The 72089-nt window shown below is 41.1% G+C and overlaps 4 protein-coding genes across 4 annotated transcripts; 1 reads left to right on the forward strand and 3 right to left on the reverse strand.

The window, feature by feature from the left end:
- Positions 1-27577: 27577 nt before the first annotated feature.
- On the reverse strand, positions 27578-34246 carry LOC121611292 (eukaryotic translation initiation factor 4E-1A-like). Its single transcript, XM_041943760.1, is given in 8 exon segments — positions 27578-28816; positions 29380-29519; positions 29882-29995; positions 31832-31895; positions 32164-32259; positions 32498-32601; positions 34153-34204; positions 34206-34246. Coding segments are annotated over 8 exon segments (726 nt in total). The 3' UTR covers positions 27578-28701.
- Positions 34247-35685: 1439 nt separating this feature from the next.
- Positions 35686-39582, reverse strand: LOC121611130 (alcohol dehydrogenase class-3). Its single transcript, XM_041943490.1, has 9 exons — positions 39515-39582; positions 38872-38973; positions 38560-38701; positions 38383-38470; positions 37921-38140; positions 37009-37269; positions 36645-36780; positions 35994-36132; positions 35686-35898 (listed from the first exon to the last, which is right to left on the reverse strand). The coding sequence occupies exons 1-9, from the start codon at positions 39530-39532 to the stop codon at positions 35874-35876; spliced, it is 1131 nt and encodes a 376-aa protein (XP_041799424.1). The 5' UTR covers positions 39533-39582; the 3' UTR covers positions 35686-35873.
- Positions 39583-40488: 906 nt separating this feature from the next.
- On the reverse strand, positions 40489-43356 carry gar1 (GAR1 homolog, ribonucleoprotein). Its single transcript, XM_041943491.1, has 7 exons — positions 43280-43356; positions 42787-42994; positions 41843-41997; positions 41673-41732; positions 41461-41572; positions 41115-41249; positions 40489-41031 (listed from the first exon to the last, which is right to left on the reverse strand). The coding sequence occupies exons 2-7, from the start codon at positions 42977-42979 to the stop codon at positions 41021-41023; spliced, it is 666 nt and encodes a 221-aa protein (XP_041799425.1). The 5' UTR covers positions 42980-42994; positions 43280-43356; the 3' UTR covers positions 40489-41020.
- A 58-nt stretch (positions 43357-43414) lies between these two features.
- zgc:77938 (uncharacterized protein LOC402939 homolog) lies at positions 43415-48424 on the forward strand. Its single transcript, XM_041943662.1, has 9 exons — positions 43415-43623; positions 43869-43970; positions 44050-44200; positions 44289-44376; positions 44753-44972; positions 46632-46892; positions 47135-47267; positions 47631-47769; positions 48199-48424. Exons 1-9 carry the CDS (start codon positions 43606-43608, stop codon positions 48236-48238), a joined length of 1152 nt encoding a protein of 383 aa, XP_041799596.1. The 5' UTR covers positions 43415-43605; the 3' UTR covers positions 48239-48424.
- Positions 48425-72089: the final 23665 nt, after the last annotated feature.

Raw genomic sequence — 72089 nt, forward strand, 5'->3', positions numbered from 1 at the left:
TTTAAGGTTCAAGGCCCAATGCTCTGATCTGCTGAACATATTGGATCCATTCCGGCTGCAAAGGGCATTTTGCTGCTGACCATGTACTTTGACCTTCTTATGGGAGGGGGAAAGCGATTGACTAATTTCTCCCATGGGTAATGAGGGAATTAAAAAAAGCGGGGACTAATTGGCAGTTGCAAGGTCTAGACTGCAGGCCAGAGGCTGTATGGTCGGAGCTACCTGGCACATCCCATCTGAGGAGTAACAGCTTCTAAAACCCTCATAATCCTCAAAACTGCCTCTTCAAACAATTGTTTGAGGACATGCTTTATTGTGATTGTTTTATTCTTCTCATGTTTGTCTGCTGTATTCATTTTTAATCCTCATAAAACTCGTAACTGAATTAATTACTCACAGGCTTTGTTTATTAGTGTTTTGGTTGTTTTGTACTTTGTCCTCTGTTTTGGTAAAAGTTGAAAGAAGAAGAAACATTAAATGAAGATCAGAGTATATCCAGATTGTTAAAAGTTCATACATTAATTGCTATAGTTTTAATGCTAATGCTAGTTACATTACGTCAATCATTGTGTCACCTTTGTGGTAGTGTTGATAGTTTGTTTCAGAATGAATTTGCCCGTTTGTTTGTACATTATTGTAGTGCTGGTTCTGGGTTGTGGACTGATCCATTCTTCACCTGTGGGAGCTGTCTGTCCCTCATGTAATGAACCTCTGTGTGACTTGCTCAAAGCTGGACAATTTAATCCTCACCTCACAATCTTTTACATCCAGGCAATTCATAGGTCTTCCCCAGTGAGGCGAGGACATGAGCTGGCGATGGACACAGGATCTAATGCAATCAGGCTGTGGTCATGATTCCCTCAGGGACCTGCTTTATTCACTTGTTTTCCTCTGTTTGGACTCCGTGATATATGTGCATAGCTGTGCCCTGTGGGAGGCATTCAGACAGGCCTCCCTGATATTCCACTCGTAAGAGCCCAGAGGTGGAGTGGAGAGGTGGATTGGTGTGAGGGACTGGATAGTTATTTCATAGCATTGCCCACCGATGTTAAAGCTCTAATCTCCCCAAGGTCAAAGGCAGGTATTTCTGAAGAGGAGGCCGATTCCTGCGTTGAAGTCTAGATTTTCATTTAGAGCTCCTCTATTAAATAAACTGACCAGCATACAGCCTTAAAGCACCTGATATAGCCTCTCTGACTTCCCCGGAAGATGATCAGTCACCCGGGAAGACAAATGTGGTCCTGTGTTTTTATAGGTCCACACTGACGCTTGTGTGTGCGCCGTTGCTTTGTGAGCCTTTGAGTTCCCTTTAAAAGATGGAAGCCATTACGTTTGGTGGTGAGCATGACACATCACAAATGGAATAAGGTCACCGTGAGCCGAGCAGACTGGTCAAACTTCACTCTGATGACACTGAAATGTCATTCCACTCGGGTAGGAAGGACTGCGCTCAGCAATACCAAACGCTGCCGTTGCGAAATGGGCTTTCCTCTCGTGCAGGACTCCAGATACAAAAGGTACCGCGGAGATAAGAAATGTTCAAATCAGACAGAGAAGCGACCGTGCCTCCTGTGTCTTTCTGAGCCCGAAGTCTCCAGCCGATCTGATGGGATTACACCCCAGGAACGGGAAAATTCCCCACCCTTTGACTTACATCATTTCATCACATCAGATGCCCTTTTCTGAGAGGGGCAGGGAGAGAGAGTGAGGCGGAGGAAGGAAAAGGGGGAGAGATGGGGGAACGATCGAGTGAGGAGGATGTAGAGAGAGGGAGAGACAAAGTGGAGATGGAAAATGACAATATAATATGATTTGATTTGTGGGGCAGAATGGATTCTCAGTGCCCATTTCCTGAGAGAGAGGAGATGTGGGACGGGGAGAGGGAGGGTGAGGAAGACAGAGGTGGGTGGAGGAGGTGGGCGGAGTATGAACAGTAAGGCCGTGGAGTTCATTTAGCATCGGGGCTGGGAGATGGCTTGACAGCTGCCGGTGAAGGCATTAGGCTGCTCACTTTGGTCCAATTTTGCTCTGTTTTTCTCACCCAATATCCCTCCCTTTCTCGCTATCTGTCTCCAAAAGCCGTCTCCGTCGGGCCCGTGGCGTCCATCACGGCTCGGGCCCGGCTGTGGATTTCAGCGGCCCAGCAGAGCTCACAATAACGGCGAGAACAACATTACGATTCATTAACGGCCAGAGAACAGCCGCGGGCGACGGGACGTTTTAGAGGTCATGAATTAGAGAAGTCTGTTCCCGTAAAAACCAAAAAGTTTGGTGCCAAAGTGAGACACTGCAGCTGTCATTTGAGAAACATGACACCTGCTCTCAGAGAATGATTGACAGGAAAAAAAACTGGAATGCATTTAGATGAATCTGATATGTCCACCACTCTGAAAACAAGACACTTACTCTTGCAAAGTGAGTGACAGGGGGGAAAAAAGAAAAAAGTAATTTTCAAGGAGAGTTGTTCGGTCACTCGGATGACAAAGTAATAGCTCTATTACAGGATGGATTGTCTTTATTACAGGGATAATTAATTAACATCATGTCATCTGTTGCATCATAATTTGGGGGCAAATTAGCTCTTAACAATTATCTTACTAAATCTTTTGAGTTTTGACATACAGTTTCATAATCCTGCATGAAAATGGACTCAAACTGAGCCTTGAATCAAAGTGAATCCATTTTCGGGGGTATGCTTCAGCAGAATGACAGTGTTTTTTACTAGCAGCTAAGAGGCAGCCATAATTACTTCTGTCAAGGACCTGAACCCTCTCAGAGAGGAGCAAAACAACATTACCTGTCAACAAATCTGTCTCACTCTGTTTCTATCTCCGTCCCTCTTTTTCTCAATTCTCAGTTCAAAGAGCGTCAGCGGTGTAAAAAAGCTGAGCAATACTTTCAGGAATATTCACTAAAGCATTGGTATAAAAATAACCAAATAAAATGAAAATTAATTTTTTTTGTCAAGAAATACCTCTCTGCAGAAGTGCGAGGAACTGTCTGTAAACACGGGATTATGAGGCTGAAAACATGTGAAACCCTCACAAAACATATTTATTTACTGACTCTCACAAAGACAAGCTTACACCAGGGGCTGCCTTTTGCAATGTGGTATAGATAAGTAATATATTTGCGTCCTACCGATTCCTTTTTCTTGGCTGGAATGGTTTCTTTTGCACGTAATGCAACCCAGGGATTCCTCTGTATAGATCTGAATATGAGAGTCTGTTTCTGTGTGCATCTCTATCTTCATGATCATTAACCAGACCTTGAGGATTTGCGTTAATCTATTCATTTGATATCCTGAGTTGCTTCCAGGATGGTTGCTCTAAAAACAGCTCTGAACCCAACCTTCTGTCTTTCCTAATCAGAACCAGTTTGCCTTCTCATCTTGTTCTAATCACTCAGCCGCTCCTTGTTGCACTGTAACACAATTGCATGTTACCACAGGACGCCTAAGGCTAACGTTCGCTTGTTTAGAGGAATTTACATCTCAAATGTGTGCATGTGTGTTTGCAAGCCGCTCTTCACTGCATGCTGCTCTCACGTCTGTGTTGTCCTGCGTGCCAGTATGTGTTCAATTAGGCTGTGAGAGTATAAAAGTTCTGTACTGACAGACAGTGTTGTTCTACTTTGGTGTAAAAAGGGGTCGTGTCTGGCAGAGGGAGAGGCTATTATGGCTCCTTTATGGATTATGAGGCAGGAGTGTGACCCTTATCTCAAGGTGAACGTCAGTAGCTGCCCTTGTCGCAGTCCATCACAACACTGTTCCCCATTACATTACAGGTGATGGCCCTGGCAGCACCTCATTGCAAACAATATCCATCTTAACAAGTCGTTTCATCCGGTAATGATCCTTACAAATTTTATCCCCCTTAAAACAAGTGAAAAATTCTAACAGTAAAGTGAGGTGATTTTATTTTCTTCCAGCGCACTTTGTCCGGGAACAAGTGACAGCGTCTGGTAATAAGGCAAATCGCTCAGTCTCGCCATCAAAGATAATATCACTCAATTCACGAAAATTCTTGACACAAGGTGCTTCAGACCAGAAGCAATTGGGGCTGCACCACCTCACAGATGGATTGTTGACTTCTTAAAAGGAGGTATTGTGAGGCTAATTACTAGAGCGACCTGTTTCATTCGGTGGTGGAGACACGCACACACACACTCACACACACACTGCAGAGTCTTCACATATCAGGTTTTTGATTCTTACCGCTGTTTATTGAAAGAAATACAACACACACACACACACACACACACTCATCAGGTTTAATTAGTAGAACCTCAAAGACCTTTGTGATCTGGGAAATACCTTTCTCTAATAATAAGTAAGTAAGTAAGTAAGTAATACATAGTATTTCTCAATGTGCGTCCTTCTTCATTCTTATATGCCACACAGTGCTGATACAGAGGCTCTATGCATGGAGAAATGCTTAACAGTTTTTACTTGATTTACCAGCACAAAGCTTGCATTAAACATCTTTCTGTATTCTGCCACCAACAGTTGGTTTCAGCATTCATTCTGCTGTTAGCAGCAGCTTCTACTGGAACAGTTCTATAGCAGTCACAGCTACTGTAAGATTTTAGTCCTGGTTGATTTGGCGACACCTGTGGTTACTGTGGTAACAGCAACTGTGGTTTAATACAAACACACTTATATTAACAGAATCATTATCGTTATCTTAGACAGCTCCAGTCTTACATAATGAATGTGACGTAGATTAACATCTAATCGCAGTCAAAGTACAGTCCCAGAATTAAAGACTAGCAGGATCGGAGCAGGATACTGAATGCAGGCTGATTCTGCGCTGAAGATAAACTCTGAGGGAAACAGAAATGAGCAGAAACAGAAAACTGTCTCTCTTCCACTAACAGGCCACGCTCAGTGGTTACAGTTACACTTCGAGCTAATGTGTCAGGTCTGGATCAGCACAAATCTGGATCTGATGAGGTGACCTATCTTACACCGTCATCTGTATTAACTTGTAGTCTGCGTTTGATGAGCCATCACCGAACACTTTCACTGAAAACCGCCATGAAACCATGACCTTTAGTGGAATTTTCTCCCGACTAACTTCTTTATTTAGCATAAATTTTGCATAGAAACTGCAAACCCAGTCACCGCCTGTGTATTTCTGTGCAATATTAGCTCTTGTGGAAAGTTGCTGTCGTTATTCCCCCTACATTCATGTCCTAACCTTTATAAAACACCGAGGAGCTTTGTTACATGCATTTTCAGAGCTGTAATGAGGTCCATTGCTGCCATGCAAAGTTTCACCTGTTTACTACAACACAATGTGATGCAAAATGTTCTAAAAATGTGAGAATATCTAGATTTAGACCAACCTTTATTGAGCAATGAGTAGCCCTCGGTGATTAATCTTGGTTGGCACTTCCTGGGGCTGCTTCACAGTAAAAGTCTTCAGCAGCACCTCGTGCATTTCTGACTGTGTCAAAAACCATGAATCAAATTAAAAAAAAAAAAAAAAACACCCTGCTTGGACACATCTAACCGAAATGTGATCCGGTTTTAAAATTAGTCTTACCCTGTGAAATATGGACACGCTTTACCCATTTAGATGAGACTGGCTACAGTTCAATGAAATTACTAATGCAACCATAGGTCATAATGTTACTATTAAGAAAGTTTTTTTTTTAAAGTTTTTTTTTTTTTTTTTTTTTTTTTTTTTAAACCCACTAGGAACCTCTGCTGGACACTAAAGGTGGTGCAGGAAATCATGGAAAACTCTCCACTAATGCTCCCAAGGCTGAGACATGCTGTTAAAAATAAACACATGGGAGAAAAAATCACTATCGATTTCTCACAGCTGCTCAGCTGCTTGAGTGACAGCGGCATATTATTAAATAGCTTGTCTGCTACAATGAGAGACCATTTTGGAAACTTTGGAGAGATTTTAACTTGTTTCACATTTAGCACCAATGGATGAAAACATGGCAAGACAGCAAAGAAAAAATGCTGCATCAACATAACTGCTCTCCTCCTCATAAATGCCTTTTTTAAAATAAAATCCTACATGTATATTTGCATAATTTTATAATTTCTTGTAAATTCACCATATACGTTCCGCTAGTTCCAACAATCCCAGACAGCCACGGAGATGTTTAGCTTTAAGATGCTCATTTTTCATTTTAGGACTAGTCGGTAATGTAATCAGGCAATCTCTTCTCGATGACTCCATCCCTGACACCTGACATTCAACTCCATGTCACGCAATTGTTGTACAAGATCGTAGCATACGGACCAGACAAGTGGCAGAAAAGTCCATGTCAGCACTTCAGAGACCTGACGAGGTGGAGGGCTTTTAATCGACAGCGCTCAATTAAAATGTCCCATGTTTGTTATGCGCTTAGATGTCACCATGATGGAAGAGCGGTACTCTTTAACCCCACAAGCAATGGTTTTCCACATCAATCCTGGAAAACCATGATGTCTGCAGCTTTTGACTGTGGGGCAGCCAGATATAATGCTTTATCGAGTTGGGATAGAACTGCTGATGAATCTGCACCGTAAAATCTTTTAATGCCGACTCTGGATCTGGAACCTGATTACAAGGACCGACTGATGTTCATCCAGTCAAAAGGCCAACATTATTGAGTTGATTTGAGGATGGTGCTGATATTAAACCCACACTATTGAGCCAGTTCAGTTATTGTACAGTGATTTCATCTTTTGTTCTTTTGACCTCTAAGCAAACGATATTTTTCAGAAAAATACTGTGTGACAAAATGAAGGGCTTGAGGGTATTATTAGACCATAGTTAGAGGAACAAATGAGCCGTCAGCATTCTCAATTTATCTCTCAATCAAAAGCCAGCTCAGCTCCATCTAAATCCTCATTCGAGGCAGTAGTTTATTTAACGTCATTAGAGTTGTGAAGCCAGAAACTTTCCTCTCTTCTCTCTGGATAGATAGATTTATATACAGTAGTTACTGTCTTGCAAAATCCGATAACAACCCCTGTATTCTGAGGAAATAAATAAATAAAAATATGTGTTTGAGTTCAGGTACAGGGTATCCTGGTTTTGACTGCTGTGTGGCTTTGAATTTTAGCAGCGGGCACGATCTGCTCTGAGGCTTAGTCCCGTTCAACCAGCCTCAGAGGTCTGGAGAGCAGGCTGTCTATCAGCGTTGAAAAGAGAGCTGCCATGACCTTTTTCCATCCATCACTGGTCTCTGATGCTGCTTTCTGAGCCGGTCCTCAATAGAAAAAAAACAGAGTATAGGCGGCAGGTTATTACAACACCATATTTACCTCTAGTATCTGTCGTAATTATGACGCAAGCAAAGGAGGAAGTCAGGCGACGTAGTATAAAGAGCAAGAAAGTCTACGTTAGGAGGAAGGTGGAGTGGATGGATGAGTCAAACAAACACAGGACTTCCACCCAGCTGTCCAGTGTGAAACTGAAAGTCAGTGTTAACAAAGGTTCACCTTCGTCGTACCGGAACTCCGCTGATACTCTCTAACAGTGATATATGTTGGTTTGGGAGTCAATGGAATCCACCTATTCAGTCCTCTAGGTATGAGGATGTGTTGGTCCAGAAAGATGGAGAAAAAAAAAAAGATTGACCACTTGAAACAAGTATAAAGAAATCTTGGTGTCATCGGTGGTGAGCCTGTATTTGAGTGAAAGTCCTGCCTAAATAACTACAATACTGCTTTAAACAATGCTATACACAGTGTTTGGTGGATCATCGCTTTTACCACTGCTCTCTTCACCTCTGTGTGGAACCCAAAAAAGAGTGTTCACACATGCTCTCTGGGGATGGTCAAAAGATAATCTGGGAAATGTTGAGAATCCTTCACTGAAGCAGGCAAGGTAAGGTCATCTGGTACTTGGCAGGTACATCAAAAATGTCATTTGTACCATTTCATCACAACACAAATTAAATGAACATGACTGATTGCTGATGAGTGGTTGGTACACATTGTACACGGACAGCAGATCCTCATAAACCAATCAACATAAAAGATATAGGATGTACAGCACAAATACACTTTCATCTTAGTCATGCATAAAAGCAGCGTGACATATAGTGAGTGTGCAGCTGCTAAGGGGGCCTGCGAGGGTGCTGCGGTGCATTTGAGTAATGCACCATATGATAAAACATACAGAGCAGAATGAGTTTCATAATAGGAGTCAGGGAAGATGTCATGAAACAAACCGTCCGTGTGTTCACTCCACCACATGAATGTGAATGCAGCACCTGCACGGAGCGCAGTGTGAGGTATCCACTTCAAAGCAGGTAAAATGAGACAAAGGAATTGTTTAGTTTTTATTGACTGTGGATATCTGAAATTAAACAGTGGGTTGTTAACAGGTTTTGAGGGCTCAAGAGTGTGGTACTTGGAATTTAAGTAGGTAAAGCTAAGCTGCAAAAACATGTCTTTTTTTTCCCACCATGTTTGCTGCGAGCCAATAGCTCGCCGTCTGAGATGAATGCATGCACACAAGTACACATTATGCATGCTCGCTGCCATAATTGATGGGGTTTGATTTTTTTTTTATTTTTATGATGAACATCTTCAAGAACAACTTGCAAAAGATGGTCACTGTGTGCTCACAAAACAGAGACAATTCAAGGATGTAGCAGCATTTGTGTTGAGCAGCAAACATTTTGGAAAGAAACACTTAGACACATGCAAATTAAACAAATTAAGTTTTTTTTTTAACCCCCCACCCCCTCCTTTTCAATTAAGCAAGTCTGTGTGCTTACTCTGCCTTTTGTTGGCCGCAGGACAGGAGAAAGTGGTTGAGGAGGGGAAGCAGAGTCTTGAATGTAGATTGAAATCCCCAAACAGAAGCTGCCCTGCGCCTCTGCAGCGAACACTCTTAACCTGAATTGTCTCTCAGTACAGTTCGGAGGACATTTGTCCTGCATACACAACTCCCAGGATAAAGCCCAAAGACAGCCTGGATTGCACACGCTGCCAGGAGCTAAGAATGATAGAGTGGTCTGTGTATTCACACTGTCTCTCTCACTACTATTATATGTTTATTAGTCTGTCTCGAAGCCAGCCTTGTAAAACTGGCCAAGGCCCTCTCTGTCATACAAACCATTTTTCACTCCTCACCACAGGACCGCTTTTATAGTGTTGCTCTGCCCTCAGAAGAAATGGTCAAAAAAATTCAAATGTGCTCTCTTTTTCAGCTGTCGGGCAGCAAAAGGAATAGCTTAGCACCCAGTTGTTTGAGATATGAGGTCACTGTCGCAATATACTGCAAGTCTTCAACTCCACTTTATCACATTTTTAAAAGAGTAGGTTGCAGCGGCTCCTGCAACACTAATGTAAGATAGATGCATTGTGAGGGACCTTTACCTTTGCTATCATTACAGTATTAATGCAGTATAGTTGTCGGGAGGGGGACTTATCACTGCAGTATAAATGCAATATAGATGAAGGAGCTGGGACCTGGACCATGGCCACTGTAGTATTAATGAAATATAGATGCAGGATAGAGGATTTTTATCATTGTTGCCTGCCACTGTAGTGGTAATTAAGCACATGTGCAGGAATTGGTTGTGCTTCCATTGCCTTTTGGTTATAGCTGTTGGGAAATGCTTAAGCTCCACTGAGAAGAAAGTGATGAAATTTTCAACACGATCAATTGTCATGATTGCAAAAATGGTGAAAATACGGCTCAAGTTGAAAATATCCCCCTAAAATCGACTAAAGAAATAATCTCTGACCAAGGTCTAATGCCCAGCAAAGAGCCATAAAGCATTGTCATTCTCGAAATGAAAGGAAGGGAAATGATTTATCTTCTCTACATAATCCTGATCACCCACATCATTAGTTATAATAAAATGATAATAATGTATCATATGTCTTCAAGGGAAACTCATTTGTCAAACATTCATTTGAATACGACAAGAATCTCTGCATACATTCCTCTAACCTTTTGCAGCGGCGGAGATGATTACTTTCAACACTGTGGTAATAATGGCCTTACATCTCACGGTGTAAAGAATAAAGAGACTCTTTATTCACATGTTTCCAAAAGGGTACCTTGAATCCGTAACTGCGTAAATTAAATTGATGGTGGTTTGAATGCATGAACACAAAAGTGAGCACAATGGCGAACACTGACCCCACAACTTCTTCCAGCCTTTTTGTGTCCTAAGTGGAGCAAATTGTGAATGATGACACAGTGTTATATAACTGGTAAAAAAATGAATCTTTAAATATGTTCCAATTATCTTAAAGTGCTGTTTGAGGCTTGTTTGGTTTTTGAAAGTCCTGTTTTTGTTTGACCCATCCATCCGCTCCACCTTCCTCTTTTATTCTGCGTCACCTGACTTCCTCCTTTCCTCTGATCGTAATTACAAGACGTTGCTGCCTAACAATAAATGTAAATATGAGTTGTAATAACCTGCTTGTGCAGACATCCTACTGCGCTATTTTTCTGGTGAGGATGGGCTGGTGATTGCCTATCAGGACTAGCTACTTGCAGGGCTAGTGGTGATCTTTGCAGGCAAGCTAACAGCTAATATGCTAGCAAGCTGGGACAATGCTAGTGCTAGACACAATGCTCCTCTCTGTCTTGCTTCTTCTGAATTTCCTCGCTCTGGCATCCTGTTGAGGATGCTTTTAGAAGGAGTTGCTGAAGAGGGGGAAAAAAAACAGCCAGAGTGAGCTAATGCTACCTTGGAAACTGTTTGTTAGCAAGCTTGTTAGTCCGGTTGCTAGTGGGAATCACAATTTATTCATGATTTAGTTTCGACTTCTGTCTCTTAATTGTCTAAAAAACAAGGCTTTTATGTGAACCGGCCTATTTTCCGACACAGGAGGTTAAATGAAACAGAATAAACCACTGATAGCTCCCTCCATCGTGGACTCACTTTCTGTTCCAGCAAAAATCAGCACTGACGAGATGGTCAGCGACACACATTTGTGAGAGTTCATTGAGTGACAAGCCTGGAGGCACGAGGTTTCTGGACTCAAGAACGCAGACTCACACAGCAGTGAGATTTTCAAAATAAGAATAATTTATTAACAGAAATCGCTCAGGATGTAATACAACCTAATATGGCAAGATAATCAAAGTACAACAAAAAGCGCTAAGGATAATAATGACTGGAAAATAACAAACTAACTATGGCACAAAAGACTATGAGAAAAGTAACAAACAAAAGGCTAAAAGCAAAAACTAGGCACTAAGGCTGAATAACAAAGTATAAACAAAAGACGCTAGGCAAGACTATTTGCTAAGGCAAGGAAACAAGGTACAAACAAAAGGCGCAAGGCAAGACTAATCGCTAAGGCAAAGTTCAAACAAAAGACATAACTCTATACTACAGACAAGACTTACAAGGTAATCAGGAGACAAGGATCATGAAAGCTAGATAGCAAGGCAAGTTCAAGACAAGGCACGAGACAATCTGGCACAGGACAAAGGGAGACACAAGGTAACAACGAACAGGTGGAGATAATTAGGGCGGGGTAGACAATCAGACAGGCGGGAAACACACCGGGAAGTCAAGGGCCTGAAACGAGAGGAGAGTTAGGTTTCACAATAAAACAGGAAGTGCAAGACAAGACATGACGCTCGTGAACAAAACACATTAACAAATCTGATGAGACATAACATTGAGTTTTATTTGCCCCTGCAAGGGAATCCACTGATCACAGCGATGCTGCTGAAATGCATCAATTTCACTGCAAAATATCAGCGTTTTAAATGCTGGTGTGACGAGGCCTTTGCGCTTCATCTCCTCTCTGTTATTTTGGCTCCGCATCCTAAAGTGCTGCTTACAATAATTGAACATTTTCTGTTCTGTAATCAGCACCATGTCTGAGAGCGTGGAAGAAGGTTGCAGAAGCACAAGCTGGAGACATGAGAGAACAGATAACAGCTGCTAAAACGTCTTCTGAGACCTTAGAAGACTTTATAAAAGATAATGTGTTGCCGAATAGAGTTAAGTCCCCTGGTTGCGAACAAGTACCACCTGCAAGTGCATATGGTTTACCAGCATTAAAAACAGACGAAGAAGAAATCGTGGGTGCAGCAGCCTCAGTCTGTCAGACACACGCCGCTGTATCACCAAGCCACTGCCTTCCTATTTTAAACCTCTCGTGGAGAATGAACTGCCATGATAGGATATATATTGCTGCCCCCGCTGTTGTCAGTTTGGCTGGATGTCTAGCCATGTTATCTATTACCTCCTATAAATTCCAATTATCTCTCTCCTCAGATAAAATCACACACGCACATATGCCCACGTGTCAACATCGTAATGCGCACACACACACACATACACACACACAAAGCAGGAGGCACCAAAAATTCAGCGATAGCAAGAAAATAATCCCGTCCTTGAATCTAATCTCTCCCACCTCAACTGTAGACAAACTCCACTCCAGTGTAATTAAAGCTGATTTAGCATGATTTACACGCTATGGGCAAGATAAAATAAACATGATTAGGTTAGACAAATACTGAGGTCAATATTTTTGAAGGCTTGGAAATTAATAATACATTTCGAATGATAAACACTTGCACCGCGGGCTCAAAGCCTGGAATGCTAAACAGTTGGGTTGCTGTGCCAAGCGAGGATTTGGGGCCCCCTGCTGTTATCGACTCAACCTCTTTGCTAATTGCTGGAATATGTCTCTTAAGGCTCTTGTTATCCCCAGAAAAAGGGGTATGATGTGTTTTGAATTTGCAATATCAATTGTTTTCAGCACTTTTACTGTCATTGTCAACTGTAACCCACCATTACTCTTTTCTTTTAAAAGCAATCCGCTGCATTTGTTCTGAATGCATGCAGACATCACAGCCTTAAGTACTAATTTTGTACTTTTACCCCTGCACCTTTAAACAAGACGACAGGAAATAGATGTAAGATGGAAGCCAGATGCATGCTCCAGAACTTGGGGTAATGATGCAAAATGTGTTCTGCAATTTCTGCAATCTGCAAGATCTGGGACACGCTGTGTTTACAGTGATTTCCACCTGAGACGGACTGGAACCTGAGAGAGAAAGAAAATAATGTCCTGCTCATTGTGAGCTGCTTATCGCAAGCACTCAGCAGTGTCATCCTCTAAAATTAGCTTGTGCTGGCTGAGCACTATCTGGTGAAGATAAAATAAGGAGGAGGGTGGGGAGGGGGTGGATCAGTTATGCTGCATTATTAATCTTGAGATGTGGAGGGAAAGAAGGAGGGAAAAAAAGAGGGAAGGGTGGAGAGAATTGAGTCGAGAGAGGGGGACGCAGTGTGAGGAGAGGACAAGATAACTTCCCTTTGAACTCCTTTTACAAGCCGAAGCTCCTGGAGAAAAAGAAGAAAAACATTTAGCTAAATGAAGTTGCCACTCGTACCTGGCGCAGCTGCAGATTTAGGTGGGTGGAGAGTCCGCCACTCGCTTGAGGTAAAGAAAAGTGGAGGAGACGACTGTCCCTTCGAGGCCGGCGGGAAATCACTGCAGCCAGGGACACGCCGGTGCTCTCTCTCAGACACAATCACACACACCAGCAGAAACATGACTGCCTCTTTTTCACTTTCTGCCCGAAGACAGATTTTGGATGGCCCCATTTCACCCAATCCCACCCCTTTCTCGGGTCGCTGCTACATTGCAGCTCTATATCTATTCTTGAGGTCAAAATTCAATTACATCACAATATAAATGCGTCAGTTCAGTATAGTGTTTATTCTGTGATAAGCCACAGCCATGAAAAGTTAATGTGTGGTTGTATTATACCTTGACTAATAGCTTGGGGTCTGAGGATCAACTTAACTGTTTTTTTCTCTCTTTGTAACGGAGTACCTGTTATATAAGGCATTTATATCATTTGATATTTTGGTCATTCAGTAAATAGCTACTTATCCAGAGCAGCCATACAGGAAGTGGCTTCAAATGAGGCTGACTCAACGTTCAACTAAGAGCATATAACCACGCACAGTCAATTAGCGATGCGCATGCATTTGTCTTCCCACTGAAAAGCATTTGCTGTGCAGCCGGGGCAAAATAAGCCATGTGGGCTTGGTGCAGAAGATGTGCCAAACAGGGAGAATTTATTTTTAAAAAAACACTTACATCATATGGATCATATGTACCATAAGAGGTGAGGTGTGACGCTCGCGAGTCAAAATGACATTTTCCACAGAGAGCCACGTATGGAAATATCATCAGAGGAAACAAGGGAGTCCATCAGTCCCCATCCACAATTTATGAATTCATGCATCTGGGCAGGTCAGGAAAAAAAAAAAAAAATGCCAGCGTGGCACTTCATCCACCAGTGATGAGAATTCGACCATGATCCAGCGGGGTGGTTCAGGACAGGAGAGGGTTTTCAAGATAAAGCCGCTATAAAAAATGAATGACTATTTGCAACAAACACAGTGGCTCCTGAATCATTCATGGGTCATGTAATGGAAAAGTATGAAGGAACGGATGACAGAGGAAACCCTTCAACCTGAGAAACTTCCGTGCAACAACAAGGGACAGATGTCATTGAATCCCAGCAAGGCCTCTGACCAACATGTTTTTTTCTATTGGGTGTTGTGTGTATATATAGTACATTGGTAGGCGGGACTAGAGGGAGAGATTCAGCCATGTATCCAACAACAATGTCAACACTGAACCTACTGAACTTGTTGTCAGCCACCATAAGACACCTTCATTAAGAGCACAAGCTAAAGGTTTAAAACATCAACGCTACGTCTGCAAATTACAGACCATGCTGTTTGAAACCGCCCTCCAGATAGTTCATGAAAGAAATGACTGGAGACATGCAGTGTGATGAAAAAACAATGATGTTCCTGGCCTCAGTGTAATTAGATAGTGCTTTTGTGTTTACATTTAATGCATGTGTGGTTTATGCTGTCACTCCTCAAGGTCCTGGTCTATGGTTTCTATGCTGGAGCTTCACGTTTGGAGGATTCGCAGGGATTAGTCACTTAAATCCAAAAGGTGACTGCTCTGATTACTACATTGCTGTAATATTTGCGTTTTCCTCTGTCAATTTAGAATTTTCCACGCGTATAATTTTCAGAATCAGCATCGGCTTTATTGGGCAAATGTGCGTGCACATGCAATGAATCTGACTCCGGTTTAAACAATGCTCCCAATGTACTTGCATAGGAGAAAGAAAAAAGGACATACACAAGACAAAAGGAAAAAACAAGCATACAAAATACTGAACAATAAGTTAAAATGTGCAAAATATAAAGTAAAAACATTATATACATAATTATATGTATATATATATATAAATATTAAATAGATCAATTATACTTATATATAAATAATGCTTATAATTTAGCCTCTCCCTAATAATCCATTATAATGTCTATTTATCATGTTGCACATGTTACATATTTTTTATATTATCTCTTGATTTTATTCCTGGTCTGATCATTTGTTCGCACCTATTTCCCGAAAGCTATTAAAATGATATGAAAACAGTGAAGCAGAGGTAATGTGGTCATTACATAGATAACTTTCTGCTTCTAACTTTCTTCCAGGCAAGTCACTGAAATGGTTCAGTGCATAAACCTCAGCCGAAAAAGAAATTGCTTTCTTGTTCAGAAAGTGAAAGGATATAATTCAACTGACCAAAAGCCTAAATGCAATAGATTAGATCGCCATAAAGATCCCAGTCTCAAAGAGATGAACACCTCCCTGCCAACACCGAGGACACAGAAAAGCTAGAGATCTGTCTAAATCGCTCTCTCAATTATCATAGCAGAAATGCTACAGGAGGATTCAAGGTCCTTCGATGATAAAGATGTCAGAATAAGAATAGCTCAAGTCACTGAGAGCAGCAAATGTGAATTGAGTTTTATTCATGACGTTGGTGTGGTGGGAACATGCAGTAACCGACTATCAGAATCATCTCAGAACATAAAGGCAGATACTACTTCAAGTACAACATAGCCTCAGTCACGCTGCACAGGGCCACACATAAAGCGACGGCTGCTGCTCCTCTGGGAACGTTTCATTGTTTGTGGTGTGATTTTCTTATTCCTGTACTCAGACGTGTGTCACGTGACATCGCGTTGAGCTTTTCCTCGCGTAGCCACAACAGCTCCCGTTGGGTTTCTGATAATCTCCGACTGTGTGTTGTGTTTTTGAGCAAATATAGCGGTTTTCACCTCCTGCCACGTTCTTAAATCTACCATCAGATGTTGCCAAAGCGAGGGATTCCCAAATCACAACCAGAATCAGAATACTTTATTGATCCCCGAGGGGAAATTGGGTCATTCACAGTTGCTCTCATCGTAGAACAGTAATAAAACAGAAAAAGGAAATAAGAAATAATTGAGAGAACATGTAAAAATATGAAAGAAATATGCAAAACTATGTACACTGTACAACAATATGAACTAACTATAAATAATAAATATGTAAACATGTAACTATGTACATTATGCTCCAATAAATAGCAACCATCTATATAGCAATATATCTGTAATACATCATGTAATAAGAATAATTAGTGTACTAGAATACTACCACTGCTTATACAAATTCTATAATAACAATAGTAACGATACCACTAGTAATAAAACTAGTAAAGTAATATATACAGTATTGCAACTACTACTACTACTCCTACTACTAATGATAATATTAATAGTAATAATACTGTAGTGATAGTAGTAGTAGAATAATGCAATGCAAATATGCAGTATAAATAATATACATGTATGCTGTAGTGTTACACCTCTGAATTAGTGCACATGTTGATAATAATTCTGCATCTCGTGGCTTTAATAAACTTTAATAAAAAGCATAATGAGATTCAAAATGCTGCACAAACGCAGTAGTTTATTTTTAAGATGACTGCGTATCACTTATTATGATGCCATGAAGCAGCATCTGACAGCAGAGACATTATTTCAAATGTCTGGCTGAAAATCAGTTTAAGCTCTCTACATCATCAGGTTAATAGCCAGTTGCTGTTAATAAGTCTGTTATTAGTGTCCTAACATGTTGAAATGTTGAATGGCAGCATGGTAATATCCAGCTGGCGTTAAAAAAAAAAAGTTCATTTTGCTCGGCTCTTTAAAGACTCTACTCTCAGGTGTTTTCACTCGTCACGCTTGATTAGACCTCGTGCACTGAGCTTGATTGACATCTGCTTCATTTTCCTCTTTCCTGTTACTATCCAACTTTCATCGTTTATTCTTTTCGGTTTAGTTTTTAACGCAGAGGTTGACTGTTGAGTCTTACGGGCTAAGATGTATAAAGGCATAGCCCAATATTTTGGGCACAGTGGTTATTTGCTTTCTTGTCGAGAGTTAGATTGAAAACATCGACACCACTCTCATGCCTGTGCATTAATTATGCAGTTAGAGCTGGGAGATGATTGGCTTAGCTTAGCATAAATACTGGAAGCGAGGGGAAACAGCTAGCCTGATTCTGTCCAAAGTCAGAAAATAGGTCCAAGGCTCACTAATTAACATGTTTTGTCTGATTTTTTCAGTCCAAAGTGTACTAACAAGTTACAGTTTTTGTAATAATTCAACTTGGCATCACCACGAAGTTGCCAAGCATCCAGTGGAGACGGCAGGAAGTCACTGTGCAATAGTCAGAAACCACAAAAGCTGCTTCCCCCTGTTTTCAATCTTTATGCTAAGGTAAGCAAACCACCTCCTGGCTCCAGCTTCATGCCTAATGGACACATAAAAGCCGGATCGATCTTCTCATCTAACTCTCAGCAAGGAAATGAACAAGCACATTTCCCAAAATGTTGAACTATTCCTTTAAGATGTGGCCTTCGATCTGACTTTGTTTCCCTATAGTGGTAAGTTGTCTGTGCAATTTTCATCCGAGCAAAAGTTTGGCTTTCTGGTGCGAAGGAAGTATTACAGCCTACAAACGTGGCAGTAGAATTGTTGTCTTGCTGCTGCTTGCAATGACAGAAAGACAAAAATAGTGCAACCCATTTAGTGATGTAAGGCCACATAGTGACAGTGCTGCACTGTCACTGACTGTCTCACCACAGACAGATCACACAGCACATCTGGTTTTTCCCTGAGATGCAGTTTGATGTGAGATCAAATATAGGACGGTGATAACAGCGAATACAGCATCAAATACCAAGTTAACAATATAGGGCATCAGTCACTCTCTCTCAAGCGCATGCAGCACACAGACAGATATGGAGAGACCACACGCAAGCCTCTATTCAAGGTGAAGCTTTAATCTAAAGGATTTTGACATCTGCGACTGCAGAAGAAATGTATGCAATTATCTCATGTTAGACTTTGTTTATACCTCATTTCAAACACAAGGTGGATTTTACCTTTTAGCAGCAGAGGGAGAAAATCAATAGGTAGAATAACAATGCTGTTGTAGGTACTGCTTCCACGCCTTTATATTCACGGTCATCAATTCACGACAGCCTTTAGACCTCAACCTCAGCTTTTACTCGTCTGCTCCCTTATTTATTCGTAACAGCTGCAGCTATGGGGGCGAGAGCGTGTGACGTGTGTGTGTAGCATATGTGCCAGGAAGTGCTAAAGACATGAAGAAGAAGCTATTAGAAAATTAGAGAGGAGGGAGAAGAAAGAGAGAGGAGGTGGGAGAGAGAGGCATCGAGAGATCACAGAGGCAGCGAGGGATCACAGAGGCAGGTAAAGCGTCTCTTGAGGTGAGATTTTTCTGACAGACCCTGTCAGCACACCACGCGGCTACGAGCAGGAATGGAAAAACAGGACGAGTTTGGATGTCGAGGCTGGCTAGTGGTCTTCCTGCTCGCCAGCCTGCATAATGATGGGAAAAAGAGGAAATGTTCTTACTCCGAGCCGAAGATAAAAGGATTTGTAAGGGTATGTAAGTACAGAAGAGGAGTCGAGAGAGCGATCAATAATTAATTTACTTTCAACAGTCAAGGGCAATTAACACGCTTTTTTGCCCATTACCCGCCTAAAAGGGCCGACGCTGTGGCTCTAGCCCCTAATCTCGCTGACCATTGTCACAATCGAGGATTACACAGCTAGCAAATCGATGCACACACACACACACACACACACACACACACACACGCTCCTCTAAACACTGGAGACTTGGATTAGAGGCAGTTTTGTATAGTCACAAATGTCGAACATGCAGGATTTTGTTGCATTAACCTCCGTCCAGAAGAGCGGGACGGCTGAGCGAGTCGCCGTTTGTTTTGCAAACAATATCGGGCCTCTGCTATCCATCACGAAAATGCAATCGCGAAACTTTAATGGCATATCAATATCTGACGTGGCCTGAATATTTAGAGCAGAACGAAAAAGTCTCTGTGGCGCGGCCGCATGCATCCCACTGCAGACACACTTTCCAGGGCTCTTTGCATTTGTTACACTGGCAGCAGGGCGGGCTGGTGCCTGAGAGAGCTCTCGGTATAAAGAGGTTAGAGGTTTGTGCCCCTCAATTGTCAGAGTGTTCCAGAAGAATTCATCTTCATCTGCTTCATAAAATGATAATGGTCGACCGATGGATGTTTGATTCTGTTTCCTCTCCGCCTGTGTGTTGAACCACCACCCCCTCTGGCGAAAACGTCCACACACTCACCGCGTGTGCCTCGAATTAAGACACTTCATATATCAATTGTGTCCTAAATTCTAAAATATTCGCCCTGTGAGATCATCATCATAAGCTCTCGCAGCCTGTGAACGATTTTCTAGATAGAAATCTCCACTCCACTCACTCCACTGCGTTCATCAGCATTTCTCATATGGAATATGTTGCCAGGGAAACACCATTTACGCATGATGAGCTGACCTCAGAGTCAAGATCAAACTCTGCATAAGAAGCATATTCCAGCGGCTCATCCTGCTTCAGTATTACCTGATGTAAATGTGTCGCAGATTTTTTTTTTTTTTTTTTTCCCCATAAACTGGGTCAGAAAACCCAACTCGTCCAAGGAAGCAGGCTCAGAGATGGATGATACCCAAAGCTTTGGGGGATAGATTTAACATAGACCGGATTCTGGAGCTGTGACACCAGTGATTACTGCTGAACCGACAGGAGGCAAAGCTCATTTAACTAAGTAACTGCCAGGGGATCTTTTTCCTGCCCAAATTGAACATGTGTACGAAAACCGACGAAGGGGAATGAGTGCTTTTTTTTTTAAAACAACTTACTCACCATGTTACACACATTGCTGCCTCACCAGATGGGTCAGAGCAAAACGCTGCCAGGAGCAGGTAGGAGTTCACTGTCTTGCTCAAGGACAAATCAGCATGGATGGAAACATTGCTTGGAATATGGAAGCACCTCAGTTTATTTTTCCTGTATAATAAAGACCTGAGGATGCTTGTTTCCTCACTATTTTTGCATAGTCTCATTCCTTCCCTTAGAGACTAATCAGATTTTGTTACTGTTAATTACTGGCTGTTGTGGGGAGGGAGGCCTTGTTATTACTTGTGGCTCTTTTTCAGACAAACAAAAAGCAGTGCTATCACATTCCATTACACTCCATAATTCGTATGATACAGACAAAATGCAGAAGCAAGTTCAAAGCAGTTCTGGTCCAGTGGTATAAACAGAAATGTGAACTGCAAAGAAAATGACAGTAGATTTTGTGTATTTAAGATGACTCGTGGTGCTTTCAAAATACTTGAAATAATTAAGAAAGGATTTAGAGGCAGGCTCAATAGAGAAGCTCCTTATACTGTATGCTTTGTTTATGCTTTTCAGTCCATAAAGGCTTGGCCCTTTTGAACTGCTGACATTCTGAAGGCTGACTCGCAGTATTTTTCACTTTGCACTTCATTAGTATGTGATTTGTGTGTGTGTGTGTGTGTGTGTGTGTTGAGGGTTGTAGCATGATGTTGGTCTGCAGCCCGCTGATCATGATGCTGCTTTCTTGGCGAGCTCTCTGGACAAATGCATTTTTAAACCGATGCAACTGCCATGGCAAGCAGCAGCAGCAGCGCATAAGGAAAGAGCACTTGGGGAGCGCAGGCCAAGAGTCCACGCTTCTATGCAAATCTGCAAGTGCAACCACCGTTAAAGTCTGGATACATTTTAAATACTATTAGAATTATGTCAAAATATGGTTGTGCCAGCTAAATCTCATCATCTCAGCTTGGCTGCATTTACAGTATGCACTTCTAACTTGGAAATATTTCACATACTTAACATGTATTTATGAGAACCAGGAAACACTTAATTATCATGTGCATGTATTTTATTATCATGCAACCTTCAGATTCATTTTACATTTGGATGTTAGTTGCATGATATATGTGTATCTGCGTTCCCATAAGCAAACCTTAGCTTGACCACAACTGACTTATAGTAAACCCCTCATTGCGTGAACCCCAAGTTTCATGTAAATTGAGCCAGTAGTTTTTTTTTTGTAATAGTCTGAAGCGAAACATATCCCGCTCAGCGGAGGTAATCATGTTAAAAAAATAAAATGTTTGCTCATGTAAAATTTCAAATATACAGTTAAACCAACAGACAGAGGTGGGAATATAGATTCATTCATTAAGCTCAGCAACATTATAATGCATTGTATTCTAGCTCACGTTGGTTTTCTGTGCCCACACACTTAGTTTCTTTTTTTAGCAAATTTCCATGAACAACATTTCAACACGAATGGTCATTTCTGTTGCTGATAATTAAGTTAAGGTTAATTAATTGCAGCCTGGTGGTTTTTTTTGTCAGTGACAGCAGCACAGAAGCAGCCGTCCGCCTGGAGATTGCGTCACTTTAGTAGGGGACGACCGTCGAGGACAAGCTTACTGTACTCTCGCAGTGCAACTCAGTGAACTGTTAAATAAATTAGCTTACACTGGTTGTTCACTTCATTGAGCAATGTCATTTTGCAAGCACTGATACACATAGTCCTTTTTTTTTTTTTCTTTTTTGGTGCAGGGTTCAGGCGTCTTGCTAGCACAGCTGCCAGCGTCTGGATTACAGACATATCAGTGTTTGCCATTTTGCAGTCTGTCAGCTGTCACTCAATCAGTAAAATTACAAAATAAAGAAGTAATTCATTAACAAAAGGCGCTCAGGATAAATAACAACAGCACATACAACGTATGGCAACAAAGTACAAACAAAAGACGCTAAGGATAATTTAGAAGGTCAATTTCAAAACTCAAAAAGGGCTCAAATGGCAAGGATACAAAGTAACAAATGAATCAAATCTAGACTAGAAAAATACTTGTTAAACAATGATTTACTTACAAAAAAACACAAGGCAATAACAGGAAGACAAGGATCAAGGAATGCTGGATAAATCACAGCTTGGTACAAAGACATGGCACGAGACAATCTGGCACAGGACAAAGGGAGACACGGACTATATATACACGAGGTAACAATGAACAGGTGGAGACAATTAGGGCGGGGTAGACAATCAGACAGGCGGGAAACACACCGGGAAGTCAAGGGGCCTGAAACTAGAGGAGAGTTAGGTTTCACAATAAAACACGAAGTGTAAGACAAGACATTACGCTCGTGAACAAAAACACTTAACAGATCTGACGAGACATGACAAGAAGATTATTTGTGAACGAGTGACGAACGAACGAGTGAATCCCCTTTGAAATCTAAACTGCTGTGTCCTAGGTTTACATCTGTCTGTCCATCACATTCCATGGAAATCCAGTCTAACATTTTTTGTGATAAACTGCTGGACGTGCATAGCCTCCTTGGTAAACCTAGCAACAGTGATAAGTGCTGGAATGAACTGTGATCTTGGTGCTTACGCAATGATAATACTGACAGCAGCACCAGAAGCTGACCCTTGTTTGGGTTGTAAAACGTCTTCTGCATACCTGAACATGGCTCTGTTTGAAGCAATTATGAGTGTAAATATGAGCTGCACCCCTCAGTCCCACAGTGGACTGCTTTTAGCCCTGCAGCCCTCCCACTTCCAATGAGTCAAGTCAAAAGTTCAATTTATTTGCAAAGCATTTCCTATCAAACAAGTTTGTCACAAAGTGGTTTACAGAACAAAGCACATCAGCACAGGTTAAAACAGGACACAAACTCAGGGAGGAACAAGGGAATCACACGTTTCAGGCCAGGATCACATGTTTTTATACACTGTTTCAAATGATCTGTTTTTACATGAAAATCAATTCACAGTGAAAAAGACACTGATGTTCCAAAATATGAAACATGTTTCCTTGAGTTTTGACTTTAATTTCGGTGTCTCCAGGAATATCAATAAAGTTGTCAAGCTTTTTTCTGTTATACACAGTGATCCTCCCTCCTGCTGCTGCTCAGCCAACCTGTCACAAATATCAAAATATGGCCGCTGTCTTAGATAAAAGATGCAAAACATAATGAGTATCTCAGCATGCCCACCGATAACTTCAACCCTTTCCCAATCAAAACCCTGGATATTATGATTATTTAATTATTTATTAGCATTTTTAGTTTATTGGCATGTAATTCAGATTTTATTTATTTCATTTTCAGACCCACATGTCAAAGGTCACCAGATGTCATAACCCAGATGCTGTATTCACAAATCAAGGCGCAGTGGAACGGCCGAGCAGGCTGATTTCTATACAGTATGTAAATGATTTTATGAGAAAAACTGAATAATTGAACCAAAAAGGCCTGATCAAAGTATTGCTTGAGGCTGACTAATATGAGGAATCAATGTAAACTTTGTTATGCAATATGTATGCACTACTTCTAAATGAGGGGAAAAAATGGAACCTGGTGCAGCTTTTTGCTTGTTAGTTTGATTTGAAGCTGTGTTACATGAGGTTGTGCACGTGTGTATGCCTACATGCATGAATTCCATGCAAAATAAAGCCCCCTGCATACGTACCGCTTGGCAAATGAATGGATTCCTCCCTCTGGTTCAGACAGAGAAATGACAGGATTACTATTAACTCTGGGATACGGTCTGCAGCACCACGGATAAGAGCCTACCTACTGAGCCTATCTTAGATTCCGCAGAGGCAGCCGCTGGTGAGGTAAGCCTACTGTGAACGAGGAATAGTTAAGTGTCATGTCTGTCTTGAAGCACAGAGGGAATCGGCACCTCCTGCAGATGCAAGGAACTATCTGCAACCTCTTATCCTGCAGCCTCGTCCGGAGCGGTGTCATGTCACTGGGTTTTAACTCTTGCACTTGTGCATAGGAGGCGGTACAAAAACATCAGTCAAGTGGAGGGTGCACGGCTTGACTCTCCCTGTCCCCTTTTGTGCACCGCACAGGGGCTGGTGAGCAGGAGGTTGACAGTTGCCGAAGGCGATCGGGGGAGGGAATTGTAATGTGGATTTTTCCCCTTTTTTTTTTAGTGATGGTTTGGTATATAAATAAAAAAGACACCCAGCTGCTATTTACAGATATCTTCTTCCCCTGGTGTGTGCAACAGACACACTCAGCGGAATCCCAATTCCATCTACCAAAACGTTTGTGGAGGATTGAAAGACTGGAGGCTGAAGTCAAGTGTGAAGCTTCGCTGCCTCCCTGTGGACACTTTATAAAGAGAAGAGACACCCACCACTGTCGCAATCACACTGAGGAGCACACTGTGCCATGAATTATTATCCATAGCAAGTGTGCTAGGTGTGTGGTGACGGATAGATGGATGGATGGATTTTGTTGTGAAAGGAAGCGAATGTTGTGCAGAGAGCCCTCACCTCAGCCACCTAACACCTTCGGGATAACTCACAATGCAGACTGCAAGCCATCAGGTCCCGACTACTGTAATGTTTTTCTGGCTGAATGGGAGGAAATTCCTGCAGCCGGGTCCCAAAAATCTTTTGGAAAGCCTGCAACCAGCAGAGTGGAGGCTGTTAGAGCTAATGCCCATGGTTTTGGAATAACATGTTCAGCAGCGCGTCAAGGCTGACTAAGCCCATGGAAAAGTGGCGATGGATGTAAGGTACTAAGTGTATGTCAGCCAATTATAATCCACACAATTCACCTAGCAGGAAACAAACATGACATGAAGGAAATCCTAAGATGCTTTGATGCCTGCAACAGCCAAAATGCTCAAAAACAGACATTTTATCAACAAAGTATCCTTTGTTTAGGTGTGCAGTGAAACTAAGGCTACTCATTGTAAGTCACACTTGATATCAATGCTACTTAGTTGTACGTGGCACATTAATTTGTTCAATCCTCCAACACTTTGACCTGTTTATTCCATTTTTGTGAGACTTTCTCTCCCCACCTGGACCAGCTACGACATTAACAAGCTGCTTACATATTAATGAATTCACAATTTAACACGCAGAGTGGGAGTTTTTATTTTTAATGCGCATACTATAAAATTTAACGTTCGTAGAATTTGACTGTAGAATTCATGCTTCAGTAAAAAGTTTTTACCTAAGTGAAGGGATGTGGATAATACCTCCACCTCTGGCTGAAAGCCCAGACTGACTTTACAGTGCACGGGTCTCAGAACAGCTGCGTTAAAACGACATGTTTTTCTTGCCTCCGCTTGTCTTTTGTGACCTCGAGAGGAGCGGCACATTTACGTTGCCTCTGTCAATTGCAGGTATCAACTCGGATTAGCACTTCCATCTGTCAGGACATCAGGGTCATCAAATCCACACACCCCGGATGTCAGCTGTTACCACTACAAGGTACTAATCAGTGAAAAAGGGCCAAGAAAGAAAAGCGAGTTTTGCATAAATCAATACTTGACGGCGCTGCCAATAGATGATTGTGATCAGGCTGCATCATCGTCTTGTTTCAGACTTTGAAATGGCATGCAAAAGCAAAGATAGGCCTGTGAATGGTGAAAAGAGAAGATAAGGTCATAATTAGCCTGAATGTGACTAATGTTTGCATCTGTTTTTACATCTCTTTGATGCAATAACTGAAATGTTATATTATCATGGAGGAAAATAATTACATTTCCCATAAGAAGATGTTTTGACATTATCAGGCAGTTAATTACATTATCACATTTTATTTAATCTACAGTTGGTTGAGGGACTATACCTCTAACACACACACTTCCACACAATAAATGGACAAATAGTCACAGACTGTGACCTGTATGAGGACATCTGAAACCATCTGAGGCCTGAAGGATTTACTGTACGTCCTTCAGGAAGTTAATTCACTCGGGCTTGTGTTACAGCTGAACAGAGGAGAATAAAAATGCTGCAAAAATAAATCCACCAGGCAAGTTTACTTTGCCCACACTATGTTGGATTGTTCTTATGGCTGGCCATTTGTTAACGAAATGCCCGGCAGCCTAACAGGTTATCCATCTGTAAATGAAAGAGTGGGGGCATTTCTGACTTTTGGAAAACCGGTGGCATCATGTGCACATAAAATATATTTGTATGAATTTTATTACAGCAAAAATGTGACATAAATTAAGACAATAAAAGCTTGCCTCGGGGATTGAGAAACCTTTTTTTTTTTCAGAAGGGTGGGTCTGAATCACATCACACATATAAACTGAGGGAGGGTGCCTTCAAGTGCACCTTCCAACAGGTGTACTTTATAACTTCAAACCTGACACAAGTATCAACACACCAAAAAAATTAAAAAACCAAAGGGGATATTATCAGTTACTTTAGGGACTAAAGCCAACCTGGCCAAGGTTAACAACCTCAGTCAACCTTACAGCTGAGACTCTGCTCAGACTTTTTCCATCTTATTTTATCAGAGACGTTACCATCACATCATCTTCAAGCCTGACACATCTGAGTGTCCAGCGTGTGGCAGCAAGCTTGTCCTGAATTCGACCACATCGGCCTTCTTTAGTGACAAAAAGCATGACGTAAGTCGGCGGTGACACAATCTAGCCTTGTAGTTGTGATTCTAGGTTGTTCTGTTTCCATCTGCTGTAGATTCTTTCAGAAGTCTGCAGAGTGAGTCGCACAGGAAGCGTTGAATTACCTTCAGCTGTTCACCAGCGGCAAAGAATAATTTGAATCAACAGCGACGCGACTGAAAAGGCTTTCGACCAAGGCTGCTTGTTGTGTTCTGCATTGTGTGGTGGACTCTTCACCTTAAACCCTCTGGAGACATTTCTGTGGCTCTCTCTTCTAATTTCCTCTTTGCTGTCTCTAGTGTGAAAATGTGCCTTGATTGATTGTGTCAATTACAGGGAAGCTTATTTCAAAGGAACAGGAGGGGCTGTGTTGCTGTTGCTCTGAAGTAGCAGTCAATGGATTTCATAGATTACTTAAAGCCCTTTTAAGTCCGGCTGCAGCTCCTGTAGCCTAATAAAGGTGATGGCCAAGTGGGCCATAAATTACTGCAGCTACAGAAATCCCTTTATCTACCTTAAACAGTTGGGAGGCAAACCAAAAATGAGGATACAAACCGAGCACACGATGAGGAGAGCCGGCAGATAGCGGTGACTTTGATGATAACAGCCTCGAGAAAACATTTACCTCATAACAAAACACCTTGAATTACTCAACATGAGTTAAGTGTTGAGTCACTGAGATATTTAGATGTTCCAAGATATAATAAATTGCTGAACAGCCAATTATTAGCACCCATACAGAGCTTTCATAAGTAATTTAAGTTTAAATGGTACACCTATTTAACTTACTTTTCAGCCTCTAAACCACCAACATGCACGTCATTACGATGCAACATTCAAGACAATCCCCTGATAATTACAACAAGTTGTTTTAAGAGAACACACTTCACTGTACATGTTTATTTACATCACTCCTTTGTACATTTACTGCCCAGAAATATGGGGCAGCGCGTTACATTCAAGGCACAGGTCAGTCCCTCCAAACAAGGTTTGCTCACACCACAAAGAAAACCAAATCTGGAATGTAAATAACTAAACGATGTAAACTTATTCAGAGCAGATCGACAAACCGCATACCAAATGAACATTCTTAGCTGTACACTGTAACATGGCTCGTCCACTCAAAAAAATAGATACCCAACAATACACATATTTGGAAAATACCATCCTCATTAAAAACATACTGCGACACAAAATGTTTTCATCGCTGACATCTTTCTGTGCTCTGAAACTCAAAATTCTAGACATTTAGGTTTACGTCTGTTTTAACGCTTTCTGCTTGACGAGAAACTAAACAGTTCAAACCAAGACCTCCTTTTTGCAGCGTTGGCGATAAAGTTACTTTCAAATAATTTGTCAAACTGGAAAACCACAACTGCACAAAAGTGTCCACACGTTCCTAGTCTGCTCACATGTCTTTGAAAACGGGTTGAACACAGATTTCCTATCAAGCTGTTCGTTCGGCTCTCTTCACTTTGAGAAGATGTGAGTCACAATGCACGGTTAAAAATTCCACCATGCAGCTAAATGTGCAATAAATCCAAACATTTATACTCCAGCTGAGTGAGGACATACAGTTCAAACAAAAAAACTACAGCTTATACCAAAAATATAAAATGTTCTCCTTTGTTTTTTTTTCTCCTTTAATGTTAAGTGCTTTAAAGAAATATGCATATACACTCGGGGGTGGATAAATCAAATAAATTCAAATAAATACACAGCTGCATTTGGAAATGAAACAAGGACATGAAAAATCTTTTTTACTCATCTTCAGCCCACCACCACAAAAACAGCAAAGTTATAAATTCCCAAACCATAGTGCGACACTTTAACTGCACATACTCTCACCAGAACCAAACGCTTTGGTAAAGTGGCCAAAAAACGGAAGCAATTTTATCTCCACTTCAAAATGTTTGTTAGTGGACAAACACGTCAGTTACATTCATGGAAGGAATACAGAAAATCTATGCTGGCAACAGAAAAAGAAAGCACGGCTGATGGTACTGGTTATCGGTCCTCAGGCAACAAACTTGTTCTTGGTTGTGGAGCCGCTCTTCGTGGCGGTGTCTGCGTGCGACTGGTATCCGATGATCACTTTTGGCGGAACGCCTAATCTCTCTTTATACACACGCCTAAAAAAATGCAAAAAAAAGAACAAACCACATTGGATATTATGAAACACACAGACACAAACGTTCTAAATGTGGCAATAAATGACACATGAAATGCAGACAGACGCTGGTCTATATATTCAATAATCCTTGCCAATGTTATCTGTTACGCTGCTGTCACAAACTACTTTTTGTGAGGCTGTCCACTGATGCTGTGCGTTTGCCAGATTTTGCCCCAGAGGGTTTTTTTTTTTTTATACAGAGCTTTGAAAAGCTCAAACATGATACTGAGGTTTTCTGGCCAGCTGTTAGGCACGATGGATATCTGCCACTGTACTAATGAGAAAAAATTAGCTAGCTCATGGGATTAAAATACTTGTTAAATTAATAAAAGCACCTTACATGTAGAAATAGATAGATAGGTGTTAAATTGACCAATAGTCCCTTTCCTATTACTTCTAGGTGCTTCCAAAGGCAGCTTCTAGAACCTGGTACCATGACCTGGATGAATGTGAATCTTCAGACATTTCCTATGACTTGATGCACTGCTGATTATCTTTTTGACACATTAAGATTCAGGTCACCCTATGTGTGTGATGGCCTCTTTGTTTTCGTAGTTCGTGGTCCATATTGCAATTTTGTCCCCTTTGGCTCGGATGTTAATGACGGCTCCGCACACGTCGTCGCTGTAGTCATCAAAACCTTCACCCACAAGACACAAGAGCTGCAGGAAAAACAGCAATTATTTCCAAATTCCTTGTTAGCGGGGAGCAGTTCATGGCAGTTAGACAGTCAGAGGCTGAAGGGCCGTCGTCAAAGCGCACATTTCGAGTTCTCACGGGAGGAAAGGCACAGGTGCTGCTAATAACATTAACGATGGCTCTGTTCTATTCAAGTGTCCCAGTGTGACAGTGAGCCGGCGTGCACAACAGCAGGACCCTGAAACCAAAGCAGCTAAAAACATTTTATTTACACTTGTGCTTTTCCTGCTGCGATGTGACAAAATGTCTTCCCTGAAAGACGCCTCCAGATGAAACTACTAACGACCTCATTAAAGTAAAAAGTACTCGACAGGACTCAACATACCGTCTCCAACCAGAACCGATCCAGGTCTGATTTTCGCTGCTGCTTGGACAGAGTTATCAGCCAGCGTCCACCTCGTCGATTCCGTTCATCCTCCCACATGGGCTCAATCCCATCCTGCGTCCAAATAAAGGTTAAAGATTTCAACACTTGAGATATTCCAACATGTCCATAACGACCAAAGGCTTTAGCCTCACCACTAATTAGACAGAACCGAAAATAGTTTATTTCTGAAGTTTCATTGTTGTTCCTTTAAAAGCATAGTTTACAAGACTGAAACTTAAAAGTAATGCTAACTATATATTTTGATAAAGTATTCCACTCAATAATACAATATTGACTTGAGTCAGTATTGTTTTCGAACTCATTTGCTGAGTTGTGCTCTGGTGCTTGCTGCAAGTCTTACTGTTAACTGTACTGATGTTTCATTACTGCTGCGCTGTTTATTGTACATTCTTTTACAAACTGTGCTTATGTTTTGTTTCTGGTGCATTGTTTACTGTAGGATTTCATTGCTGATCATTTATGATGTAAGTTGACCTTCAGTGCCACAAGAGGCACCAATAAATAAAGTGCATCATCATCATTATTGTTAATATTATTATAAAAGAGACAAGCTCTTGATTCACTTAGTCTGGACCAACTTTGGCATCTTGGAGTTCTGCCTGGTTTGAGCTCATTCTAAAGCCAGACATGCATTTGTATGGCTATAATTCAGGCAGATCATGGATGTGATGAAAACTAAAAGGAAGAAAATAGCAATCTTAAGATGAAACAATCTGATATGAACAGGACATAAGAGTGCCTTACAGTTCCTTTTAGATACATTAAATACATGTGCTTTTAGATTACACAGAACAGTAAAACATTCATTCTTTGTTTGAAAACAGGAAATAAAGTAAATTCAATTAATTTCCTGTTTTGTTATTTGTTGCGTGTAAGGATGCCAGTTTGATTCTCTTTGATCTGTGCTGCAGAGTTTACATGTCGGAACAAAAAAGTCTGTTCTTGTGTACAACTTCACAGGGACAACCATCAACTGTGTGCTAAAATCACAAGAAGCACCAGATAAAAGTGATCCACCACCAGCATTGTGCTCTGTTGATCTGGGTGGAGTGAACTCAGGTGTCTGTGCTCTCAGGATGTGCTCCCACCTAACTCATTTAAACACTTTAAATGGGGTACATCTATCAGATAGGCTTCCAATAAAACTCTGATGTGGGGCCAAACAACCACGCTGAACTCAAAAGTTAGACTTAACTTTTCATCTGCTGATCACGACAACTGTCAAGAAGCATCTCTTGTCTAGTTAGATGTGCATTTAGTAACCATGTCAGCATGTAAATGTGGCAATAAAAGCAGCAACCACCCTCATATGACAGCAGTAATTTCTCTCCACCGTATTGCAGCATAAGATGCAACCTTTCCATCCTCTGTTTCTAACTGTCAAACATTATTGATGACAGATGTGAGCCAGTTTCAGTCTTGACTGATGCTCGTAACTCTTTCTTCATTGGCTCTTTGTGGCCACCGGAGAAGATAAAGTAAAATGCAGTGAAGTGCAGCCTGACTTGCTGCTAGTACCTGGATAAACTGTGTTTTGATTCCCGACACTCAATGGGTACAAGCATCAGCGATGATGGAGGGTCACAAGTCAGCAAAACTCAGATGAATGAATTACCTTCGGGACATGTGACTCAGGTTTAATATTCTTGGTTCCTGTGTGTGGATCCTCCAAATGGATCAGAATTACAAAGCACCAGAAGAAAGTTTTTTTCTTTTTGGTTCTGAACAAGTGCACCTGAACTACTGTGCCAGACCAGGTCCCATCCCCCTGAATTAATATGAATATGTATAACCAGTGGAAGCTAAGACCATTAACCATTTTAAAGTTTTAAGCAGTTATATTGCACACTGATAAAAAAAAAGAGATAGGGATAAACACACTCTTACCTTAAAGAGCGAGTAGTCACAGCCAGACATCAAGTTACTTGATAGCTGAATGTGATTGTATAATCTGGGAAGGATGGAGGATATTTTATGTTCAACAGAAACCTTTAAGTAGCCTGGCTGAGAAGATGGTGCAACATGAACATAGTATCACAGCAGTTGGTGAAATAGTCAATTTAGACTAAGATTCATGTAGGTGGACTCTTTGCTTGCTTTTTAGTGGGGGGGTAGAACCAATTTTGCAACAAATTCTGCTATGAATAGGTCTAGGTATGAACTGATGTTGTGTAATTCTGCAGCTTTTAATGCAGTCATGTATATCATGATATACTTACGCCCAGAAGTCTTCCACAGTGTCAAATTTGGAGATGAGACGAAGATTGGCTTGCCATGTTTTGCTTTTGTCATTCTTGAAAAACCATAGAGCCCACCTGCAAATCAAAGAAGAGTTACTATAGACTAACTGCATGCTTGTGTCTTATTTGTCATGTCTAATTAACAACTTGTTTCACTGTTTTCACCTGCTTAAATCCTACGCGCTTTTAAGTATCTTGAGAGAGAAGAGCAATGTCATGTGTAATTCTCAACTGACCTGATGCACTTGTTCAGTGAGTTTTATGCAACTATAAAACTTTCTGAACACAGAGGGGAATAGAGCTGTGGTCTTACTTGTTTTGTAATGGATGCTTGATGTACACTTCAGGACTCACAACCTTCTGAATGGCTGTTTCACATGTTTCCTTTTCAGGATTTGAAGGAACTGAAGTTGACACCTAGAACACGAAACAGTACAAAGAAGCATCAAAAACAACTTTCAGAGAAATGTTAGGTCAAGTTGTTTTTTTTTTTAAAATCAGCATGTTTCTTATGTTCAGCCACTGGTGTCATCATGCTGCTTGTAATCATCTAACTTCTCTGAGTGAGTGTGTGAGGGAAGTATGTAAGCGGGGGTTGTAGACTGTAGATAGTATTCATATTTAGGGAATTTGAGCAGTTTGCAGGGAGAACATACATTACACAGCACCCTGTGACAATAATGTCCTGCACATTACATGTCATGTTTCTGTTGTTATTTATACTGCACCTTTTATAGTCCGTCTCTGTTTATTTACTCTGTGTATCTTTGGCTCTTCAAAGCAAATTAACTTTCTTCTTTAGATAATATTGCATTTTATTTGATTTGATTTTACCCTTGTCCATGAGACAAATACACAAATTTATCCTTTGTTATGTCTGCATTTGTATTCAGGGCATTGACAGCTAACTGCCTGATTGATTAATTGATTTGTTGTTGACTAATAAATTAATCAGCAACTATTTGGAGCATCAATGAATCAGCAATTTTTCAAGAAAAAAAAAATTATGTGATTCCAGCTGCTTAAATGTGAATATTTTCTATTTTCTTTACTCCTCTGTGACAGCAAACTGAATATCTTCTGGTTGTGGAGAAATCAAGACATTTGAGCACATCATTTTGGCCTCTGGAAAACTCATTAATCAATGTCTTTCACCATCTTCTGACATTTTATGGACCAAACTACTAATCGATGAATCAACAATGAAAACTGTTAGTTGCAGCTCTAAACAGGAGCACTTTTTAAATCCAACAAACAGCAATGCCCAGACCTAGTTTCATCATATTTATCCAGGCAGAATAAGGTCAACTCAACATTAACTTAATTACTTGTTGGACTTCTTCACAAAGTCAGCATTTATTGTAAGTTCACCGCTGTGGACTGCATAAACAGGCGTTGTTGTGATCTGCCCAACCTCTACCGTTAAATATATATATAGAGAGAGCCAGAGCTCATTCTTAGTACAACGTTATTCAGTCCAGTGCTAGCTAGCTAGCTAGCTAGCTGTCTGTAGAAGTTCCCACTGAACTGGAACACAACAGAAGGTTGGCTACGTTAGCGACGCCTCTCATTCATCCAAACATCAGAGTTCATGTTAGGGTAACGGCTGAACACTACACCCGGTCAACTCTGTGTTTACACCGGGCACCAGTCCCCACGTTGACTACACTTTCACCTCAGTAACTGTCACTAACACAAACATTAACGTTAGCGCTACTCTTAAACAAAAAGCGATACACATCAGTGTTAATCTACAGTGCTGCTAACTTAATGTTGTTTGGCTAGCGACTTCTGTTACCTGCCAAAGGTAATAACAGGAAGTTTACAGAATCACTGCGGCTGCCTGTCTCAAAAACCGTCATTATCTTTTACCGTCGGTGTTTTAACAGTGGATGAAAGCACTGTCTGTGGAGCTGAAGCTCGGGCTGGGTGACTTAGTTAGCTGACGGTGTATTGCAGTGCACTCACCACCAGAGCGGTCGCCATCTTCTGAAAATCACGTTCAGTTTTTTTGGCGTGTTAAAATAGCTGATTGGGCCATCTGGTACGCTACAGCGCGCATGCGCATCAATGCCCTTTAGTTATTGATCATTCATCATGGGAAGATTATAAAAAAACATATATGTAAATCTATCTATGTATATTAGGTAGTATTCCATTTTTTGTGGAAGTAGCAAAACTGGATCACACATATTGTATTAGTGGAGAACTGCACTTCAAGTGATGATATATTTATGGCCATCATGCTGAAATTTATTTTGTGGGTCACAGAAGTATTTACAACCTATATAAGGCAAAAATGAATCAGTCTAAGAGGACATCCCGTCAAAAAGCAGTCCCTTCTTTAAATGTTAAACTTAAGGAACACACAAATGAGATGATAAAGATTCAAAAGTCCACTACATGCCACACAATTTGTGAAAAAAAAAAAAAAAACTAATTTGTATAATTGCTTGTCCTGGATCACACATATAGAGACCAATTAGGAGTGCAGAGGATTACTGCAGTACACTTTGGGGTAATATTGCAGAAACATGCATTAAACTCTTGGGTCACTTTGAGTCTGTTTGCCACCCCTGTTGAAGAATGTTATAGGCTTTTTATATTGTACCCATAAATATTACATCTATATTCTACATTGTGCGAGCTTAGCAGAAATGTGCACTGATGAACTGTGTTCCTCTGGGTGATAAAACTGTCATCAAGTTATGAACAGTAAATTGATTGTGTGATAACAATCTTTTTTTTTTCAGGCTGCAGTACGCACTCAGTCTGCGTTGACCTTACCACACATCCATGTAAAGCCAATATATAGTTTAATTAAAGGTCCAGTGTGTAGGATTTAGTGACACCTAGTGGTGAGGTTTCAGACTGCAACCAACTGAATACCCCTCACCTCACTGTGGAGGTGAACCTACAGTGGCTGCAAAAGACAGCCTCTAGAGCAAGCGTTTGGTTTGTCCATTCTGGGCTACCGTAGAAATATTACAGTGCAACATGGTGGACTTTCTCAGGTATTTTCAGGTGATTACACACTAATGAAAGCATACTTATGAATATTATATTCCATCACTACCAGTAAATCCCCCTAAATCCTACGCACTCCTTTAATCTGTGATGGTCTGACTATGTCCATGTTGATGGGTTTTTTTTAATGTTTTGATTCAATATGTTGTTTCCATCTTAAATTGTGATTGACTGTATGAATGCAACAGTGTAATTATTCTTCTGCCTTGAGAAAGATTTGCAATCTCAATGAGACTTACTACTGGTTAAATAACTTTTTTTAAGTATTAAAGATATCTTAACTCTAATATTTGTTCCATTTTAAAAATATTGTAAAACATACTCTTCATAATAGATCATATTAATGTTTATATATTGTTTGATATTAAGGCATAACATGAATATTAAGCATGAATGTCATACTGTAACTGTTAATACAATTAAAAGCTGAAGTCTTGGCAGAGTGAAAAAATGAGAAAGAGACTCTCTGTTGACTCTATCTGACAAAAAAATTTAATGACACTTCTTGTTTCAAACAACTGATCTGCTGTTAATAAAACTGATGTTCAAATACTGAAAGTTATGTCATCAAAACATGTGAACAAGAAATACGTTAAGTGCTGCAACTATGGGAGGAGACTGTTTAAAGGCCGGACGTGAACGATGCCAATGTTTTAGGCACTTCAGAGGGTCAGCACTGTGCGGATACTGCAATGAGAAACAAACAAACTAGGTTACAAACAAAGAAAACGGGAGCAAACATGTTTTTCTGAACTAATTGTATACATGCTCATTCTTCTCACCTCTCTCCAGCGTGCATGAGGTCGAATCCTTCATTGATCTTTTCAAAGGGCAGTGTGTGGGTCACAAACTCATCCACCTTCAGCTTCTTATTCATGTAGTCTTCCACCAGTTTAGGAACGCTCTCCACACTCTTCCACCCTGGGGGTGAATATCACAACCACTTTAACGACCGGAATTCTCATTTAGACAGAACATTACTGTTTGAACGGCACAACTGTTTCACCAAAAGGCCTTGGCAAAGGCATTTATTCCCCATCCAAACAGCTAAATAGCTGCTCAGACTTTAATTGGTAGAATTAAAAAGATGAGAAATGATTAAAAAACTACTGCATTTAACATGCCGAAATCAACAGTTTATGCCTTCTACAGAGCATCTCAAGGCTAATAAAATACCACTAATAATGCATACATTTTAATTAGAAAGCAGTTTGCCACCTTCGAGTCCAAATTCTTCAAAGAAAAGTTGTGCTCCAGTTTAAACTCATCTTGAGTCACAGACTTTTAGCTAATAAAGTGGATTGTAACAAAGCATAATTACCCATAATTAAATGTGAAATATGCAAAAGGTTTTGAACTCGCAGGAAGTTGGAGCTGCAGCCAGACCACATTATGCCCTTTATGACATGTAATTTTCTAACACAGTCAGTCACCTCCAAAGGCTGTGCCCCTCCACACTCGGCCTGTCACCAGCTGGAACGGTCTGGTTGAGATCTCCTGTCCAGCTCCGGCTACACCGATGATGACACTTTCACCCCATCCTTTGTGGCATGCCTCCAGAGCGGCCCTCTGAAATAATAACATGCTAATTTTCCTGGATTCTGTGAGTTGCCAACTTCTGAAAACTATTTTATATGCTGCTTGTGCTACCTGTTGAGTGCACTGAACACGACGAATTATTTGCACTGGCTCTACTATGTACATCGAATGAACACATTTATGACCATGTTTTATATGTTGCTCAGCGCCGTTTCTGTACGATGTCCTCATTATACAATGTGATCACACAAGTCTCACCATGATTTGCACATTTCCAATGCACTCAAAAGAATAGTCCACACCCCCGTCTGTCATCTCCACCAGGACCTCCTGGATGGGCTTGCTGTGGTCCTTGGGGTTCACAAACTCGGTGGCCCCAAACTCCTTGGCTTTCTCAAACTTTGCAGGGTTGATGTCCACGCCAATGATCCTGGTTGCCCCAGCAACCTTGCATCCCATAATAACAGCCAAGCCAACAGCTCCGAGGCCAAATATGGCACACGTGGAACCAGGCTCGACCTGCATGAGGAAGAATAGCAACATGAGAATTCAGAAGAAGAAGAAGAAGAAGAAGAATTTCGCCAATAGCAAATCTATGTATGAACTTTAAAGCTGTATTGGCAGATGTAGCTTAGTCAGATTCAATTATATAAATATCAGTGCTACATTTTTTTGCATTTCACATTGTATTTTCTCTTTTTAATGTATGCAAGTAGCAGGGATTAAAGAAGGTGACAAAAACTTGGAAACACACCTAACAACAGGGTCCCATGTCAAGCTGTTTGTAAAGACGCCAATAACTGTTTTTAATTTCCAAATGAATTGTTAGCGCGTCAAAAACAGACTTTTTTTTGGGTCAAAATAATGTCACAACAAAATACTGAAAAAACAACAACTTGGAAACAGACACCCTTGGCAAATATTCATTTTCACATCAAATCTGCATGATTAATAAGGGTGTCCCACTTCAGAGTGAGACCTGCGAACAATGACAATGTTGTCCTTTGGGCAACAAACTTGTTCTGCATAACAAGCTTTAAACAGTAAAATGAGTCACAAATGTCCTGCAGCGTTTGTCTCACTTTGGAAATAAACTTGTGTACAAATGCTTCTTTTTTTGTATGGAGGCAGTCTTATACTGCAGCACGGCCTTCAGCCCGTGAAACCCACCTTGGCAGTGTTAAGAGCAGCACCGTAACCTGTAGAAATGCCACATCCGAGAAGGCACACTTTGTCCAGTGGAGCACTCTCGTTCACCTTGGCCAGAGAGATGTCGGCCACCACAGTGTACTCGGAGAAGGTGCTGGTCCCCATGAAGTGGAACACTTGCTTTCCTTTGCAAGTGAAGCGTGAGGTCTTGTCAGGGAGCAGACCCTGGCCCTGGGTCACTCTGCAGGGGTGGAGGCACAGAGAAAAAATGATTTCTTTTCATGCATGTGTGTATGATTAAACTCAACTGCTGTGCATTGCAGTACAGTGCAGCCAGAAGCTCAAACTGATGATGACTGAGCTTTGATTTGGTTGCCCTGGGGTGTAGTGCTTGAGGCTATGAGTTCAACTATTGAGGTCACAAAGAAACAGTTTTTTAGATTTCTTTTTTAACATAAAAAAAAACTCGTCTGACAATATTACCTTATTTTCTGGCAAAGGTTGGTCTTGGGATTTTTGCAGAATTTGCATTCACCACACTGTGGCACGTACAACGGGACGACAGTATCGCCTTGGTGAAGAATAATTGTAAATAATTAGAAGTGATGCAAAAACAGTTATTCGCAACAGCACACACAAGGTTGTCTGGCAGCTTCATACCTGGCTTGAATTTGGTGACGCCCTTGCCGACGCTCTCCACTGTTCCAGCACCCTCGTGGCCCAAGATGACGGGGAAAAGCCCCTCAGGGTCACTGCCGCTCAGAGTGTAGGCATCTGTGTGGCACACCCCTGTAGCAGAGATCTGAGAGGCACAGCGTCATTTAAACTTCATGTCAGACACAGCTGCTAGATGCAAGAGCGGGATATATTTGGGTTATCTGTGATTCTTTCATAGGTGATTGAATGGTGTGTTATCTGTTGCACCCATGCCAGGCTTTTTTGAAATCTAAAAGTTGCAATGGTTTAGTTTACCTTGATGCGAACTTCATGGGCCTTAGGTGGGGCCACCTCGACCTCTTCAATGGACAGAGGCTTCCCAGGTTCCCAGGCTACAGCTGCCTTGCACTTGATCACCTGAAGGTTAAGTACAGGTTGTTTTTTTTAAAAGATTCTTCTACAATTACCTGTAACTGAGTACCTGCAGCCACAGGTTGTGCTCAATGTATGTGTGTGTGTGGGGCAGATCAAGCTGGCTGCACAGTGTAGCTGCACTTTGAACTTTATCCAAGATTAATCAAAACCAACCGACGGTTCCAGTGTGTCACCGTTGCTCTGCTTTAATAGCATTAACCCAATATAGCTTTATCACATGCCTTCGCTTTCTCATACTAACTGACTGAGACGTGGCTACGACTTATCGTCCACCAAAACTGGTTTTGACTCACCAGGACTGGAGCCAAAATACCAGTATGAACCGAATGACCTAAGATCCCTGTCAGGCGGTCAGTAAACGTTTGTACTTGTTCATTCAGCTCATGTGAATGCGGGCTCGTTATTTGAGATAAACTCGCTTTTTCTGCGCTGCTAGTGAAGTTTATGCCAACCTCACGACCCATATGTGAGGAGGGAGTGCATTTAAAATATTTCTTGCGCATTTAGTGGGAAAGGTACCTACTTTTCCAGCTGTCTCCATGTTCGTTCCCTCTGCACGAGAGCTTCTAGGCGGCGCGCAGCCGTAAAGGAGTTAGACACCGGACCAATCAGAAACGAGAACGCGCAGGGTACGCATGACGTAAGAACGGCGAAGAAAAAAAAAATCAGTTGAGTTTGAACAGGAAGCCCAGTCCAGAGAGAACAGCTTTAAAATGTTTTAAATCTCTCTTTTTAAGAGGTGAGTATAGTCTATATATGAATATCAAAACATGAAAGTGAAAGGATATTCTTCACCTTTTGAAATAGTATGATGAAGACGTGAGATGGGTTTGAGAGCTTCCAAAAACAGTAGTGGGACTTGAGCAACCAAAATGTATTTATTCTGTATAACTGAGTGTCTTGCTGAATATATTAGATATTTTATATATAATGTGTAGGACAGCGAAGGAGTTGATTTGTTGAAAAACACTGCTTCACAATTACATCACAATTATTAATGAATATTGTATTGTTTCGCTTCACAAAGTTCAATGACCTAGTTGAAAATTCTGAAAATATCTACTCCCTTTTCCTCATTGATATTTCTAGAATCTCTGACTATGCAAATATTTTTAATCCTAAAAGTTGAACTACTGCAGTCCAGACACATTGTACTACACTAAAAAGTCCATCAGTATAAGCATGTGCAGTGAAGGTTTCAAGTTTGCACATCACACCTTTGCCTGTTGAACCCAACTGGCTGCCAAACTTGTGCTTGTTAATCCATGACTGAAAACTCACATTTAGGATGAAATTTTACCCTTTATGCAGACGGATATGAAATCTTGATTCTGCACTGTCAAAGTCAACCTCAAAGTGAAGTAACATTTTTGAGTGGAGGGGGACTTTAGAATATTCTCTAGCTACGTTTGGACATTTATTGAACCCTGACTTGCTGTGTACACCTTAGGATGGCATTTGGCATTCTACTCCGAAGACCTGAGAATTTAAAACATAGACAGTTACAAAGCACCTTTTAATCAAGGCCAAAAAACGTGACAATATTCTGCTTAAGATTTTACAAATTATGAATGTTAAATGTTTTCAACTGACAGCATACAAAGTCTGATTCCCCACACATTTCCCCATAGCTGAGGAATACATGGAGGTTTGCGTATGTATCTCTTGAAATCTTAATCAAAATACAAACATCTGACATGGCCGAACATTTTAACACAATCAGCACAGGAAAATGACATGTCTCTTCACAAAGGGACCCAATAATCCTCCCTAACAGACGGGAAAGGTCCTCGCTATGTTACACACAAGCATACGTGTGAACCTCTTAAATAAAAATTATGAAGATCCATCACGCATTCAAAAGTGGTACAAAAATAAAACAAAAAGAGAAAATTCCCTCCAGTTCAACAAATAGAGGAAATGTCCATATTATGAGTCCAACAGGCCAGCCCTGGTATAGAACGTAGCCTTTTTACTTGTGTAGCAGAAGACTGGAATGGGACGGTCAAGCCAGACCATCACTGTCAGATCATTTCCCACCTACAAGCAAACAACAAAAATATTAGTACACTCACACCTGGAAAAACAACTTAATTTGTAGCACTGAAAAAAAAAGGACCAACCTCTGAATCCACGTCCACCACCACCTCCTCTTCCTCTGAAGCCTCCTCCACCGCGTCCACCTCCGAAACCTCCACCACGGCCGCCTCCAAATCCTCCACCACGTCCGAATCCACCCCTGCCACCCCGAGAACCGCCTGAAACAAAAACAACAGCAACAGAAAATTAATCAAAGCACTTTGGGACCACAAAGCTTTTATTTCCACTTTAAATCCACAGCAAGTAGGACAGACGGGTAATTTTAGAAGTTCCCCAGTGGGAAAAAAAAAATCTGGGTGTGTCATGAGCTACACATTCAACAATAGGAGACAGGAATATTCAAAACTAGACAAAATTTGGATGCCTCACCTCCACGACCACCACCTCTTCCACCTCGTCCTCCTCTTGGTGGACCCTTCTCTCCTGGCGGCCTGGGGAGGAATCTCTGCAGTGGGAGTAGCTTCATTGGATCTATATAAAACTACGAGACATCACAAATGTCATAGAGTGTAGTACACAGAGGCACTGAAATGCTTTCAAGGATGGAAATGAACTACTTCAAAATGTCATGTGTTTTATACCTTCTGCAGTTTCTTAAATGAAGACGCCTTCATATTTTCGGAAAGTTTGACTGAAAAATACTGCACGGATACGTTAAGGAATTAACAGGATTTTGAGCAGCAACAATGACATTTCATCACAAACTGTTTCAGAGGTCCAGAGACTGAAATAAGTACAACAGAAAGGATACAAAGTCCCGGAGCTGGCCGAATATCTCATCCACCTTCCCAATCTGTTCCTTGTTTTCCAAGTACACCGGGGCGTTGAAGTAGGGAACTTTGTTTTCCTCTGTTGTACACTTACACACAATGTCATCTTCACATGGATGCACGAACTCTCCCAGTGCTGCAGAGAAGAAACACAATAAAACACAGTTAGTTGTGTAAAGTTGTTCTAGCCACTATTGCAAAGGCTCAGCTCCATAAGTCTGCACTGAAGCATTAAAAACATTGACCAAACGTGACATGGGTTTGCAGAAAGAACATTTTGAAACAGGGTTGAAACCCACATCACTAACCAGCACTATGTGTACTCATCATCTTACGATGGTGACTCTCAAATAATGTTTGCTGCTTCTGTCCCAGCTTGTTTGAAATGTGGTGCATCAAATTCAGAATAAACAGATATTTACAAAAATCAATGAAGCTTCTGAGGCAAAACATTAAATATATTGTCTTTGTACTATTTCCAATTGAACAAATGTCAAAAACGATTAGCAAATCATCAAATTGCTTTACTTTTACACAGCATATACATTTTTTGGAAATGAGGTTTAATGTTTTCACAACTTGGAACTTGAGAAAACTCAAGATGGCTGCGTGAAGACAGAGTTGGCTGTGGAGCATTGCAAATAATGTGCACTATATTAAGTTTAGGTTTTATTATTAAATAACAGAACCTTTCAGGTACTTCCATATTATTGAGCCCTTTCCTAGAAATGATTACACTCTATGATGGTTCAGTGTTTAGTGCTAAAGGTGGATCCTGGAACTGGACCCTACAACAAAAAGCATCTTAGGAAAGTACTGTCACTTCATTACTCAAGCTTTAACCTTAGTCAAATAGCTCACTGGCACCAATATTTGCTTCTGCAACATCTTTCATCATTACTGGTTTGAGATTTTATGATCTTACCGACAACATATTCTGGGGGACCGTAGTCTTGTTGCCTAAAGCCACCTCTGCCACCACCTCGACCAAATCCTCCACCACCTCCTCTGCCTCCTCCAAATCCTCCTCTGCCTCCTCCACCTCGGTTAAATCCTCCACCTCGGTTGAATCCTCCACCTCTTCCCCCACCACGTCCACCTCCTCCTCTGAAAGACATTTTTCTTCAACTCCTCTGTGAGAAACACGACAGAAGAGAGGAAATAAGTCAGAGCAAAACAAAGACAATATGAAAAAATTTAACTCCATGGCGTGAAGTCATTGCACTCAACGAGCTAACACTGTGGCTTCGGCTGCGCTACAGAAGTTTTAGCTAGCATGCTAGCCCAATTCAGCCATTCAAACTACAAAACTACGCTCGCACTTATTCCGGAAACCAATAAATTATACAATGGCTTCAACATCTAAATGCTGAAAAGCCTGCTACACTTTATACACACAGTTAAAACAAATTACTCACAAATTCGCTCGGCTAGCAGCAGCTATTTACTCCGGCGGACTTGTGAGGACTTCCATGCGATGACAACACGTGTGACCAAGGATTGCCGTAAAGCAACTCAGCAGTGTCGGCAAGTGTCGTAAATTCAGATATCTACCGCACATACGTTTAACAACGCTGGTCAGTTGGTTAACTTAAAATGAATCAGTTATGATAACAGACTCGGGCAATTGTTGATATAATATGGCACAAAGTTATCTTTGTGTGACTTGATGATGTACGCATATGTAAATATATAACTATTTTGTTCAATCGAAGGGAATATAACCAGTAAACCTCTGTCAACAATGACAACAACAGGTCAGGTATGTTAGAAAAAGCTTAATTTACGATATATTCACTGTTTTATAAGTAGAAACTGAGATTGCTTGTGTCTGTCTATTTTGACTTTCAGGATCAAGCCCAGTTTAGCCACATTTCCTTCCTCATATTGTATAAAACGTGTTTAAGAGATCATTCCACAAAGAATTGGTACAACTTTCCCTATCAAGTTTCTTATTTGAGACAGCCTTAAAAGCACGGTGTAACACACAGCCTATATCTCTCACAGGTAATCAGATGCAAGGCAGCTGTTGCATGGGGGCCTGGGAAGCCTCTGTCTATTGAGGATGTGGAGGTGGCCCCACCAAAGGCCCATGAAGTCCGCATAAAGGTTAGCATCCAAAGATTGTCTATAATGCAAGAAAAGCGGATGCTTTGCTTGGAAATCAGCAGCTTACCTCTTTGTGCAGGTTGTTGCCACAGGTGTGTGCCACACAGACTGGGAATTCCTGTTTGAGACTGGAAAGGGGATGAAGATTAGACCATTCCCGTTAGTTCTCGGCCATGAAGCAGCAGGGGTGGTGGAGAGTGTTGGTCCAGAAGTTACCAAATTCTCAACAGGTAGATTGCACAGCTCACGGCATACGTGGCTGTAATTAATCTTAAACTGTGACTTAAATGGTTTGTCTGCTCTTTGTTGTTTCTGCAGGTGATACAGTTATTCCTCTTTTTCTGCCACAGTGTGGGGAATGTGAACGATGTCTGAGTCCTAAGACAAATCACTGCAGGAAGAACTGGTGATTTTATTGCCACATGTTTACACTCTTTACACATGGTGGTGGAAGTATTTACAACTTTTACTTGAGTAAAAGTACGAGTATATTCATTTAAAAGTACCCCATTGCAAGTTAAAGTCCTGCATTCAAAATCCTGCGTAAGTAAGTGGACCGTGCCAAAGCAGCACTTTTGTTGTAGCTTATCCTCGATCAGCTACAACAAAAATCAGAATTCCTCAGAAGCTAGTTTGAACAACTTACATACAGTCAGGTGGTTAAGCTTCGAGGCTGGCCAACAAAAGGGTACTTTTGAGAGGTCATGAGATGATTAATGGGGAAGGGAAACAAGAAAACTTTCTCTTGCTTACACTCAGTGTTTCTTTTTTTGTGGTTTTAGGGCAAATACACAAGCAGGTGTGTTGGCTGATGGCACAAGCAGGATATCTTGCAAGGGGCAGCAGGTATTCCAGTTTCTTGGCGTCAGCTCTTTCTGCCAGTACACAGTGGTTCCTGATACCTCACTGACAAAGATCAGAAGTGATGCACCGCTGGATAAAGTGTGTCTCCTGGGCTGTGGTGTCTCCACTGGTTATGGTGCTGCTGTTAATACAGGCAAGGTAAGAGGATGCAGATATGTCAGAGTCATCATTCAAATCATGACTTGATTTCTCATCGGCTCTCATGTGGATCCTGTCCTTAGATCAAGAGGGATGCAGATGTAACAAATGTACAAAGATTTATTTAGAAATATAATAATTTCTAAACAGTTGAGCTTATCGTAAAAAAAATGAAATTACAGCTGAAGGAAAACATCTTTGTTGTAACTTGTATTTGACATTTTCCTGTTATTGCCTGGTGGTGTTAATAGTATGTGGCAGAGCTGTAGTTACTTGCTTTCACCACTAGATGTCAGTAGATAACATGACCACCACGTAAAACCAGATTATCTATCTATCTATTTATCTTTAGTTTCATTGCACAGGGCACAAGCACTGAGACAATGAAATGCACTTACCATCTGACCAGAAGTGCAAAAAGCAGTAAAGTGCAGAGTAATGCAGAGTGCTCAGTTCTCATGACTAGATTGTTACAGGAGTATTCAGTAGTCATGGGTCGGACAACACCCGTCTTCAAACTTGAGCATAGCTCAGCTCACACTCGTAAACTTTTGTGACTTGTAACTCTACACACATTCTACAATCATGACTAACCATGTTTAATGTTGTTTATGAGGGAATAATTCAGCAAAACATTTATATGTCAAGACTAACATAGGTTAAAAGTTGACCATGTGATGATGGTTAGGCATACTGAACAAATCTGGCACACTTGTCGTGCGTTCTGGCTGGCCTAAGAGTGGATGGGAAGAATCGAAACTGGGATCCAGTGGTCTGTGACTTAAAATGACTAAAGATCTGTAGGAAAGCTAAAGATGTGTAACAACAAACACAACTTATAGAAATGATCAAACTTGTTCTGAAGGACTGCTCAGTAGCGTTGTAAAGGTAAACTCTTGAAAACAAAGTGAAACTATGAATAAAACTAAAATAGCGGCAAAGCATTCTTGCATAGCGCATAACTCCAGCTAATGGAAAATTTAAGCGAGGTCAGTGTAAAGTAAAGTTAAATTAATTTTTGATATGTACTGTGTATTTTATTTAAACGGTGATTTTCAAATCAGACTTGCAAAATCCTTGACAAATAACGAATAGAAGCCAATACGGCTTGAAAACCTAATTAATTAAAATCAAGCTTACATGAGAATAAAATGGGCTAATGCAAGCAGTGGGCGATATCAGGGGGGGTGTCGTTGGTGCCTTATTAGCTAAATGACCAAAAATGCATCCCCCTGCCATCCTCCCGTTCCATCCCCTCGTATCGGAGAGAGTGCAGAGGCGGGGGGGGTTGTTCAGTTGAATATGTTGGTCTAGTCTGTCTGACTCATTGATCCTTTATCAGACTGAGGTTTATGTAAATAAGGGTCTAAGGCTCCGACCATGGCTCTGAAATATCAGCAGTCAAACTGTGCTGTGTATCGATAAATCCATGGTGCTGTCCGTGGTGCTGAGGGAGCAGATGGATTTGTAGCTGTGCCTTTTTCTCTCAGTCCCACCCGTCAGCTTGATTTTGGATCTATATTATTCTCTATACAATAAACTGTAAACACTGAATTCTATACTATAAATGCACTGAATAAAAGTTGTCTGTAAACGTGATGAAGTGATCTTCTCAGATGTCTCTTTTGCTTGACTGACGCTCAAGTTGTTTGCACTCAGGTCGAAAGAGACTCCTCGTGTGCCGTGTTTGGGCTTGGAGCTGTCGGGCTGGCCGCCGTCATGGGCTGCCGGGCTGCTGGGGCGAAAAGCATCATCGGGGTCGACATCAACCCTCACAAGTTTGAGAAAGCCCGAACGCTTGGAGCCACAGAATGTGTCGACCCGAGAGATCACGCCAAGCCCATCCAGGAGGTTCTGGTTGGGATGACAGATGGAGGGGTGGACTTTGCTCTGGAGTGTGTTGGAAATCCAGCTGTCATGGTGGGTGTCTAAGTCTTGCTCAAAATTTTAGACCTTTGAGTATTTCATGTATCTGAAAAGCAGGAATCCTCTAGTAGTCTGTGCACCACCATTACAGAGTGGGCCTATAATGCAGTGTGTGCACACAGGTTTGATCAGAAGTTCAGCAAAAACAAAACATGGCACAATTACACAAAAAATTGTAATCTTTACCATTGTTTAAATGTATATTTGAGTATAACTGGTGTGTTGTGTCGTCCTAGACTGCTGCGCTTGAGTCTACGGCAGACGCCTGGGGAGTCTGTGTCATCGCTGGGTGGACGGAGACGGAGGCGATGAGCGTCAAGGTTGAAAAGATCCTGATGGGACGCACCTTGAAGGGGACTTATTTTGGAGGTGAACTTTATTATGGCTGTTGGTTCCTGAAGAAACTGGTCTTTCGTAATGCTTCAGTAACAGCTTATGCTAACGGGCATGATAAGTTAATGATAAGGTAGTGTAAGTAACTTAACTTGTTCAAGTAAGGATCCACCCTAAAATATAAAAACTGTAAAATGAGCTGTTGCACTTCTGGGCCCCATTTGATGTTAGACTTTGAGAAATGTTGAAAACTAAAGCATCAGTGCCCAACATATATATAATGGAATAATATAATGTGTGTTTGTTATTGAGGAGAATATTGATAGTTAAAAGACAGTAAAAATGCCAATCACAAGTTTTCAAGGCTTGAGGTGATGTCTTTGCTGTCCTCCTCTGAAGGTTGGAAGAGTGTGCAGGATGTGCCTAAACTGGTGGACGAGTACATGAACAACAAGCTGGAGCTGGATGAGTTTATCACCCACAACCTCCCGCTGGATCAAATCAATGAGGCCTTTCACACTTTGCAAAGTGGGAACAGGTAAGATTTATAGGTGGCTGCTAGTTAGTAAGCTTTACCCCCCCCCCCCCCCCAGTCTACTGCACAATAATCAAGACAAACCTTGTCAAAAAGGCCTGTTTCATGAAAAATGTCATCATAAACAATATTAGCACCCTGACCCAGCATTGGCAAGTCAAGCTGCTGCAGTGGCCCTCTTTGATTAATTCTTACAAAAATATCAAGAATTGTACAAACTGATAACGTTTCAGAAGTATATGTGTGTGATATAACTGTACTGTATATATTATTCTATATTATGTTTTGTTTATGCCTATTAGGGCTACAACCACCTATTATTTAGTTATTCTGTTTATCAACGAATCGATTAATTCATTGTTGCAGTCATATGCTTTACTTTATATATTAGGTTGACTTCAGCTATTCTAATATTTTTTCTTCTTTTTTCAGCATCCGTACTGTGATCAGTCTGTGGCAAGAGGAGGCTTAACCCGAAGTGTGGACATTCAGTGTCATTTAATGATATTTTTTGTTTAACTGTGCAGTGTTTTTTCTCAAACTGTTTATGCTGTTTTTCTTAAAAGATAATTAAAATGTTTTCCCTGCTTGACTTGTAGAAAGTACCCTTCTTGGCCACTAGATGGCAGTCTTATGTCATGTAAAAGCTGTGTTTGCATCCATGAACGCCATCTAACTTTATAAAGACATTTTCTATCTGCAAAGGATTGTGTATTTTCATTCAGATTAAATTCTGATGTTTTTTCTCGTCTATCACAGACTTGATCAAAAGGGAGAAACACCACAGAATGATCAGTGCACTGGTGTAAAATGATACCGAATGTAATTCATAGATATATACAGCGTCTGCAGGAACATCAAGACAAATTCTCTGTACATCTGTCACACTTGGCAGCTACAGTGATTCTGGTCCTGATAGCAATGTGAAGTGATAGTTGGAATTAAATACCCTTGTATAGAAGACGGGGTAAAAGACAGAGGAACCAAATGGCTGAATCTGTCATCAGTCATGGAGGCGTATCTGCTTCATGTGGTCAGGCTTACCAAATTTCATCCGCGGTAATATTATATATTGATTTAAAAGGGAGCCGTCGAGAGGGGCTAAAATGACAGTTGTGGGCTGTCAGGGCAGAAGACAAAAGGTTGTTTGGGGAATGCGTCCCGGTGAGGAACTGAAATAGCTGTCGAAGGAATTTGTTTTATTGAAGTTCCATTCAGATCAAATGAATACCCCTGGCGTCCCCCCCCGCTTTTCCATCTTTATTTAAAACGGAAAATTAATTGGTGCTCTTCCTCTTATGTTGGTCTCCTCTGCCTGTGTGCTATCAATCATAGATTATACAGCTTAGAAGCCCCCCTCCTCCTCCTCCTCCTCCATCTTCCAAAGAATCTCAAAGTAAAGAGAGTTTTCGAGAAATAGGAAGCAGAATGATGATCAAAAGGAAGAGGAAGACACGTTTTGACAGGTGGTTATGTGACTGGGCACACTCATCAATGAATGTGGGACATGCTCAGAGATTTATAAGGCTCTCTTTGGGGCATGTGTGTGCCTCATATATGGGAAGACTATCCAAAGTGATGACCATAAGTCTCCTACCTCTTTTTTCTCTTTGCGTTTGAACTCTACTACCTCTGGAATTGTCACAGCATCGTGCAACTGATACAGGGTGGACATGCTACCTGAATTTCCACACAGCATTGTACACATTTTTGAAAGTCTTAACTGTCCATCTTTGTCACGTTTCACATACATCTGTGCAACATTTCTGCAGATACCCACTGGATAGGAAACTTTGGCATGAAGTGGAGTGGAGCTGTATAGAGACAGCTAACATTTGCAAACCTGGAAATCATATTTACATCTTTCTTTCTGCTGCTTTTCTCTTTCTTTTTTTTTTTTTTTTACCTCCTGCTGCCATCACTTCACTGCAACAACTCAGTCAGACCTGAGTCTCCATGAAGATAATTGACAAACAACAGAAATGCCAGATGAGGTAAATGCCATCACACAAATAACGACATGTCTGGGAAAAGAAATGTGAAAAAAATGCTGCCTTGCCTTTCACAATATTTAGATTGGGATCAAGAGATTTCCTCCTATTTATTAAGCTTTTTTTTCCCTGTGTGACAGGCAGATGATGGCACATTAAATATGATGAGAACATAAAAATAATAGGTGGAAAACATCCTGTTTTAACAACGATAGTGTTTTTATTGTTCCAGACAACACAGAATGTAAAACACCAGTACCCATTTGCACACATTGTAATTGATTCAAGTGGCAAATACATACAGTGCATCCTCTACCAGGAGCTAGACATGATACTGCTCACTCAGTGCATATAGAAGAAGAGCTGCCTTTGCACAGCACTGATTCAGTATATGTTCTCCACTACTGTCCATTAATAATTTAGGACATCTATCTTGTACCTGATGTTAGTCATGCTCACTCCCACATTCTGGCCGTTGCTCTCTGTGAAAACAACTGTGGTGAGAATCCAAAGCGAGCATTAAGAAAGGCTGGTTTATTTGCTGAAGAGAATAGTCTGTGAACTGTGTTTCTCACGTTCTTCTGGCCGACATCCAGCAATGATCACAATGTTTCTGACCAGACAAGACAATCAAGTCTGACACACCTTGAGCAAGAGCGATTCCGTCTGGGGGACCTAAATGTTGTTCATTTACTCTAATTTCATGTAATCCTTAGACACTCTTTAGTTTTCATAGTTGTCTGCATGCTGCACCTGCGGTTAGCCCGTAGCAACTAACTGTCTTTTTTCAAAGAGGACATTTTGATGTAAATAATGAAATTAATGATGGCTGCACTTTTTCTACTAAGACACTCACTCTTGTCTGCCATTTTTTGGACGTAAAATACAAAGGCATACTAATCAGTCAGAGAAACTACTGTATGAACATCTCTGAGAAATGAGCTAGAGGGGAAAGCCCGCCTGAAAGACACATAGTGAGATAGACAGAGAGATAGAGCGATGGATATACTGTATAGCCCCAACGGCTATGGAAGAACGGCCCACTTAAGTCACTGAAGACTGCCAATGTGAGGCCCCTGTTTTATCAGCAAATCCTGGCCATTATACGGCTAATGCCAGGCATTGCCTGTGACATCCCCAGCCTTTCTCTGACACGGTTAGCTTTAGCTTCTGTGTCAGTGGAATATACCCAGCTTCACCAGAGGCCAGCACAATGCAGTGCTTACTGGAGTGTCTTTCAGGGGCAAGTAGTTTTCCGCTGCAGTGGTGCACAGATCTGACACAGTAGGGTATTGTCGTCCAGTGAAAGATTATTTTACCTCTAACATTTTCATATTTTTAGAATAACTGAAAAGCCGCCATGTTCCAAGCTTGATATCAAAGCATTTTGACATTATAACAGTGGTCTACTTTTACAGTGTTTCAAATGTAGTCCCTCCAGAAATGCAAACTTGTGCACGAGAGAAAAAAAACACAGATAGCGGGAGATACATTGGCTACTTTTCCAAAACCTTACAATAGACATTTTGTTGGCACTCCTCATGAATAAATACAACACAAAAGTGCACTTCAGAGGCCTTGTTGTAATACAATACCCCGTAAATGACTGTATCACGCTCCGCTCATTGTGCCCTGCAGTACCATATGTTTTGTATTTTGTAACCTGTCAATCATATTGTGTCAGTGTTTTACAGTTAAGTTGCAACAGAAATAGACAACAAAGAACAGGATTAGACAGACCACACATGGCTATTACCAAAGAGACACACAAAAACACACACACATAAAGGGATGCGTGACAGCTCTAAGCTTTTGTTGTGTTTTGTCTGACAGCAGCAGTAAAGTAGTAATTGAGAGATTAGCTCTAAGGTGCTATCATGGCACTCCTTTGTTTGGTCTCTCCCTTTACTGGTCACACAAAACGTTTCTAGCCTGTGTGGGAAGGAGTCACACACTGGGATGGATAGTGTAGTTTGTCTTATTTTAGATCTTTTGAATCTGTCATAAATGACCTGGTTCAAAAATAGCATCCTTAGCAAAGACATTGTACAATATAATATTTTGATTAAAGGTAAGTTTCATGCCCTGGTTGTCACATGGCAGAACTGCAGATGTGTTCGTACTCTTGCATTTAATCATTGTTGTCATACAAGGTAAATATTGAATATAATGCCCCAAAAAAGGTACAATAACCACATCGTTGAACATTTGACCTTGTGGACTTGACAGAACTCATCCACGACAGACTTGGACCCAGCCCTGCACATCCCCTCTGCCACAATGCTTTTTTTCAACGTGCCAACAGTGAGTCAACAGAGCCATTTCATGTGGTTATGGGCTGGAGGTAGGGGGAGATATTTCTCTCAGACCCTGTGTGTTTACCCCCTAATCCCTGAGAAGAAGTTCACAAGCGTGAGGAAAGTACTGGGAGATTTAGCTGCCTCCCAAACCTGCTCAGTTTACTGCTCCCCTGTTTTCGGCAGCCACGTGGGGCTCGGCTAATTCCTGGGAATGTTTGGTAAGGGGTTTGTGTGTGTGTGTGTGTGTGTGTGTGTGTGTGGTTGTAAGAATATAATTGGTATGAAATTGCTGGTTGTGTTCCAATATGGAACAATCAACAATAGTCTATACATGATACAATAAGAATGTGTGCACGTTCAGAGAAGCTGTTCATCAAGAATGTCGTCTGCTGCTGCTCCTTTTTAGGTATTACTATGTGCTATAAAATATAATAAACTGACTGCATTTAAATAGAGCTCCTCTAGTCTACCGACCACTCAAAGCACCTTATAACAAATGCCAAATTTACCCATTCACACACACACACACACACACACACACAGCCATCAAGAGCAATTTGGGTTCAGTATCTTACCCAAGGACACTTTGACAGGTCGACGGAGGGAGTTGGAGATCGATGTACCGGCCTTCTGATGGATGCACGATCCGTTCTACCTCCTGAGCCAAAGGGGGGGGTGATTTGATGTTGTAGTTACAACATAGTATTAAAGTTATTTAAAAGAAAATGCAGAAGTAGCAGTGCAGGTTGTAAATGACAATTCATTCTATGCACCTATAGTAGCAAGTTCAGACCTCAGAAACTGCAAGAAGAGATCTTCCTGCAGGCCTAAGTGTTTACCCACATAGGTCAGGAGTGTAGTTTTTAGTCTTGTCATGCCCTATTAATTAACAAATACAATTTTGAACTGTGTTCTGGAAACAGCTGGAAGCCCCCAAAATGATATGCCCCTCTCTCTTACATTCAGTAAACAGCCTTGTAGCTGCATTTTGGATCAATGGCAGATGACTTTAATAATCCAGACAGATTAAATGAAGACAAATCACTTGCTCTAGGTCTGGAGCAGAGAAATGGTTTGATTATTATTATTATTACTACTACTACCAAAAATAATAACAATAACATGATAAAAATAATAAATACAAACAGGATAAACTACCATTGTGTTACTATATGATGCCATAACAAGTAATAAAGCATGTGAGCCTGATTGTAGCTGTCGCTGCAGAAACTTATTCTGCTGCTATTCTCATTTTAAATTGCTTTGGATGAGAGTGACAGATAAATGGCTAAAATACTAATGTAATCTAAAAATGTTTCTTATAATAATAGTAATAATTAATTGTACTTCTTATTACTTAGACCAACTTCTCCTTGAACCACTGAAAAGAGAAAAATGTTTTTGCACTTGTTGTTCTTGGCCCTGAAAAGGACTCTTGAGTTGTTACAGTATGGGTCCTTACATTTCTGTCTTGCTTGATATATCTTCCAGCGTTGCTTCGAATGAGTCTCAAGGTTGTGGTAGGACAAGAAAAGTCCAAATGAGTGTGTGGTGAGTCATAGTTACCTTGTTATACCGCCACAGTAAAGTACATCATTCTGTTTTTCTCCTTCTGCTCCTGACAACTCACTGTTGTCCAAAGATGAGGCTCCCAAATCACTGCTCCTTGGCCCGCTGCCAGGCCACAAAGGGATTGGGCCAATCCCAAAAAATACACTTCTAACTGAACACAGTTGAAACACTTTTCTTTGGCTTGTAATTGCGGTGAAAGGAAAAGAAACCTGAAATGATCCATTATAAGTGCCTGGGCCCATTACTCATTCCCGAGCATCCCACAGTTTTCTGTTATACATTGGCAGGCAGCATAGAAGTGATGCATATTCTAAGTGTATAGCTGGAACTCTTAGCCAGTAAATAAGAAATAAAAAAAAAATCATTGATAAGGACTTATTCAGTTATTACCTTTCAGAAGAGTTTATATTGCTGGCATCAAGCACTAATTAAGACTCACTAGTTGTGGACATAATAATTAAACTAATTGGAAGCTTTTAATCACTTTTTCTTTATTTGAACACAACAAAAGATGCCAAGAACAGGGCATGTCAGTAAAGAAATGGACCTTGACAGCCACTGTCGGCAAAAAGTTAATATGTGGCCAGCATTTCCTGGTTGACAATTGACCCTTAGTTAAACCCTGCCTCCTGACAGGGACTGTCCAATCATAGCTCAGCAACCGTAACAAGGCACCAGCAGGTCTGTGAAACTTTTCATTTGTCTGTATGTTGATGTGTCGTGCATAAATTTCTAAGAAGAGTTTGGAAGGTTATTTTGCTTGTTTTTTGTAGACTTTATGAAAATTACGACACAAGAGCAAAGGAGTGGATTAAACTTTGCCATTATCTGCTCATCATGACTGGCTAACTTGCTTACTTCCTACAGTAGCAGCCAGGCTGTATGTCAAAAGACAGTTGGCATGTTTATATAAATATGTTTATATATTATCTTGTGGGAGTTACACGTTGCATTAGACAGACAAACAAGAAAAAAGTCTAAAGAGGTGGGAAACAGATAATGAACATACACAACTAATTATGAAGAATGCTTAGGCTGTAATGTATATACAGTATGATTTGTGTATTGTGCAAATAGCTGTACAAACATACACTATATGTGCAGCCGTAATGAGCCCAGTGGTGCAGCTTACAGGCCTTACTGAGGAACAGTTGAAGCTGGGATATCTATGTGTTTGTGTAGTACACAAAATGTAAATAAACAGGTATATACAAGAAATAGTGAAAACAAGATATAAGAAATAAACAGCAGTGCTATATATCTTTGTGTACAATTGTTACATTTAACATACATGCATGATAATATGACCCAGTACAAAGTGCAGTCATGTCACCTGTAAAGGGCCAATTTTAGTGTGCAACACTAAGGCCAAATAGTGGGTTAATGTGCAATAGCCATAAAGTCTACAGTGACTTGGTAATTATGTTTGCAGGTAAATCTGGGGTTCAAGGGCACAATACAGTCAAACCAAAACCAAAACAATTCAACAATATATTACAATTTTAAAAATAAATTATTAAAAATAAATAATACGTCAGTTACATTTTGTGATCCCAATGTTTATTTCCCTGAAGTGAGACCCCACTTCTTACTAATCTCGTATTAGCAGAGCATCAGAAATCCCAAATGCCTTTGGGAAGTTAGTTTTCAAGAAGGTTCACATTGTAAGGTCAACTTTGCTGCCAGCAAAACACACAGATTTAAACTTTAGCAACGGATTTAACATCAAATATGTAATCCCAACCGGGGAGGTTTGGACATGAACAATATTCCCACAACCTCACACTGAGAAAGCCAACAGCTCCGCTGCCACCACCTCAGCTACGTCGCTTTACCAAAAGTCTCTCCGTCGCCCCTCATCTTAGCTGGAGTCTCTGTGTGCTTCATGTTTGCCTATACTTCCCAAATCCCTAAGAGCAAACAGGAGCAAGGGCAGATTATCTTAATATCATTCTTGGCACTAAATACACAAAAATTAAATGTCATCCGTGTCCCAGGGTATAGCCAAAATAAGAAAGTCAAACTAGGGCTGCCCTGCTAGATATAGTGCAAAGGGCATTCTATCTATCTATCTATCTATCTATCTATCTATCTATCTATCTATCTATCTATCTATTTCCTTCACTCTGCTGCTGACAGATGCATTCATGTGGACCCATAATAAGCTTAAAACTAAAAGAAAAAAGTCAAATTGGATTTTAATCAATAATCTGGCTACTTCTTTGTGGATGGCATGTGAGTCTTGAAGAATAGGCAAATGACTGGGAATGAGAGCTAAAGCTAATAAGCAGGCCATCGCTAATCTCTTAAACAAACCTCCTCTCTCCCTATGTGGCCTTCTTTCTTGCATTATAAATAATGCATTTCCAGCACCCCCCACCCCACCCCTGACACACACACACACACATAAAAAAAACACCCCCCCACTCAATGTCTCTTTTGACTTCTGAGTTGCCGGTAGAGTTCAATCTGGTCCCTCCCCCAACCTTATTGGTTTACTTTAATTAGTGATATTGAAGGCAGGGGCAAATGAGGGGGGGGTGGAGGTGGTGGTGAGGAGGAGGAGGAGGAGGAGGAGGAGGAGGAGGGGGGGGGATTGGGGTGGCGTAAATACTGAAAACAAACAAGAGAGCTGAATGGGAGTATGGTGGCGGGTGCAGTCCCGATGCCGCTGCGCAGACGGAAGGGGACACATGGTGTAAGCAAACACTCGTAATTGCATTAGATTCCCCTGGCACACGGGTAATCTAGCCTTCCCCTGTCCCAGAACACAACAGGACACATCTCCCGCTTCTCTCTGTCACTCTCTCCGCTTCACAAATTATTAATGCAAAACCTACAGTGCTGTCATTGATCATGCAGCAGGCACGATAGAGGACTAATTATCATTTAGGCGGCTGAGGTATGGAGTGTCAGTAAGTGTGTGCTCACAGATTCACTTGCTTGTGTTTGAATGCATGTGGAATTGTGTGTGTGTGTGTGGCTGTGTGGGCGTGCATGCATCCCATTAAACAGTTGTCCTGTTTGATATTTCATTCCTCAGCCCACATGTCTTGAGAGTATGAGCAAACACATTTGCTTGAATGGGATGTTCCCTGAGCAAACGGGGAAAATCTGGCCTTGATATGAATATCAGTGACAGTCAATGATAATTGGGATGGGGTGTTTTTGCTCCTTATTGAGATGTCCACCTTATAAAGTGACACCCATGGCCTGATATTATTCTTAAAACGATCCGGTATTGACTTATTTCCAGGCACCCCGTTGACTGCCCTTCATTTAGGGCAGAGGAGCGACGGCTGGGGCTGTAAAAACAACAAGATCCACTAGATGGTGTTGTGATATCCACAATGACCAAGATCCACACATCCACATAATAAATACTCCAAGCTTATACTATCAAATCTTTTTAAAACATTTGTTTGCCACCACAAATACGCAGAACTTTTTAGAGTTAGTACAACAAAAAAGACCAGATTGCCGTGTTTACTTGAATTTAGCTTGTTAATCAAAACTATACTTTGTCTATTATTCCAGTGCTTATGTACTCTGTATTTTGACAGAACTCTAGCTTTACATTGACATTTTTCAGATATTCCTCTTGTATTTTTCAGAATTAAACGACTGCTCTTAACCAGACTAGTTTGAGTAACAGCAAAACAAGTGACAAATCCTAAACTACTAACACTAAAGCAAAGAGCGCAAGCATCCGAGCCACAGCGTCTTGACAACAGGTAACGAATATTTCCTGCTCCTGTGAAATAAACATAATTTTCACATCGCAAAAGCACGGCTGATTCTCCGTTAGTGAAAGAAACTGGCGGGAGAGGCCGAGTCAGGTCACCCGCACAAACATTAATGAGGGTCGGTGGAGGAAAAGTCTCAGATCTCTGATGGTATTTAGCGGATATGTGAGGCTTTGAGGGAAAGCCACAGTGCCAGAGGGTTTAAATTTGTGTGGCCCCAGGGCCAGTGCAACAGAAAATAAACAATGCTTCCACAGTGATTAGGACTTTATTAAGGCACACAAAGTCCCCAGCCTAGATAGGGTTTATGTTTGAGGAGTGGGCCCTGTGATAATGCCGGTTGATCATCCTCGCTGCTCAAAAATGATGATGTTCCTCCCAACAAACTCTTTTTTTTTTTTTTTATCAGAAGGCTGTTTCATTGGCGAGCTGTGTTTTTATTCATGAGAAATAAGATAAGAAAGCAACACAAGACAAGGTGACTTCATCATTTAAAGCCGGCTGATTATGTTTGTGTTATTAACTCCAGGGTGCACACAATTAGCTTCTATTGACCGCCCCTATAATCACTACCATTCGGATTAAGAACTACTACCCACACAAAGTGCCTGATCTTTAATGACTGACAAACAAACAACGAGAGGAGACGGGGGAGAGCACCGGGAACACCCACCAAGATGCTTTTAAAGTAATATCCCTAAGCCCTGGACACCCCAGCAAAGTCTGTCATGTCTAACCTGGCTCCTCACCTGTTTGGAAGCAGCCAAATAGCCCAGGGTAATCCCTCATCCCCGGGGCACTGGAGGCAGATTTACCCACCCCAGAGCTCTGTCCTGCCCTGACAAGTTAGTGTACTGCAGGGGCCCTCAGAACACCCACAGCCACCGGCCCACGTTCACTTTAGGCATTTAGCTTTAACCAAAGTGACTTCAGAGGTTCTCAAAGGGAGAATAAGCTTCAGTGGCAGCATATTGCATGCAATATGTCTGCTGGGGTAAATAGCACAGAAGCTTGATGATGTAAAAATCCAGTGGAGGGAAAATTCAGATCACTGACTTACTGCAAGTAAAACAGCAATACCACATGTCCTGTATTTACAAGTTTACTTACAAAAAAACTACAGAAGCATTGGCATCAAAGTGTACTTTGTGTATTAAAGTACTACATTTTGCAGAATAACCCCAGCAAGTGTTGTATAATTAAATGTTTTGAACATTATTATTCATTAAATGTTGACTTCAACTACTTTTCACATGTTTAGTTAGTTACTAATCTATAAACTGATGTGTTTTATTTGCAAAATCTGAAAAGTAGCTGTGAAGTAAAAGTTGAATATTTCCCTCTGGTGTAGTATAATATAAAGTAGCATTAAAATGAAAATATTCTAGTAAAAGCACAAGTACCTGAGTACTTGAGTGCATGTACTTAGTTAATGGGCTGGACAGGGAGAAAATCACATTTGATAAAGGGTAATTATGTTACATAAAGAGCTAAAGAGGCAGCATAAACTATAGGCCACACATCAGAAATATTTAATTGAGCATATATAGTGTTAATCTGTAGGTGGTGTGGCTTTATGTGAAAGAAAAACATGAGCGAGCAAAGTGATGGAGAACCGATTGATTTTATTGCCTCTGTGTGTTCCTCATCCACCTTTTGGCTCATTAAGGAAGCAGGTTTAACTGCTGCAGAGCCCGGTGGCAGGGGGATCAGCACTCATCACTAATTGGGCTGTTTCAAGGAGAGCTTGAACTGGAAAATGTGGCTTAATGATCAGTTGCAGCATTGCTCTTTAAAACACAGCTGATATTTGGAGACATATAGCGAGAGATTTCCCTGATCTGGTTGTTGAAATCTATGAAATCTACAGCTCTGCAGACTCGTTGAAAGCACCATACTGTGTTTGTGTTCTACAAATCCAAGAAGAGGAATATCGAGAAACAGCCAGTTCTGCTTGTGCAAAGTCTAAGTTTAACAATTTATTAGTTTTCTTGTAAACGCAGTAGAAGGGTGGCTCCACTAGGGGGAGCAGTGCTGCAGAAAATCATGTCATTGCAGGAGCTTCAGAGACAAAGAGTGTGGCAAAGCTGAAAAGTACATCCACCGCCTGAGACAGATCATACAAAGACAAATTTTCATTCTCAGGTGTCAAGTTAATAAGCAGGGATTGACCTGCATATTGTTATTTTAAGATATGTTTTAAATTTATGACACTTGGAAGCGTTGCCACAGCTATTTTTTGCATTTGTGGTAGATGAATGACATTACTATGAATTATGTAAGAATAATTAATCCATAGTAGTCATCCATCTATAGAGGATCTGTCATTGAGTTTTAGTACATTTACAAATTTTGGTATCATTAATAAAAGTAATACACATTTTCTGTCCATAATTTCTACTTACAAAACAATATAAGAAGCAGTTATGTGTCTAACCGCTTTACTGACGCTATGCATTTCATTGGGTGACATGAATTATGGATATATGGTCACTTATAGATGTGTGTGGAATAGAGGATTAATGTAGTCAACAGTCATCAGTTTGTTGTTGGTGATTAAACACGTTGGTTTCATGCTGCACAAACACAGTTTATTTAGCTTTAGTACGTAGCTTGATGTGCTTTTCCCATATCACACAGCACATACGAAATGTACTTCAAGAAGTCCCGTTAATGAAATTATTCCATGGTGGAGATTTTTAAACAGCTGTTTGGTTCACACTGCCACAGTTGTATTTTTTGCAACATGCAAAATCGTCATAGCATTTCAAATATATCTTAATACATGAGATTCTAGTTCAAAATCTGACTTACATCTGGTTGTGGGAAAATTACAGCTTTTAGGTTTACTGACAAAAGCCTGTTTTGCGTCTTTGTCTGCACACTATTGGTTATTGTTGGCTCATTGTCATGAATGATCATGTTGATATTGCACTAATACAGATTGAAGGTGTGAAAATGTGAATCTGTACATTCAAGTTTGTTCTGTTTAAGTTGCTGAATTTGACAGATTTTCATAAAATTGATTAATTACTTAAATATTTCATGTTTATTTCTTTAAAATACTCAGTTTGTACTTCATAAATTACTCTCTTACATTTTCTACAAACTCCATTATGCTCTGTGAGGGTTTTCTTCATTCATGTTGTGCGACATTTGTCATGTTTTTGAATAAAACTCTTAGAAATGAGAAGAGCAGGTTAGGGAACCGCAGAGTTCACATCGCCTGTCAGGGCGCTATGAAATTAGCAGCCTCTCAGAGCCATTAGTCTTTCTCTTATCTGCCAGCTGTAACCACATTAATCATGTTGCTGCGTTCAAGCTTTTAAATATTATCCAAACCTTCATGTTCACAATTTGTCTGAACGGTGCGCCTGTGCTCAGATAAGAAATGAAAATTAGAGCAGCATTAAACGGAGCCTGTTCAATTTGCTACAGTAGAGGCTATTTATCTTGATTAGCATGAGGCGTTTGTGGGCTCCGTCACGATGCGTTATCTTTGACAGGCCTTTTTGCGCGTGCGCGCGCGTGTGTTCGTGCGCGTCGATGCGTGTGCGTAAACACTGCTGAAGCAGAATTTCAGCTGACTTTGTTTTGTTCGTACCATGTGTGAAATTGATTTCCATTCAAAAAGATTCTTCCCTTGCTCTTAAGTTCATTTCGACATTTTGTTTGTTTTGATTTGAATCCCTAAAATCCCCCCTCACTCTGCTAAGAGTAAAACAACTTATTAACTTAAAAACAATAATTTCCCATGAGCTTCCCTCACGGGTGCTTTTTTGCCAAGATATTTTCTCTCATCCACAATATTTCTTTGAGCCTTAATTAACAGAACGAGGATTTAGTGTCCTCCAATCGCATCACTCAGAGGACAAGTTTGAACCCTTACGGCTCTCCAGATCCAAAATGAAAATGAGTAAGTTTAAACTGGGAACCAAAACATATAAGCTTAATTAAAACACACTCAATGCCAGGACTCTTTATGCTGTAACATTTTTGCATGTGTGTGTCTGCATCAGGGGTGTGTGTGTTCTCATCTGACCATATATGATAAGGGTATTATTCCAGTGTCAAATGAGTGCAGATGACTACTACTCATGTGTTTATGCAATAGGATTTGATCTGTATTCTTGTATCAAAGTGGGGTTTTTAAACAGGTCTTCTGCCAGTATTGGATCATTTTGAGTTGGACCATATTCATTCTAAAAGTGACTGTGTTTCCTTCAGAAACTGATTTTTGGCAGCACCAGAACACCTCTGAATATAACAATAAAGCTCCTCATGTAAGTCGTATACATTCACTCAGGGTTCCCATCTATTTAAGGCTGGGTCATGACTTCAGCTGTTTAATGGTGTGAGGAAATACGGGGGACCCTTTTCAAACAGCAAATAATTTGTTTGAATAACTACAACCTCAACTCCAGAAGTCGGGACGCTGTGTAAAATGTAAATAAAGACAGAATGCAGTCATTTACAAACTGTGTTCCTGAGCCCATGTAGCAATCTCCTATATCCAATCATGTGTTCACAAAGTGTTGAATCTCGCTCCATGCTCGCTTGTGAGCGACTGAGCCTTTCCAGGATGCTCCTTTCATACCCAATCATGATCCTATCACCTGTTACCAATCAACCTGTTCACATGTGGAATGATCCAAACAGGTGTTTTTGGAGCGTTCCACAACTTTCCAAGTCGTTTGTCGCTCCTGTCCCAACTTGTTTTAAACGTCTTGCTGCATTAAATTCAGAATAAGCAGATATTTACATGGACTATTTTCGCATTCCTGAATCAAGGTTGCATTATGAGATTCTTTTAGCATACTTTTACTTCCATATTTCATTTTTTTGTTTATTACATTCTTTAAAGTCTGGTGTTAAGATGAGGAATAAACCATTATCATCCCTTTAGCACTAAAATCCAACAATGAAAATAAAGCTTGTATGGACACTGAATATTCCCTCATACAGGATGAATGAATGAAATATGGAAAGAAAATCAGGATTTAACTGCAGGTCACACAGACTTAAGATAGCGATGAGCCCCCATCCCATTGGCAGTCTGATATGCATTTATCACTTTAACCCCAGTCTGTATGCTTGTTCTGCTGCCCAGCTGACCCAAAGAAACATTTAATCTGGCTGTGCCTTAAAACACTTTACAACACACGAACCACTGAAGACCAGCTCTCGTACATGTGCTTTACGTCTAACTCGAAGCAGGTTCGTACCGGCCTCAGAAAAGCTGTCTTGGCTAAGTTATGACCACGAGTGAATTATGTCTCCGCTGTCTGGTAAAGATGTGCTTAAAAAGTAGTCAGTGGAAAACACATCATAACATTTTATGACATCAAGGCAAGGGTGCAAGGAGAGCACGATAAATCTCCTTCTCAGGATCCATTCGCTCACCATATGATTCTTCCGTCAGGTGCAGACCTCACAGCAGGTGTGTAGGTACGCCATAAAAATGTGCGTTTATCAGCAGTAAACTCTGAATTAAACAATTACATTTTAAGGGGCGCCATAAACCTTTATGAAGGGTCACTGAGGGAACGTCAGGGGTTGAAATCCAGAGGAAGAAGTCCCGTTTTTTTTATTCCACAGTGGCGGTGGAGCAGCAGACGGATCTCAGAGAGTGTGTGCATGTTTCAACTTTATTTCAGGTAAACCCGGGGAGATTACCTTATTGTCTTTCTCATTTACAAGAGCGGCCTAACAAAATTGCAGTCAAAACCACATAAGCACTGAGCTGAAAATTGCTGAGTCCTCGGCAAGCAACAACAAGCCGGCAGGTGACAAATCTGAATAGATCTTGGATAAACAAAATATACACAAATCTTTATTTAGTTTGCTTAAAAGAAATCATGCTTATTGCATTGTGCACTGAATGCTGAAAATGTAAAAAAAAAAATACTCATAAAGTTGAGCATTCCTTCAAGTTAGAGCTCATTTTTGTGTTTTGTGTTTTGTACATGTAGACACGATTCCAGGGGGTTTCCAATGATCTTTAACTGGTGCATGTGGTTACATGGAGAGGTAAGAGAGGATTAACCTTCAAAGGACTGAGCCTGCTATTGTGTATAATTAGGATAATCTGAGGGGTTACAGTAAAATTTGGACCTTTGCAGCGTTCTTGTTGTCACGCGGAGGCGGCGTCTGAGTCAACAACTTAACCAATTAAATTTCCAGTTAATCTAAAGCTGCTGTGGTAAAACAAAGCAATATAGAGATTTGAGATTTTTTTCAACAGACACTTTAAATATTTACTTGCTTAGGTAAGTCGCTGGATACAATACAAAGTAGCATTCTGCGTCTTTTGATTTGACGAAGTGACGCTTTAATGGATCTAAAGCCGACTGAAATGTCAACAGACTTCATCTGATAAAACGTGGGTGGACTTTTACTGCAGTGCGAGCTAGCTGACAACCCAGTTTGACAAAGACAGCTATAAGATTTTTGGTGGCATAACGTACCCTCCGCCAGCCATGTTGTGAGTCTTGAGCTCTTGGGAGAACACTGAATTATTGTCGTACATATACGACTTGGCTATCTGGACAGAATTCACTAGATGCTCATTTAAGTGCTACTTCTGACTAATAATCAAGCATCTAATCGTGCATTTGTGTGTGGTTATCTGTCTGCAGCTAATCTCATGTCTCACTATACCTATGCCTGCTATATCTGTGCAGATTTATGACATTGTGCTCCAGGACCTGTCATAGTTGCAGGAATTCAGGATTTTGGAAAAACCCGTTTTATTGACTGTTCTGTTTTACAGCATATCACCACAAGTGATCAGCGACTGCTCCAGTTTGGAATCTTGTTTCCACTCAGAACAGCGTAGCAATTAGCATTTGCAGCAATCGGCTGGGCTAACAACAAGGCTAACCCAGTCTGTTGCAGGCCACATTTTCGCCTGTGTCGTGGCTCATCTTGAATCGGAGCGTCTGCAGATTAATTCCATACCTTATCTTTGCCACCATTGTGGCTGTAAGCATGGCATAGATCTGCTCTTCACTGAGCGTACTCTTCTAATTAACAGTTAACAGTTAGATAAGACAAAACATTTGTAAGGCTGAACAATGATAGGTACCTGATGAAAAAATACAGCTGGTTATTTAACAAGCTAACGAAGACTACTCAGGCAGTCACTCATTTGTCACCAAATCCATCTCATGGTCAACATTACTGAATGCATCAACTCGAAAACTCCTCAGTGATCCCGTGGCTGTGTGGAGATTTGTGACATATGTGGTATTACACTCCTGCTGGCCATTTTGTGCCCCTGAAGGCCTCGCCACTGACTAAACACGGTGGTACCCTGACACATTCAACACTCTCTCCCTCACCCACTCACTCACTCGCCGCTATTCCAGCGTGTAAGAATATACAACTGTCACAGCTAACAGCCAGATAGCGAGGCACTCAGCTGTTGATTGAGGGATCACTAGCGAAATGGGATGTTGCCAGTTCCAAAAGGTGCAGAGATGGAGATGAATAGCTGTGGGGCTCCTCAGCATTACAGAGGAATGTCGCCCAGCGAGGAGCCTCCTGATACGAGCGGCCAAAACACGAACCTCCTCCCTTGACGCAGCAGAGGAGGAAGGAGGAAGAAGGATAGCAGCCGCTCCTTGACGACAGGTAAAAGACGCAGCTGACACAAACTGTCACTCAACTCCCAGGGCGCACTGGGGCTGGAGATTTGCAGTCTGCCATATTGGCACAAGCCGTGAGCTTGAGTAGTAGAAGGAGGGCACCTTCCAAAACCCCCTGCAATGCCGAGAAGGGAAACATACATGTATGTGGCTCTAATTAAGTAAACTGAGGAAAATATTAATGGCTATGGACATGTTCTTTACACTGCGAGCAATGTGAGTCAGTGTGCTCGTCGGGCGCTCTGTCATCGGCCGCAGCCAAGCCAAAAGAGGCCTAACTGCTTTGGAAATATTTAAGGATCATTTGATTAACAGACTTACGGTATGTGTTCCTTTCGGGTGGGGAATGTGGAATGAAAGCCAACCCCTTCACAGTCTGTGTTAGGAAATATGGTCATGACATGAACCTTTAAAAAGAATCAACTTTAAACAAGAGTACACTTCACAGCCCAAGATGCCATGCCAAGTGGCACGATGTTGATGGATGAATTATTCCAGTTGGGATCTTCCCTCTCAAAACGGATCACATGTTATTCTCCTCTTCTGACCCTGAACAACAGTCCACAGTGAATGCACCGTTACTGCCGCCTGTACCACACAGCTGGGACCACTTTAAAATGCTCCCCGGCAATGTTAATTTTTGAAACTGAAAATGTAATGCTCTGCACGGTGGATAATGAGCTCTGGCACTTGACCAACCATTGTTGCTCTGGACATTTTAGTATTTGTTTGGCAACTGCTCCACTCTCTCAACAGGGTACTTAACCAACTGTAGATCCCTCTGAGGGACAGTGGCATTGTTGAGCTAGCTCTCTTAGCCCACAGGGACCAGAGTTGACATTTGTTCTGGACTGGAGTGACCCTCACAGCGCACTTACATTCATGATATTGACATGATTGATGCTGCAGGTACTGTATGTAGCATTCAAATGATGATTTCAAGGCCACTAATCTAATAAATGCTGCACCAATTTGTTTGGTTAGTTAGTTAGTTTGTACTTTTGGATGACCCACTACACATGTTCTCTAGGATACAATAGTGTGTTGAAAGACTGAATAAATTAAGGAATAAAAGCCATCTAGAACAAGTTTTAGCTGCCTATTTAAATATCCTGGCATGTTCAAAGAAAAAAAAAGAAATTACCCTCTTTTTCCCAATCTAGTCAAGGAGAAATGCACTCAATTACTGAAGTAGAATTTGCTCCCACTAGGCAATGTATGATAAAATATATAAGGATATAACACAGCATATAAAAGAGGACAAATATGTTGTGACACCGTATCAATTAAATTTAAAAGTCCATTTTTAAATTGAATTGAAAATTTAAAAAATTGTTATGGTGTTCTAGACAATGTCGTCATTAATATGTATTATAGCCAGCAGGGATCCAATCTGGGGGAAACTTCGGACCCTCCAGTTAAGAGATGGTTTCAAAATGAGTCTCTACAACTAAATCCTGAAGATACAATGTACCTTGATTCCGCTGGAAGAAAAGCTATATTTGTGGTGGGTCTGTCGGATTAAAATGCTGTTTTCTTGGATCCAAAGTTTATCTTTAACACGTTACAGAGAAATGTGCTTGGCGTACTGTGCTCACAGTCACATGCAGAAGCGGCGGAGGTTTTCCAGTGCGGCTGGATGAATTTGCAGATGGATTCCATGAGAGTCTGCTGTCTACAAACTCAGGGAAAGAGTGAGATGAGACGTCCCACCTGTGTGTGTGTGTGTGAGGGCACACATGTGTCCACACATGATAATATGTGCATATTAAATACCTTTCAATGGCCTGCTTAGAATAAATTGCTGTAATTTCTAGCACATTAACACTTTGGTTTATCATATTTGAAATGCATATAACACAGATAGTATTAATATAATGTATAGCATCATGGCTGGCACACGTTATTCTTCAAATTGTCCACTTGTTTGATAATGTCAGCTGGGATGCGAACAGGCTGCTAAGATGAGGGAATGTGAAATGGACTCACGTCTGTCTCGATAACTCTATCCTAACAGCAGGCTAAGTGTCAATCCAGAGTAAACATCTTGGGCAGGTGTACCAAGAGCCAAAAATCCATCGTCAGCTCATCGGAGGCTGCACGGCTCTGTGCTGCTGCTCGGCTGCAGAGTCTGTGGAGTCTGGAGGAGAGGTGGAGGCAGAATCACTCCAATCACAGGTTGCAATAAATGTCCAGAGAATAAAATTACCTAACTGTTGTGTCATATGAAAATCAGACAACAACACATTTTCTTTGTGTGTTCGTTTTGGCTTCATACTGCACAATATAAATGGATTTCTATTTTGTGCGTGTTTGGTTAATACACAATATTTCCTTACGCGGTAATTTATCTGTGCAAGCATCATGTCTTTAAGCAGTAATCTGACATTTTTGGAACTTATTTGCTTTCTTGCCAGAAATGAAATGATCAATATATAAATAAACATATGTGTATGTGTATGTGTGTGTGTGTGTGTGTGTGTGTGTGTGTAAAATTCAGAAAGTATACATAATTATACATGTTACAACTTATTTTAAACTAATCTTTAAATATTTTCAATTTTATTTTATTATAATGTGGGTGCTGAAGGAATTTGTCTTGATTTTATTCATTCTTTTTTTTTTAAGTGTAAAATGAGGTAATGACAGTCACTCAATCATTTCTATGACAACTTCATATCTGCCACAAGCAAAGGACCTGTGAGTCAGTGTGTGTGTGTAAACTTGATATGATGTGAAGTCAATAATGTAACTCAGATTAACTATCAGCACCTTGTGACACATCAGTTTGTTCTCTGATCTTACTGAGAAAATAATTTTATTTAACCGCACATGTTGTTCTTTATACATTCTGTTACCTCACTATAAATACAGCATGTAGCTTTGTACTGACGGCAGCAGCGTGCTTGATCTGATATTTTCTTTTGACATTCATAAGCACTCCGAAAATGACACCAGGGGATGATGCTGTCAGGTTTTACAGTATTTCAAGCTTGAGTGATTTTACAGTCTCTGTAAAAGAAGAAACCAGAGTGAGAATCAAATGTGTTACGGTAAGAAGTCGCGAAGTTTGTGTTTGAGACGTATTCGCCGGTTTAAATGAATAAATCACGTTGCCAGTGCCAGATATACAACTATGGAAATATTTGGCTCCTGCTTTGTGAAACAAAATGGCTTCTTCTTTTCCTCACAGTAAATACAGAAAAGAAACCTCAAAACAAAACAGTCGAGAGGATAACCATTGATCCCCATCTAAGCCACGCTCAATCACACTTAAACGGGGCGGCTCTTCCTACCAGAGGAACCAGCACAAACCTTTAAGTCGACAGCTAATGCCCGGTTTAGTCCTCTCTCTCTCTCCCTTCTTTCTTTCCCTCCTCAAAACTGCCACGCTACACCTTAAAAACGAGACGAGCTCCCGCTGGGCGGCTGGGAGGCGCTATCAGGGCCTGACTCCACGCACTCAGCCTTTGCTTTCCATTTTGTTGTTGCCATTCTTCGTCTCGCCCCCTTCCAATTTCTTTTTTGTGGGTCACCGAACCCCGGGACAAAGTGTGTCTGCCCCACCTCCTGATCCTGGGACGCCAACACCGAGACCACCGCGCCACACACAACGCTGGAAGATGACATTTCCTCACCCCCGAGGCCCCCGCCCCCCTCCTCGTCTCCCCTAATCCAATCAGCGAGGCCTGAGTTTTTCTAATATACTGGTGGTCTCATACTCTGACTTTATCCCTGCAGCTGTGCCGGACCGCTCATTGGCAAGATTAGGGCCTCCTCAGCTCCTCTGATCATGTATTTCAATATGAATGGGACCAATAAGGGGTGGATTATGGCTTAGTTACTTTGGAAATCCAAGGCCCCCCTTTGATGCCCCCGGGTTTGAACAGCAATGGCAGAACCCTGCCTGGTCGGCATGGCGTGGCGGCAACGCCACCTGGCAGTCAAATGTTTGCTCATATGCGCTCATTAAACAACACCACACTGGCAGTGTGGGTACTGACTGCGGGCCCGATGGCGAGCCTCGGCCGCGACCAGATGGCGCCGTCACCAGTATGCCAGGTGGGGTTCGTCGTTGCCACTCGCGAGATGCCTCATGGACGGAGGATGGTGGGGGAGGTTTGGGAGGTGTGGGAGGAAGAGGAGCGTGGACGGAGCACGCTGCCAACTAGGAAGAGAATCAACAAACGCACATTCTGGTTACCTTCGCCGCTACACACACTCACTTTCTCTCTCTCGACCACGCTTTTCCCTCCACACACACACACGGTGGACACTTAAACTCACTTCACAGACGTAAACATGCCCTTAATGCAGAGATATCAACACTACATTCATCAGAAGAGATCCCTCGTGCCCGCTCAACATCACCTGCATGTGTGAGTGCAAATGCATCTGAGGGCAAGAAACACGCATTCACACACCGAGGTGCCCTGAGAGCGGCGGCCCCCGCCACAGCACGGCCCCTGCAGGGGTTTTTTCATTAGTTATAGAGGTTTGCGTCGTCTTCTCCGCCAGCCCTCCTGCCCTCACGTCTCGGGGCCCTTTGTGTGTGAAGTGCTAGAGGTGATTAATATTTGTTTTCCCTCCTCTGTGGGAGAGGAAGACCCAGCTGATCCACTGTGACCCCTCCTTAATCCCCAGCGGGTCGAGCCAGTCTCTCCGTTTCCTTCGTTTTCCTTTTGGGCTTCTACCTTTGAGGGCGCCCGACCGATACTAACACTCACGCCGGAGCTGCGGGTCACGGACCCGGCCTATTTAGAGCTGAGCCACGATGACAAGTTTCTTTATGAGGGCCAGTGAGTTTTTATTTGCCGTATCCGTCCTCTGTGAAACGGTGCCTCTAAATATTGCTGTCAAGACAGGTGATGTGGAGTTTGACATTTGCATGTACTCAGAAACTGCAAACAAACCAGTCTGGCGAGGTTTTGCACCAACCTTCACATTTCTTGCACGGCAGCTCAACGCCGCAGGATGTTTTCTAAAATAAATGTCAGGTTCAAAAACAGACTTACATGTCAAATTTTGGTGAGCAGCTACTAAATGGCCTCTGAATCGGTAAAACACTGCTCCCAGGGTCGTTTGGACAGGTGGAGGGAGTATCTTCCTTGCAGAAAATAGGAGGATACCCTGCGTGAATTGGGCTGAGATGGCCAGGTTGAGGAGTTTTGGGGCTTTGTTGGGGCCAGTGGAGAGGGTGTCTTGAAGGATTGAGTGGCTCGAGGGGTCTATTGAGCACTTGATCCTGTTGACAGATATACTGCTCCCTTTGTGACCACATGGCTGTGATGGAAACGGCAGGTGCAGTATGGGTAGCCGATGGAAAAAAAAAAAAAAAACCCTTTCTAGCATCGTGTTTCAGTGGTTGTAAAAACACAGCTGTTTTCAGCTTTCTGAACCGGCTGCGCACTCGGTTTCCAATTCTCTCCAGCTCCTTGTTGCCTTGTTGGCGTAGTCACTAAACTCGCAAACACAGTCTTATGGTCTTAGCTCTTTATAAGAGCTTTAGTTGGAAAAAATGTACAGATCAGTATTAACGATCAACACTGTTGGATGAAAGCTCTTAGCAACTGGCTCAAAACCTGCCTCAGAGTAACTGATAGTAATGGGAAACTGCTCGGCTATTTAACACACAAGCATATTAACGCAGGATGAGAGAGAGGACAGTTCAGTTGCTGCTGAGCTAACAGAAAACAGACATTTTATAGCGGGTGTATTCACACCTAACTCCTTCCAGCCAGCTGTCTGGGAACCTGGAGCGCTTCACCTCTAGGTTCGGTTCATTTGGGCCTGAACGCAACAGTTGCCTCAACGGAGCCAACCATCATCAACTGGCTCACGTGTTGCCTGATGATTAAAGACGATCATTCAAGTTCACCTGATGTGCATCTGAAGAGCATTTGTCATGTGTTTGTGGTTTCTACAGTATAGACGTTGTCTGGAGGTGAATCTTCTCTGTGATATTTCTGACCAATGAGAGAACAGCTTGCTTGCGTGTTGCATTTGTTTACAACTTTTAGACTGAATGTTGTGACCTTAAACTAACCAAGAGGCCAATGCAACAGTTGTGTCAAATTAGTGCCTGAAACAGAAAACAACAAACCACAGGTGTGAAAAAGATTTTCAGATTAAAGTGCAGACACGAATCATAAAACTTTGATATATGAAACTTTTATTCTTGCTTGTAAACCCTCTCTGCATCTTACTAAGTATCACAGCAATAAAATCTTTTACACAGAATCAGCTTCTAGACATGCACGTACATCAGCAAATGAAAAATCTTTCAGTTTTAATAATTCAACATAGGTAATAAAATAAAATAATATCATGTAAGCTACTATTACTAGAATGACAGTGTTTGATAGAGAGGTGAAAAGAAAGAATGAAAGTAGAAAAATATTAATAGTAACAGTAAAAAAATTTTTTTAATTGATGTAATTATTTCAACTCATTATGAATTCTTTTATAAATGAATTATTTAATTATACATTGATGTACTGAATACAAAATCGGTAACTGTGGAACAAAAGACATAAAAAACACATCTTCTTTGTGGGTATATCAAGCTAAAATATATTTTATACAAATATTATTGATACGAACATTATATCGTAGTCATGTTTTTTGGATTGTGTAAGTGATTTTTTCATTTCTTGCATTTTTAAAACCAGCATGACATTTTCATACTGCCATTATTATTTTTATTATTATTATTATAATATATATATATATATTTTTATTATATTATTAGAGTAGTAGTAGTAGTATCAACTTACAATATCAAATTAGATTTAAATAATATGAGAATTAGATAAACAAAATAAAATAACTAAACTGTAATTTTGTGAAGCAAAAGATAAAAAAGTTTTTGCCATCAGTTTATTTGGAATGTGTGTGTGTGTGTGTGTGTGTGTGTGTGAGTGTGTTACTAAGCTGCAATTGGTTAACTCTGTTTCTTGCTCCTTCACAGTCGTCTTAAAATCTTAATTTGTCTTTAATCGCTGTAAATGTGCACAATGTGAACACAGTTTTTCTTCAGTTTTGACTAACTCTGTGCTGCAGATT

This window comes from Chelmon rostratus, chromosome 9 (assembly GCF_017976325.1).
Source record: "Chelmon rostratus isolate fCheRos1 chromosome 9, fCheRos1.pri, whole genome shotgun sequence".
Taxonomy (NCBI): domain Eukaryota; kingdom Metazoa; phylum Chordata; class Actinopteri; order Chaetodontiformes; family Chaetodontidae; genus Chelmon; species Chelmon rostratus.

What these genes read in the sequence shown, in the direction of transcription:
- LOC121611130 (XM_041943490.1), bottom strand. An exon ending in CTGCTCTTAACACTGCCAAG is followed by an intron (nt 37,270 to 37,920) that starts GTGGGTTTCACG and finishes TTCCTCATGCAG; the next exon opens with GTCGAGCCTGGTTCCACGTG. An exon ending in TTGGAAATGTGCAAATCATG is followed by an intron (nt 36,781 to 37,008) that starts GTGAGACTTGTG and finishes TTATTATTTCAG; the next exon opens with AGGGCCGCTCTGGAGGCATG.
- gar1 (XM_041943491.1), bottom strand. Translation starts at nt 42,979, where the DNA reads ATGTCTTTCAGAGGAGGAGGTGGACGTGGTGGGGGAAGAGGTGGAGGA. An exon ending in CATTTAAGAAACTGCAGAAG is followed by an intron (nt 41,573 to 41,672) that starts GTATAAAACACA and finishes GATGTCTCGTAG; the next exon opens with TTTTATATAGATCCAATGAA. An exon ending in AAGAGGTGGTGGTCGTGGAG is followed by an intron (nt 41,250 to 41,460) that starts GTGAGGCATCCA and finishes TTTTTGTTTCAG; the next exon opens with GCGGTTCTCGGGGTGGCAGG.
- zgc:77938 (XM_041943662.1), top strand. An exon ending in CCCATGAAGTCCGCATAAAG is followed by an intron (nt 43,971 to 44,049) that starts GTTAGCATCCAA and finishes CTCTTTGTGCAG; the next exon opens with GTTGTTGCCACAGGTGTGTG. An exon ending in GAAGGGGACTTATTTTGGAG is followed by an intron (nt 47,268 to 47,630) that starts GTGAACTTTATT and finishes CCTCCTCTGAAG; the next exon opens with GTTGGAAGAGTGTGCAGGAT.